This window comes from Pteropus medius, unplaced genomic scaffold (assembly GCF_902729225.1).
Source record: "Pteropus medius unplaced genomic scaffold, Ma_sr-lr_union100, whole genome shotgun sequence".
In the NCBI taxonomy this organism is placed as follows: Eukaryota; Metazoa; Chordata; class Mammalia; order Chiroptera; family Pteropodidae; genus Pteropus; species Pteropus medius.
This window is the reverse complement of record NW_024347791.1, coordinates 28,889,770-28,961,858: the sequence shown is the minus strand read 5'-3', so window position 1 is coordinate 28,961,858 and position 72,089 is coordinate 28,889,770. Positions and strand designations below refer to the sequence as shown.

The 72,089-nt window shown below is 31.9% G+C and overlaps 3 pseudogenes; all 3 read left to right on the top strand.

Annotated features, from left to right (window-relative positions):
* Positions 1-26,107: 26,107 nt before the first annotated feature.
* LOC120615148 (hsc70-interacting protein-like) lies at positions 26,108-27,184 on the top strand (annotated as a pseudogene).
* Positions 27,185-36,561: 9,377 nt separating this feature from the next.
* LOC120615147 (lysine--tRNA ligase-like) lies at positions 36,562-64,718 on the top strand (annotated as a pseudogene).
* A 5,933-nt stretch (positions 64,719-70,651) lies between these two features.
* LOC120615251 (uncharacterized) lies at positions 70,652-70,769 on the top strand (annotated as a pseudogene).
* Positions 70,770-72,089: the final 1,320 nt, after the last annotated feature.

The following is a 72,089-nucleotide window of genomic DNA, read 5'->3' as shown; positions in this document are numbered from 1 at the left end:
AATTTTAAATAATTATGTAACAAATTTTTATTTGCTTGATTATATAGTGTTCTACATACATAAAGATATTTTAAAGATAAATTAAGAGACATATTTTCAAATTTTTGTAATAATTATTTTCTTATTATTAAAGTATTTATTTTTAAATGAGTGAAAAGTATTCATTTTAAAAAGATTGATTTCCTTTATTTTTAGCAACTACTGATAACAAATTTTTAGCAGTTACTGATTTCAAATTTTAAATTCAATAACAGGTCCTCCTCTTTTTAAAAAAAAATATCTAAAACTTGGTGTTACGGGTTGAATTGTGTCCCCGCAAAATTAATATGTTGCAGTCCTAATCCCCAGTACTGGAGAATGTGACTTTATTTGGAAATTGGATTGTTGCAGATGTAATTAGTTAAGTTAAAATAAGATCTTTAAGGTGTGCCATAATCCTATATGATTGAGGTCCTTATAAAAGAGTGGAATCTGGAGACAGGGACACACACACACACACAGTTATATAGTACTTTTAAATATATTAGTCAATTTATAGATATTTATTCTGGATTCTCTATATGTTACAAATTGTGACATTGCTTCTCTTTTCTATTTATATGTTAGTTAGATGGAATATGATATTATTAGTATAAGACAAAATTTTGTGCTGAATATGACAATGCTTTTTAAATGTTAAAAGTTAAATATCTGAAACTATCTTGGGATGATCCATTATTATTAAAGCAGTTATAGCCAGCTAGCTATGTGGCTTTGAAACAATAACTTAACCCTTCTGGGTCTCGATTTCCTAATAATATATAACATAGTCTTTGAATTAAATAATCTCTATGGATTTTTCGAATTGTAAGTTTTACGATTTATAATATTTTTAGGGATCTTTACATGTTATGAAGTTAAATATACTCAGTAGCGTATTCTGATACTTCTCAATTTAATGTGCATAAGAATCACTTTGAGTTCTTGTCATAATGCAGATTCTGCGTCAATAAATCTGGTGTGGTCCTGAAATTTTCATTTCTAACAAGCTCCCAGGTGACATCTCTGCTGCTGGTTCTAGACTATATTTACGTGGCAAAGGGTTTTAAACTTCTCATGGCTATCAGATGAATTTTAATCTTCACCTTTATGCAGGCTGTCACCATTAATGACAATAGTATCAAGGTTCTTATTTTTTTAATTCTAAAATTAAATTTTATTGATCTAATTATTTATAATTATGCTAACAATGAAATAATAGATAATAACAAAAGCAATAATTGTTAACCATTTATTGACTGTTTATTATGTTTAAGCAGATTAAGCTGGTTGAGGATAGAATATTGTTGCTAAAGTGGCTGTGCTGAGATACAACCTCATTTTAAATTTAGATTCTACTTCCTGAATCAGTGCATTGACCGCCACTCTGTATGCATGTATGAGTGCATGTCTGTGTGTATTTATGTATGCTTATGTGCATGCACATATGTACAGATGGATGGATGAATGGATAAATGCATGTGTGTATGTATTCTTCCTCTGAGATCATTTACAATGCTATGGGAAATTTCAAAATTTAAAAACGGTTTTGTCTCAATTTCTCATGTATTTTTAAATACATGGGCTATGATGGATATGTCCAAAATGTTGCATTTAATTAAAAGAAAATAATTTATAAATATGCCAATGGGTAACAATTTAACTATACTTTTATCTTATTGAACCACAACTGGGGTACCTGATTCAGTTATTATTACCACATATGTAGAAATTTAAAGAAAACTATCAAATTTTAATACAATAAAAAATAGTAAAATACTGATATGTTCAACAGCAAGAGTAAATTCTTCAAATATAAGATTGAACAAAGTAAATGAGACAAAAAATTGTCTATATTGTGTGATTGCAATTATTTAATGTTCATAAACAACTCTAATTAACCTATGTTTTTAGACGTCAGGATAAACCTTTAGGGACATAGTAGATGAGAGAAGAGAAAGGTGCTACTCAACTTTATAAAATTTCATGGATCTGCATTCCTCTGTCTGGTGTACTTTTTGTATACATAAAGTGTTTCAATTACAAGTATTTTCAAAACTGAGAAAAATAGACTATTACAAATTTTTGAAGTTGGTAAGTTTGTTAGCAGGTTATTTTCTAAAACCTTTTAAGTATTTTAATATTTCCTATTAATATTTAACAAATCCGTATCACATTTGACTCATTTTTTCTTGTGCCACATTTGTCCATATAATACTAAGGTAAATGAGGATGACATATAATATTATGATATATAATATAAGATTAAATAATTAGCTGGCCATTGTAATCATTTGCATAAGAAATAACTCCTAATCTATTGGCTGAGCATCGCTAGATAATGTTCATCTGGTAAGAGAGGCTTGTACTCTTTAGTGAATGTTAAGGCTCAAGTAACTATTAGCTCCTATTTCATTTCTCTCTTTTGAATGACAGGATGGTTTCTGGATGCACTTAAGAATAAAGCATCATGCTCCTACCTCAAGCTGAGAAACTGATCGAATATTGTGCTATCATTCTGAACTATCTTCTCCTCTGTCATCCTGTCTGCTGCTTCTCATTGTGTTGTCATCATCTTGGCTGCTGCTAGCACCAGTGCTATCTTTTATTTTTTCTTTATATTTTGTTCATCATCTGCAGCTTTCCTCCTGCTTTACACAAAATTTTAGTTGTCTTCTCTTTCTTCTTCTCTCTCTCAATTTTGTTTGTCTGCTTTAATCATGATGCCAATCATCCAACTACTTTTCTTGGTGAATTGACTAATTACAATATATGGGGTATATATTTCACTATATTTAACGTCTTTATTCTTTTTCTCTCCCTCTTTCTCTCTTTTTTTTTTCTCTTTCTGAATCTAAGGTGTTTTGTGTTTTGTTTTTCTCAATATGAAGGATGAATAAAATTTGGAACCCTGTGTATGTGGATGCCAATATAAGTTCATATTTTAAAAAGTATGAATGCTATACAGGTAAAATTAATAATTTAGTTGATGAGGTAATGATAACTTAAAGGGTATTCTGTAAACTTGTAGAGGGAACAACATATGCAGATATTTGGTGCAAGTAATTTATTTTCCAAATATCAACCTTTATTTAATTTCAAGCCTCAAATAAATCAATTTCTCCAATCTTGTCCAAGCACAAATAATGTAACTTTTTAATTTTTTTTTAAAATTGTGTTTAAAATCAAAATATGTAATCACTACCTGGAATTTTTCCTAAACTGTTCGGTAACCTCAGAAATTGTTCAATAAATATTGTAAAGCTTCTTCAGTATTTAACTAGAATAATTATCTTTCAGGCAGTCCTTGAGCTTCTTTTCTAACTTACCTCATTGCTTGTTTTCAGAAGTAAAAGTGAGTATGTCTTAAAAACATTTAGATTGTGCCGAATACACAACAGAAGCTCTAAAAGGAGTATTTTGTTTTTCTTTTCTATTACCATAATTATTATTATGTGAGTGTGCAAGCATTATTTTTTTTCTCACTAGGAGCTAGGTATATAACACTTTAAAAAATTAAACGATGTCAATTTATAAGCTTACGAGTAGTTCCATGACTTGGTGCAAAAAATAAATAAATAAATTACATGTATTTGGGACATTTTGTTATTGCCAGAAGATGCTACGAGTTTGCTTGGAAGAACATCAAGAGAGAATTCTAAGTGACCAAAGAAACTACTTAAACATATGTATATATTTTATTCTTTGCAAGTAGGAAAAGGGAATAATGTTAAATTAAGTAAAGCAAGTAACTGCTTAATTAAAAAGGTAATATGGCAAGACCTACAATTCACTGGCTTTTGGTAGCCACATATTGCTATCCATGTAGAAAGGAATAGAGAAAAAGTTCAATAATTAACTAACTGCATACATAAGCTCCAATTCTTTGGCAGAATCTAGATGGCACTTATAGTCATTAATGATATAGTAAAGCATTGAAAAAGAACAAATTGGATCAATTTATCACAAATATAGTGCAATTGCTCAGGTACTACTGTAAATGCAAATATAAAGCAAACCTCATTTCTGGGAAAGAACCATTTTTTAGAAATTAAAATCAATAAAAAAATCTTAGATATTATAGTTCATCATATAAAAATGAAACTATATTTTAAACTCTATATAATAAAAAGTAAAACTATATCTAATGTCTGGTAGCTTACTATGGGAATTAATTCATAATTTTGATACATTCACCCAGAAACGAAGTAAAAATAATTATAACTTCATGTGCACACACACACAAAAAAACTTAACTATTAAATAGTGTGCTTAACATGTAATCTAGTTAGGAGAAAAAGCTTTTTTGAAAAAGAGGTGTTATTATTTTTCAATTACTTTTTTCCTATTCATTAAAAAAAAAAAAATCTTCTCTGGTCCACTCTGAAACAACAATTCACAGTAGTGTTGAACAGTGAGAAAAAATTCTAGATCCCAGTATTCTTCATCATCATTAAACATTTATCAAGTATGCTGTTAATTGCCACGCTGGTGAAATATCTAATTGTTGCAACATGAATTTCAATTACGTACCTCCACTTGCAAAGACTAATTTAAGGGCAATTCCACCTGCAAATCCTGCAGTGCTAGGTGGTTTAGGCAGATATTTTTTGTCAGATGAATACATCCCTTTGGCCATAGTTTATTGGTTCAAAAGAGAAGTGCAACAAAGTCAAGTACAGCCATTGATTCATAGAAATTACTGTGGTATGGAGTCAAAACAATGAAATGTATAGAAAGATTAGAAAGTTATCAATTTAAACTGTGATAGAAATAGAATAAGAGTATAAATCAGTAATCTTGATCTCAATGAAGAATAAACCCTATTTACATACAGATAATTTTACTAATACAAGTAAATACTAGATTCTCAATTTAAAAAAAAATAAAGTAAAGAGACAAAAGTATTCTACACAGAGAAATCAATAATACAAAGAAAAAGAAAGGCATGTCGTATGATCAAGATCTTGAATGTAGCAATAAAGATAAAATGAAGAACACAGAAATAGGTTTCTGAGGTAGAAGAGTCATTTTCAATTGATAGACAAATTGTATAATGAAGGAGTAATAGTGACAATATGCAGAGAATGATTGCATGCTCTAATCTGAAGATAAAGTTTCTGTCTTTTAATATTATATTTTCCAGTTTATAGCATTCATTCTTTTTTATTAAATTAATTTATTTATATTTTTATGGTGACATTGGTTAATGAAATCCAGTTTTTTTCAGCTGTACATTTTAACAGTAAAAATATATATATTTACACTGCGTGTTCATCTCCCATAGTTAGATTTCTTTCTGTCACCACATATTTGGCCCCTTTTACCCATCTACTTCTCCCCTCCCCCCACCTCCTACCCTCTGGTAACCACTAGTCTATAGTCCATGTCCATGATTCTCTGTTTATTTGTACTGTTCCTTTGTTGCTTTTATGTTTGTAACCCACATATAATTGATATCATGTGATTTTCAATTTTTTCTGTCTGGCTTATTTCACTTAGCATGATTATCTCAATGTCCATCCATGTTGTTGCAAATGGCAGTATTTCATCTCTTCTTATGGCTGAGTAACATTCCATTGTATATATATATACATATACCCCTGCTTCTTTATCCAATCATCTATCGTAGGATACTTCGGTAGCTTCCATGTCCTGGCCACTGTGAATGATGCTGCTATGAACATCGGTGTGCAAATATCTTTTCGGATATGGGTTTTCAAGCCTTTGGGGTAAATATCCAGTGGAGGTATTGTTGGATCATATGGTAGATCAATTCTTAGTTTTTTGAAGAACTTCCATACTGTTTTCCATAGTGGCTGTACCAATTTGCAGGTCCACCAGCAGTGTATGATGGTTCCTTTTTCTCTGCATCCTTTCTAACATTTGTTACTACTTGTTCTGTTGATTACAGCTATTCTAACAGGTGTAAGATGATATCTCATTGTGATTTTGATTTGCATTTCTCTAATAGCTAGCAATGTTGAGTACCTTTTCAAGTATTTGTTAGCCATTTGTATGTCCACTAGAGAAAAGTGTCTGTTCAGGTCTTCTGTGCATTTTTTGATTGGATCATTTTTTGTTGTTGTTATTGAATTGTATGAGTTCTTTGTATATTTTGGATATTAGGCCTTTGTCAGAGATTTTGCTTGCAAATGTATTTTCCCATTCAGATGGTTGTTTATTTACCTTATTGATGGTTTCTTTTGCTGAGCAGATGCTTTTTAGTTTTATGTAGTTTCATTTATTTTAGCTTTTACTTCCATTGCCATTGAATTCACTTTCACAAAATCCTCTTTAAGTTCAAGGTTCTTGAGTTTCATTCCTATGTTTTCTTCTATGCATTTTATTGTTTCAGGTGTTATATTCAGGACCTTAATTTATTTTGAGTTAATTTTTTTGTGTGGTGATAGATAACAGTCTAGTTTCATTCTTTTGCAGGTGGCTCTCCAGTTTTCCCAGCATCATTTATTGAAGAGACTTTCCTTTCTACACTGTATTTCTTTGACCTCTTTGTCAAAAATTATTTGCCCATATATACATGGGTTTAATTCTGGACTCTCAGGTCTGTTCCACTGGTCCATGTGTCTGTTTCTTTGCCATTACCATTTACCGTTTTGATTACTGTTGCTTTGTAGTATAGTTTGAAGTCGGGCAGAGCGAATCCTCCAGCCTATTTCTTTTTTTCTCAGGATGGCTTTGACAATTCAGGGTCTTTTGTGTTTCCATACAAATTTGGGGATTGCATTGAATCTGTATAATGCTTTAGGTAATATGATCATTTTAACTATGTTGATTCTTCCAATCCAAGAACACGGAATATCTTTCCATTTCTTTGTATATTCTTTGATTTATTTTAATAAGGTCTTATAGTTTTCATTATATAAGTCCTTCACATATTTTCTTAGATTTATTTCTAGGTATTTGATTCTTTTTGTTGCAATTGCAAAAGGAATTATTTTTTCCATTTCTTTTTCTGACACTTGATTATTAGAGTGTAGGAATGCTATGAATTTTGGAACATTGATTTTGTATCCAGAAACTTTACTGCATTTGCTTATTGTTTCTAATAGTGTTCTCGTGGAGTTTTTAGGGTTTTCTATATAGAGAATCATGTCATTGTAAATAGTGACAATTAGACTTCTTTGTTTCCTATTTGTATTACTTTTATAAATTTCTCTTGCTTGATTGCACTTGCTAGGACCTCCAATGTTATATTGAATAACAGTGGTGAGAGTGGACAGCCTTGCCTTGTTCCTGATCTTAGAGAGAAGGTTTTTAGTTTTCACCATTAAGTATAATGTTGGCTGAGAACTTGTCATATATGGCCTTTATTATGTAAAGGTACTTTCCTTCTATACTGATTTTGTTAATTGTTTTGATCATAAATCAATGCTGTGTCTTGTTGAAGTCTTTCTCTGAATCTATTGACATGATCATATGATTCTTATTTTTTAATTTGTTTATGTGGTATATCACTTTAATTGGTTTGCATATGTTGAACTATCCCTGTGCCCTGGGATGAAGCCCACTTGATCGTGGTGTATAATCTTTTTAATATGTTGCTGTATTCGGTTCACTAGTATCTTATTCAGGATTTTTGCATTTGTGTTCATGAGAGATATTGATCTGTAGTTTCTTTTATTGTGCTGTCTTTATCAGGTTTGGGTATCACAGTAATATTGGCCTCATAAAATGAGTTGGGAAGTATTGCCTCCTCTTCAGTTTTTTGGAAGAGTTTGAGGAGAATAGGTATTAAATCTTCTCTGAATGTTTAGTAGAATTCACTGCTGAAGCCATCTGGTCCTAGACTTTTACTTTTTGGTATGTTTTTTTTTTTTTTATGATGGTTTTAATTTTCATACTGCTGATCAGTCTATTAATTTTTTCAGTTTTTCTTGATTGATTCTAGCGAGATTGTATTTGTCTAAGTACTTGTCCTTTTCTTCAGGCTATTAAATTTGGTGTCATATACTTTTTCATAGTACCCTTGTATAATCCTTTGTATTTTGGCGGTATCCATCATAATTTTTCCTCTTTCATCACTGATTTTGTTTATTCATGTTCTTTCTCTTTTATCTTTAGTGAGTCTAGCCAAGAGTTTATCAATTTTATTAACCTTCTCAAAGAACCAGCTCCTTGTTGCACTTATTTTTTCTATTCTTTTTCTTTTTAATTTCATTTATTTCTGTTACAATTTTGATGATTTCTTTTCTTCTGTTGACTTTAGGCTTCATTTGTTCTTCCTTTTCTAGTTTTTTTTTAAAATGAAGCATTAGGTTGTTTATTTGGACTCGTTCTTGTTTTGGAGATAGGCCTGTAATGATATGAACTTTTCTCTTATGACTGCTTTTGCCGTGTCCCAAAAGTTTTGATGTGTTGTACTACCATTATCATTTATTTCTATGTATCTCTTGATCTCTCTTTTAATTTCTTCTCTGATCCAGTTATTCTTCAGTAGCATGTTGTTTAATCTCCATGTATTTGTATTTCTCCCAACTTTATTTTTACGGTTGACCTCTAGTTTTAAAGCTATAGTTGGCATGATTTGAGATCGCTTATATTTGTTGAGGCTACCTCTGGATTACAGAATGTGGTCAATACTTGAGAATGTTCCATGTGCACTAGAAAAGAATGTATAAGCAGGTGTTTGGGGATGGAAGGCTCCGTATATGTCAATTATGTCCAGTTGGTCTAATGTGTAATTTAAGGACTTTATTTCCTTATTGATGTTCTGTTTGAATGATCTGTTTATATCCGACAGTAGGGCATTAAGGTCCCCTACTACGATAGTGTTTTGGTCTGTTTCTCCTTTTAGTTCTGTTAGTAATTGCTTTCCATATTTTGGGGCTCCCCGATTGGGAGCATAGATATTAAAAAGTCTTATGTCTTCTTGGTGCATTATTCCCTTTATCATTGTGAAATGTCCCTCAGTATCTTTCTTTACCTTTATTATTTTGAAATTCATTTCATCCAATATTAGTACCACAACTCCTGCTTTTCTCTGAATGCCATAAGCATTCTCTGAATGCTTGAAATATCATTTTCCACCCTTTTACTTTGAGTCTATATTTGTCCTTGGAGCTGAGACATGTCTTCTGGAAGCAGCATATGGTTGGGTTTTGTTTTTTGATCCATTCTGAAACTCTGTGCCTTTTTATTGGTGAATTCAGTTCATTTACATTTAGGGTGATTATTAAAATATAAGGTTTTCTTATAGCCATTTTATCTTTCTGGTAACTCGGTGTTTGCTTTCTTGTCCTTGTGTTTCTGTTTTCTTTATTTTGACTAGCTTTCATGTGTTTTGCCTCTGTTTTTTGTTTGTTTGTTTGTTATATGTCATATACTTTAGTTCTGAATCTTTGTCATGTGGTTACCTTTACAAATATGTAAAAAAATATATAAATATACATATACACAGTCATCCATTTTTTTCTGTGCATACCTTATCTCCATTCCCCTTGGCAAATTTAGATCTTTGAATCCTCTCCTTTTCAGTCATTGTTGTCTCAATTTGTCCCTATGTATGCTAAATGTTCATTACTATCTTTTATAGCAAATCTTTTCTAATTATTTAAGCTTATAATGCCTTGTTCTTAGTAAATTTTGCACTTCTCTGTTTCTATTTGCCTGATAGTCACCTTACTCCTAATTAAGTTTGTTTGTTTGTTTGTTTGTTTGTTTGTTTTTTATAATTTTGTTTTACATGAGCTGATCCCTTTCAATATTTCCTGTAGTGCAGGCCATGTAGTGGGGAATTCCTTCAGTTTTTTATGTTGTTATTGTTTGTTTGTTTTTTAATCTCCAGAAGTTCTATTCTGTTCTTTTTGAGGGTCTCAGTCTGCTTGCTAAATAATTCATTCTGCTCATCAAGTTGTTTGTTCAATTCCTAAAAATGTTGATATGACTCATTTAGAATCTCATTGAGTTTTTCAGAAGTTCCATCCTGAATTCTGTCATTTAAGTCACATGTTTCTTTGTCTGTATGCTTATTTCCTGGAATTTTTCCCCTTCTTTTTTTTTCTGAGATGTCTTGTCATCTTGGTTGTTCATGGTGTTTAATGGACTATTTCTCTGCCTGGGCATTAATGGAAGTGTATTCTCCTTTTTTTCCAGAAAGAAGATCTATTATGTAAAGGTGTCTTTTGAGCCTGTTGTAAAAAAGATGCTTTTCTTTTGCTTTCCAGTTGGCACATCTAAACCTCTTAGATTTCTGCTTTATATTAAGCCTTAATAATGCCCTTTTATTTTCTTGTAGATATTTAATCACACTCGCTACCCTCAGACTCAGTCCCTGTTAGTGTTAACAACAGTTTTGGTAGCATTTGCTCAGATTCCTCTGGGTCTCTGTGGTGTTCGTTCTCAGAGAATATGTGGGGACGGCCCTCTTAGGTGGGGGACTAGAGATGCAGCTCAGCCTTGGTTTTGCAGCCGTGGCTGATTAAGATCTACTCTTATTTCTCTGCCATCCTTGCTTCTCTGCTTTCTGCCCCAATGACTGAGACCTGCCGCTGACTGCATGGAGCTCACAGCTCTTCCAGGCAAGGCTGTTCAGGGAACTTGGTGCACCTTCTCCTCTCTACCCTCTTCCTACAGGGAGCTCCAGTGGCTGTAAGAGGCAGCTTCGTTATTTCTCCCAGTCCACCACCCAACACTTGGGGCTCTGAACTGTGGTGTCTCTTAAGCACAGATCCCATGCTCAGACATGCTTTGTGCATTTTGAGTGTTTTTTGTTGAAATTTAGATGTTCAGCTTATTGTTATTTCAAGGAGAGAGACCTGGGGACATCTCTCACTCCAACATGTTTCTCCAAACTCCTATTGTTATTATTAATTTTTTTAAAGAATTTTATTTTATTTTTTAACATTTTATTTATTTATTTATTTATTTATTTATTTATTGAACACTTTATTTATTTTCCCCTCCCCCCTCTTCTCTGGTAACCACTAGCTAATGTTATTTTAATAAACTTTTTAATCTTTAACGAATTTTGACATCTTAATCTGGTATCACCACATTTTATATTGTAACATTTCTTCCCTCAAAGATGTTTATTTGAGTTAAATATATTTATTCTTCTTTATGCATGTGTCTGTATTACCATAACTGGCACAATGTATATACTGATTCTCTGACATTGTTTTTTTTATTTAATAATATTTCAAGAAAATTTTTAGTCTATGACTTATTTTTATCAGTCTATGACTTTTTTTTACACTGTACAATTCAATGAGTTTTTTTTTTTTCAATTCTAGTTGGCATACAATAATATATTAGTTTCAGTTGTACAACATAGTGATTAGAGATCTATATAATTCACAAAGTGATAACCCTACTAAATCGACTTGCCCTCTTCCACCTTACATATTTATTACAACATTGTCAACGATTTTGCTTATGCTGCACTTTATATCTCCATGCCTATTTTGTAACTATCTATTTGTACTTCTTAACTCCTTTGCCCTTTTACGCTGCCCCTCCAAACTCCCCTCACATCTAGTAGTTCTCAAAATATTCTCTGTATCTATGAGTTTGTTTCCAGTTTTGTTGATTTTGTTGTTGTTTATTTCGTTCTTTAGAATCCACGTGTACGTGAAATCATGTGCTATTTGTCTTTATCTGACTTATTTCATTCAGCACATACTCTCCAGGTCTATCAAGGCAATATGTTTTTTCCAAACCTTTCTTTTTAGTCTGTGTGTGTCTTTTGACCTGAAGTGAGTCTCCTGGAGGCAGAATATGTAAGGGTCTTGTTTTATTATCCATTCAGCCACCCTAACTTTTGGTTGGAGAATTTAATTCTTTTTCATTTGAGTTACTTGTTGATAGGAATGTAGTTAACATTTTTTATTCCTGTTTTTGATGCATGTTTTTTTTTTCCTTCTTAAAAAAGACTCTCCAATATTTCTTGTAATACTGGCTTGATATTGATAAATTCCTTTAGCTAATTTTTGTCTGGGAAGCTCTTTATCTGTCCTTTGACTCTACATGATAGCTTTGCTGAATAAAGTATTTTTGGTTTTAGATCCTGGGTTTTCATTATTTTGACTATTTTGTTCCAAACCCTACTGTTCTGCAAAGTTTCTTTTGAGAAATAAGCTGCCAGTCTTATGGGTGCTCCCTTGTAGGTAAATAATTGGTTTTTTTTTTTTTGCTGATTTTAAGATTCCCTCTTTGTCTTTAAGCTTTGGCATTTTAATTATGATATGTCTTGGTGTGGGCCTCTTTGGGTTCCAGGTTTTGGGGACTCTCTGAGCTTCCTGGGTTTTTTTGTCTATTTCCTTCATCAGGTTAGGAAAGTTTTCCATCATTATTTCTTCAAATAACGTTTCAAATTCTTGTTATTCATATTCTCCTTCAGGTACCCCTATGCCCCAGATGTTTTTACACTTAATTTTGTCCCATAGGCTCCTTATTATTATCATAATCTTGGCCTCTTTTTTCTTGCCATTCTGACTGAGTGTCCTTGGCTTTCCTATCCTCTATATCGGTGGTCCAATCTTCTTCATACACTCTTGATTCCCTCCAATGTACTCTTTATCTCAGCTAATGTATTCTTCATTTCTGACTGGATCTCTTTTATAATTCCTATTTCTATTTTTATGTTTTTTATCTCTTTGTTAAAATTCTCGCTGAGTTCATTTACACTTTCTCTGAGTTCATTGAGCATCTTTATAATCAGTGTTTTGAACTCTGCATCTACTAGATTGCTTGACTTTATTTTTCCTGGATCTCTATTCTGTTTTCTAATATGGTTTCTGCTTCTTTGCCTTCCCATTTTGGCTTCCTTTCTGTGTCTGTTTCTATGTGCTAAGCAAAGCTCCTAAGTCTCCTGGTCTTATTAGTGTGGCTTTACGTAGTAGGTGTCTAGAGACACAGTTCTGAGAAAGGTTCAGCTGTATCTATGAGTTTGTTTCTGGTTAATTTTGTTTGTTTATATTATTTTTTAGATTTCACATATAAATGAAATCGTATGGTGTTTGTCTTTCTCTGTCGGACTTGTTTCACTTAGCATAATACGTTCTAGAGCCACCTATGTTGTTGCAGATGGCAAGATTGCATTATTTTTTATGGCTAAATAATATTCCGTTGTATATATGTGCCACTTTTTTATCCATTTATCTATTGATGGACACCTAGGTTGCTTCCATATCTTGGCTATTGTAAATAATGCTGAAATAAACATATGGATGCATATATCTTTTCAAATTAGTGTTTAGGATTTCTTTGGATAAATACCCAGAAGTGGGATTACTGGGTTCTTCTTTGTATCTTGTTGTAACCTTTATTTTAAAGTCTTTTTTGTCTGATATAAGTATTGCTACTCCAGCATTTTGTGTTTATTTTTATTTTCATAAAATATCTTTTTTCCATTCCTTTATTTTTCATCTATGTGTGTCTTTCAACCCAAAGTGAGTTTCTTGTAGGCAGCTTATTTGAAAGAATCTTGTTTTCTTATCCATTCAGCCACTCTATGTCTTTTGATTGAAACATTCAATCCATTTACATTGAAAGTAATTGCTGATAGGTATGTAGTTATTGCCATTTTATTATTCAATTTTTTTTTTTTATTTTTATTTATTTTTTCTTCTTCTTAAAGAAGTCCCTCTAACATTTCTTGCAGTATTGATTTGGTATTGATGAATTTCTTCACCTTTTTCTTGTCTGGGAAACTCTGTCTGTCCTTCAATTCTAAATGATAGCTTTTCTGGGTAGAGTAATCTTGGTTGTAGGTCTTTGTTTTCATCACTTTGAATATTTCATGCCAATTACTTTTATCCTGCAGTTTCTGTTGAGAAATCGTCTGCCAGTCTTATGGGCTGTCCCTTGTAGGTAACTAATTGCTCTATTCTTGCTACTTTTAGGATTCTCTATTTGTCTTTAACATTTGATATTTTAATTACGATGTGTTTCTTGGTGTGGGCCTCTTTGGGTTCATCTTGTTTGAGAATGTGTTTTCAAGGCTTATGTGGCTATTTCTTTCATTAGGTTAAAGGAGATTTTTGTCATTGTTTCTTCAAATAGGTTTTCAATTACTTGCTCTCTGTCTTCTCCATCTGGTCACACTTTGACGCAAATGTTGGTATGCTTGATGTTGTCCCAGAGGCTCCTTAAACTATCCTTATTTTTTTGGATTCCTTTTTTTTCTTTTTGCTGTTCTGGTTGGGTGTTTTTCTGCCTTATCATCTAAATCACTGATTTAATTCTGTACTTCATCTACTACTGTCGATTCCCTCTAATATATTCTTAATTTCATTTATTGTATTCTTCATTTATGACTTCTTTTTATCCTTTCTCTCTCCATTTTTATGTTTCCTATTTCCTTGTTGAAGTTCTCAGTCAGGTCATTGAGCATCCTTATAAGCAGCGTTTTGAATTCTGCATCTAATAAATTGTTTGTCTCCATTTTGTTTAGTCTTTTTTATTTATATTTTTTCTGAAACTTTATTCCGTTTTTTTCATTTGGGACATGTTTCTTTGTCTCCTCATTTTGACTGCCTCCCTGTGTTTGTTTCTATGTATAAAGCAAAGCTGCTATGTCTCCTGATTTTAATAGAGTACCTTTTGTAGTAGGTGTCCTGTGGAGTCCAGTGGCATAATATTCCTGGTCACCTGAGTTGGGTGCTTCTGGTGTGTCATTTGTGTGGGTTGTATGTGCTCTCCTGTTGTTTAATTTATAGTTTTTGATGGCTATTCTAAAATGTAATATTATTGACAGAAAATATTTTAATCATATTTTATCCAATATTTGGTTTATAAATGTGTGTATTTTGAATAACAAATAACAAATGCATATTTTGTTCTCATTTAATGATCAAATAAATGATTAAATATTGAATTTTTATTAAAATTTAACTGATTATAGCATTAATTAAAATTATGTACTCACCTATGTTAATATTTTGAGGAAAATGTGAAATAGTTTAAAGATAAAGAAATAAGTTATAAAAGAGCGGGTATAAACAAGTTTAAGAGAAACTCATAATAGAAAAATAAATTGTCTGAGAAATTTAACACAATAATTAAGATTCTGTATTATTGCAAAGAAAAGCACTCTGTTAAAATTAGATTTAAGATCACAAATGGAATAAACTATAATTAATAATAACTATATAATTTTAAATGGCTATTATTTTTATTTAAGATATTTTCATTAAAACAAGAACACTTGCTGAGCTATTGAAAGCATAGATGAATCTTGAGAATATCATACTAAGCAAAATAAGTTGGACAGAAAGAATAACAAAACATATGATTTTAGTCATATGTGGGATATAAAACTTAAAGCAACAAACAAACAAACAAAAACTCATAGCTAGAAACTACAGTATGGTGGCTACCAGAAGAAAAGTGGGATGGAGGTGAGATAGCAAAGAGTAAAGTGAGTCAAATATATGGTGATATCAGGAGATTTGACTTTGAATGGTGAGCATACAATACAATATATAGAAGATGTATCATAGAATTGTACACTTGATACCTATATAATTTTATTAATCAATATTACCCTGATAAGTGCAATAAAATAAAAAAATGTGTATATACATATTATATATATCAATATCAGTTACATCTATTCAACACACACACACACAAATGACACCTGCTCATTGGTATAAAGAAAAGACTAATAGTTTTGATTAAATTTGCATGATTTGTAAAATATTTTATATTTTACATATGTTTATGTGGGTAGGCTATTAATGTCCCACCCCAAACATGTCCACACTCTAATCCCTAGAACATATTAGTTAGAAGACAAAAGAGATGCTGCAGATAAAGTTAAATTTGCTAATTAGTTGACCTTTAAATAGGAAGGTAATCTTGGATTACTCATGGTATCTACATAACTACGGGGGTTCTTAAAAGTTGGAATAAAGAAGCAGAGAGTCAGCCAGAGAGATGCTGCAGAAGAAGAGGCTAAGGAGAGGTGAAGCAGAAAGGAAGTTCAGTGAAATGTGAAACATAGAAGTATTTGATTCACTTTTGCAGTTCTGAGATGAAGAGAATATCACTCAGGTAATGCAGGCAGCTTTTTGAACCTGAGAAGGACCCCAGCCAATATCCAAGGTAAAACAAACCAACCAACAAACAAAAACAAAACAAACAAACCAAAACAACAACAACAACAAAAACAACAACAACAAAAAAGCAGGACTTCAGTCCTACAACTGCTTGGAACTCAAATCTGTCAACAATCTGCATTAACCTGGAAGCATATTCTTCCCCAGGACCTCCAGAAAGAACAGAGCTCTGTCGACTTCTTGATTTCCACCTTGGGAGACTAAGCTAAATTCCCTCTGAGCCCACTGGGCTTCAAAAATTGCGTCATACTAAATGGCTGCTGTTTAAGCCATTAAGTTTGTGGTTATTTGTTATGGCAGCAATAGAAGACACCTAGATTTAGATCTAAACATTTTATAGAGTTTAAACAGAGTTATACCATTTTAAATCTCTGTTTCTTATCATGAAGTTTAAACTTCAGAGATGGAAAGTACTCACTAACCTTGGGAAGCATACCCGATTATGGGTTTTGGAAAGTGGTATATGTTTTTTTCAAATGCAGAAAATATAAATCTAAAGAGGAGAAATATTACAAAGCCCTGACAGGATAGATGAATATCATATAAAAATGCTGGTTATTTTAGAATTTTAATTTATGTCTTATCTAAGAATAATCATATACTTGCTCTTGCTAAAATGTCAAATTGTAGGCTAAAATAACAAATATTTTTACCAAAATCTAAGCAATATTTATTCACTTTTCCAAGACAAATTTTTTCTTCTTTTTATTTTATTTTGTCCTCATCATTTTTCCTCAGTATATACCCTTTTCTTATTTGTATTCCCACCTTGGTCTTTCGGTTGTTGTTCTTATATTTTACAAGCTTTAATTTTTATGCACAAATGTTTGAAATTTTTTTGCTGAGATGATAATATAAAATATAAAAATAAATAATAAGTAGAGCAAGGCTGTTAAAAAATGTTTTTATTGCATGATGAGATCAGAAAGTGTTCAATAAATGCTGACTTCTGCTGTTTTAGCGTATTTCAAGATGAAGTCAGGAAGAACCATACACTTCAGACTAAGCTGAGCAGAAAAGGAAAGGGAATTATTTAAGACACATCAGTTGGAATACCTACTCTTCCAGTATAAAAAGATAGGAAATAGTAGCTAGTCAATAGTTTCATAAAGTGAATACACTGTCCAGAGAAATAGAACTTGTCAGTGGTGGTATTCTCAGGTCACAATTGTCTATGAGTTTTCTTAACATTTGGCATTCATAACAGTAGTATACTATACTTGTGAAAAAAATTAGCCAAAATGAAACTTAAAACATAATTCTTAGAACATTGTACATGATAGAAAAAATATTTATGAAATGAAGGAGATATTAGTTTTTACTAAATACATTTTAAAAAAAGAAAAACACAAGACTTAGAGGAAATATACTTCATTTAATCATGCTAATCTACCATTGTCTTAATATGCTCTATTATTTTTTAAACACACAGTTCACTGTATTGGAAGAAAATCAGACTATTATAATATGTGTTTTATATTTTCTTGAATTGAATGCTCTTGGCATATGTTAAAGCGACCTTAAATATTTTGAATGACTCATATAAAAAGTTTTTCTGGAGACATGCCTGTATTGATCACCACATTAAATGGATTGTAAAACATCCATGTATTTGAGTTGCCATCAGAAATCTTCAGAAATTTATATCTTCCAAATCTCTCAATGACTTCAGATGTGTTTGTCACTGTGAAAATCAGTCTCCTTGTCACCATTTAGTGCTTAAGAGTTAATTAATATTTAGCCAATATAATCAATCATACTTGAGTATTTAAATTCTGTAAACAACTAATCTTTGAGACTTTGCTTCTTTTTTCTGTTTTCAAGCTTCTTCACTCACTTCCTCACCCTTTATGATGTGTAATGAGATATAGATTTTATAAAACAAGATATCATATAGAGATAGTATAAAGATATATAATAATAATTAAAAGAAGATTTGCCCTAGTCTTAAGGGTCATAAAAGGTATTCAGGAGAAAGAAATATTTGGTTATAAAAGTATAAAAAGTGAGTAAAATTTTATTAGGCAAAGTGAAGAGAATCCAATTTAAGACATTAGAAGTGTGAGATTGTGTGGAAAAAAAAAATGAGTATGATTTTTTTCTAAGACCAGAAAGAAGAGAAACGTGATGAAAAGAAAAGGAAGCTTTAAAAGGTAGGTTGCGTAATCCATACATGTTTTTATAAAACATTCTAATGATTTTGTTGTAAAAAGGAAAATAAAAACATCTCAGCATTTGAAGCAATAGGAGAAACATAATTATGCTTATAATAGTGAGGTAATGCTACTTGGGCAGACCACTGACTTTTCATATTTCTCATTATCAATTATTCTTTATATTTCAGACTTCAGTGCATGGAATAGGCCTAATTTATTCTCTCCTTTCTTTCTTCTATGTGACTAGTGTGGTTAGAGCCCAGAGATTGTCATACATGTATACATATTGTATAAGTTTTCTATATGGTGTGACAAACTACTACAAAATTAGCAGTTTAAAATAACACTCATATAATATTACAGTTTCTGTGGGTCAGAAGTTTAGACATGGCTTAGCTCTATTCTCTGCAGAGGGTCTCATATGGCTGCATCTATATGTTGGCAAAATCTGGCTTCTCATCTGGAGGGCTGACTAAGAAAGCTGCTTTGCCACTCCTGTAGCTGTTGGTAACATTCAGTACATTGTTATTGTAAGATTCATGGCAGCTTGCTTCTTGCCAACAAAGAGAGAGAGGGGAGCCCAAAATAGTCTGCTAGCAGACAAAATTTTATGTAAATAAACTTAATTATAAAGGTGAGAGCCCATCACTTTTGCTATACTACCGATTAGAGGTAAGTCATAGTCCTGCGCAAACTCAAGGTCACAAATGGCATGGAAGAGTTAGTGATTATACAAGAAAATTAACACCAAGAAGTAGAGATCATGGGATCATCTTAAAGTCTGTCTGCCACACCCCTCATTTCCATCTTTATCTTTGGGTTACCTTTCTTCCCACCAGGCAACATTTATGTCTGGATTTACTGGCCTGGCTGCATACTAGATATACAAAGGCACTTTCCCTGCCACTCATTATTTTCCATTGTGATTCTCTTGGGTATTTATAGTGTAAAATAATTTCATGATATTTAATGGTAAGACCAGTCTTGGAATTGAATGTTTGGCAAGGGTTGAAGAAGAGCAGACCCTTTTACAAAATTTTCCCATTAAGATACTAGATAAATTTCTTTTCTTTTTTTTTTTTGTAAATCACATACTTAAGCATTTTTTTAATTAATAAAATAAAAACAAACCCACAAAATAAAAAATAAAAATACTTTAATTAGAGCAAAAACACAATAATTGTATTTTGTTTGTTTTGTTCACCAAATTATTTCTACATTTACTGCATTGCTCAGGTCATAGTTGTAAGAATGCAATTGACAAATTGAATATATGCATGCATAAATAGTAACAGAATAAATGGATGAATCATCCTGGTTAATATGCCTCCAAGTGGGAGAGCATGATATCAATGGGCAGACTGCTCAAAAGAGTGATCATTTCAAGTTCCCAGGCTAAAGGTCATTCAATTTGAAGTGTAAGAACCTTGAAAGGTAATCGATGTTTTCCCTGAAGCATGTGTTACACTAGGAAATTACTAAATGCATTTTCTTTTCAGAAACAAATGCACATGTTTCGTTATTTCTAAACATGTTTTCAATTAGAAAATATTTTTAGCATACATTTACAAATAGCTTGCCTAATTTAAGAATAGGCCACAAGAATATTGCTACCAAGACTTCTGCTAATTTGCCAAGTGTTTTATATGCTTTTACTTTTCTGTAGTGTTATAAATTACTTTGGGCACCTTTTGAGAAATCTAGTTCCTAGACCATTCAAATTACATTAATTGGTAAATAATAAAACATTTAATAAATTTGCTATAAAATAAAAGTAAATATTTAAAAACCACAAAAATTTCATGATTAAGTAATGTGAATAACCCATTACTCCTCTCATAATAGAAACCATTTTAAATACTTTCAAGTTGACCCAATAAATTTTCTTACTTGGATTGTTCTTTCTTATTAATAATCCCATGAAGAAATATATATAAAAATAATTCCACTGACACCTTCTTTATAGTAGTAGAACAGAAATCAAGCAGCTTAAATAAAATTAGTAAAATGATCTACAACCTTCTTTACAGTTGATCTACAGTTGATCCCAAGGCCATAATTAACATTCATTACCTTCCTAAACCACCCATTCTAGATCCTCAGCTAGTAATTCTGTCAGTTTAATAGTTGCCTGTTGGGGTGACTCAGACATCACTAATAAATAATCAGAGACTCTGTGTTAAAATTGGGTTCTTCAGAAAAGAAGTTAAGAAGTTCCAGGTCCAAGATTCAACACTTGTCAAAGAAGAAAGTGGAAATAAGATTAAGCAGAAGAAAAACACACAGGCCTAATAAAACCTCGGCCAATCTGTGAGTGAGCTTTGAGACAAAGGGTACCTATGGAGTTATTCTTTGTCAGAAAAAGTAGCCAAGCCTCAGATAAACCTGTGCATCACTCAAGTATTAGATAAAGCCTTTTCCTGAAAGAGCGGAAGCTTGGAAGATGTGATTTTATGCAACAGTTAACACTATTGAAGAAATTGACAGCCAGAGGCTGTCTGCTGACTATACTTCCTGAGGCCAGGCAGACTATCTTTTATTAAAGGGAAAACTAGATGCCACATCTCCATACCTACTCTACAGATTCTCATACACTTAGTAGACCATGGTTGCTGTATACCCACTTATATTTACAAGCTTCCAAGAGAAGCTCCAGTAGATCACTTGTATGTCAAGTTTATGTTTCCCTGCCTCTATTATGCAGTAGTAGGCCTACATCTTTTATATAGTCAGGATAAATAACTCATGAGTATGTGATAACTTACTGCCAGTCTCCTGAATGTGGAGACCAAACTGTGAAGGAAATACAAGGACTGACTGAGACACAGTTGACTAATTAGAATTGGAAAGGTGATATATGGAAGAACCAAATGACTCTTGTATACCAAACTCCCAAATGTCATTCACATTGGGTGAAGCAGTTCTTTTCTGATAAAGCTTTGTTTATTTGTTTCTGATAAAGCTTTGTTTATTTGTTTGTTTGTTTGTTTGTCTTTCTCAGGGAGATGGGGCATATTGACTTCATTAAAACTACTTGATTTAAAATTAGAATCAGATTTTATCATCTCTTGAATTGTTGTTGATCACAAAATCAAATTCAGGAAAATTATACCAAAAGACTAGATAGATAGGTAAGTAGTAGGTAGATAGATAGATAGATAGATAGATAGATAGATAGATAGATAGATGATAGATAATAAACACATATTTACATAATTCTATATAGATACCTGTATGTATATAATCATTAGTAAAATTCTAAGAAATATATGTAGGAATAAATACTAACTCTATAGCAGATATGGAAAACATAATACTAGTCAGAATTTATCAATATAATATATTTAGCAGTTAATCTTGCTCACATGTATAGGAGAGTGTTTACTATGTCTCTTTACCTTCCAAGATTCTCCAGCTGAGGCCCTGAAAATTTGAATGTTAAAAGACAGATTAACAAAATAAACATAGTTTATTAATCCATGTGGTGCACATCAGAACAGGGGAGAGGACTTCTGTGATGAGTAACTCAAAAAGGTGGTTAGAATTTGAACCTATATAGTATCTTAGCAAAGAATAATAAATTTATAGAAATAACAAGACAAAGGAAAAGGGTTTTAGGCTTTTAGGGACAGCAAGTCATGGGAAGGTAAATATATGGGAAAACTAATGAAAGTTAAGGGCTAGTTAGTAAGGTTTATTTGTGTAGATTCTTTCTCAGAGCCATATCATATCTGGTGATAAGATCATTATCTCTGTCCAAGTACAGGAAATGGGGGAGGGGCATCTTCACAAGGGGACTTTATGTTCTTCTTTCAGAGAGGTAAGGGGAAGGAAGAGAGCTTATCCTGTGTCTGCTTTTTCCTTAATTGTCTTCAGCTCAAAATAATTCTATGTCAAAGTAACAATTTGCAGTGTCATTCTCTAAACCTTTTCACATGAATTTTGCAACTATTTGAGTGCTTTCTAATCATTTGTATGTTGGTTTACTAAAACATGATCTCAGTAGTGGTCTGTTGAGTTTGAGATCTCAGAAATTGTTGCTGCAGAGCCTGCGACATAATTTGTCAGACCCATGGCAAAATGAAAATGTGAGATCCCCTGGTTCAAAAAGTAGGAAAACTTTCCTTTTAAAGGTATAGACTTTTGTTTTTTTTTTCCTTTCTCTGTGAGATCTCTCTTGACTTACAGTGTTGTTGTTGTTGTTGTTTTGTTTGTTTGTTTGTTTTTAATTTTTATTTGCTATTTGAAATTTCAAATTATTAGCATGGATTTTACAGCTCACTTTTATATTGTGAAATACCAGTCTTAAATGCAAATTTAAAAACATTGAACTCATGCAGAATCATTGATATTTGTATTTCACAGCTCATCATGCATATGTATTGCATTTTCCCAGAACAGTACAAATACTACACGACTAATTCACTGCTTTTATTTTATTTATTAATACTTGTACACTATATTAACACTCTCTACCTGTGGATTACTGATGAGTGAGAAATGACTGAATGGTGCTATATTTCTCTATTATTTTATGACATCCGTTTCAGTGGGAGTGGTTGGCAAACACAAAATGTAACACAAGTAAGAACTCCATTGTCTTCTTTCAGCATTTGAATTGAGCTCTAGTTTGAACAGAAAGCATGGCCTCTCAGGACTGTCAGCATCCCTGCTTATTTTATCGTAGATTGAACAAGTTTACATTGTACTTGCTTTGTGTATTGTCAAATCCCATGATTTGTGGGTCTCCTGGAATTCTGTGTTCATGGGGTATCACAAGTGCTATATGCAAATGGAGAGGCAAAGGACAGAGAATACAAATATTGCACACATCTCCTTTGCTTATGTATGTTGTCTATTGAGCAGCAGAACATCAAGCCAATGGTGGGGGCCTTCTAAGTGCATGTCCCTGTGTAATTAGTGTTTGTGAAGCTGATCTTGTCTTTCTGTGATATAGAGAAAGGTTTAAATACTTCAGATATTAGAAACATTTTCATATTTTTATTACATATAATATATAACATCACATAGGAATTTGAATAAAGGCTAGAGAAAATACTTTATTGAGAGAAATATACTAGAGAAATATATTGTTGAAGATTGTGCCAGCATTTCTGAAAAATCACTGTAGTGTATCTTTTCCATATGTTAGTGATAAAATGAGAGATGCTGACATTGGAACAGACTCTCTCAGAAGTATTTTACAATATGAACAAGGTCAGGGGTACTGTAAGAAGTAACAGGACAGAATGATTTTAGAATGGTCTGATTCCATGGTGTGTTGATCATCCATTCCCTAGGAATGAATTAAATGTGTAATTGACCTTTATAACCACGATATACAGTGGGTATGGAAAACCTGAATGGGAAAACTACAATAATGCTCCCTAAAAATATGGAACAAGGCCTTTCCTTTAATGTCAAATAAATATTGACTTGCTACTGTGCTATGTTTTGATACACTGATAGACATCTGAAAATAAGTATGAGAATGTGATGGCATACAAAAGAACTCCCTTGAGAAGAGGGCTTTTAAAATTAAACATACAATATAACTTGACCTACAGATATCAGTCACCTCTTCCGATAGTATATTAATCATTTAGAACTGCCATAGACTGGATGGATTAAACAAGAGAAATTTATTTTCTCACAATTTTGGATGGAGTCTAGAAGTTTCTTTTTAGGACCTTGGCTGTCTTCTCCCTATGTCTTTATGGGATCTTATCTCTGTGTTTGTATGTATCCAAATATCCTTTTTTAAAAGGACAGGGGTCATATCAGATTAGGGTCTACCTATCTGACCTCATTTTATCTTAATTACTTCTTTTTAGGTTCTATCTCCAAATAAAGTTAGATCCTGAGGGTACCAGGGGTTCTGACTTCAGCATGATCCTGAGGGGACCAAGGGTTCTGATTTCAACATATGTTTTCGGGGGACACAATTTAGCCCATGACATGTAGCTATGAATTCATGGACACAGTGGTCATGGTGGCAAGAGTGTACGTAGGTTGAGCAGGAGCTCAAGGACATGTTTTTTTTTCCCACCAAATCTGTCATGGCTACCACCACTGCTGGGTGCCTTTTCTGACAGCAGCAGTGACCAATGTTTTTCATTAGAAATTATATAACTTGTGACTTCAGGATTACATGTAGTGGCATAATGATATTACTGGAACCTTTCCATAGCAACAACTGTGTCATTGATTTATTCAATAGCCTATTCAGCATTCAGTACTGTATTCGATGTGAGCATAACCTTAAGAGTTGGGTTTTCAGTCCAATATACTCCAAACTAGTCAATAAAATATCATGCTGTTTCTTCCAGAGCCAGGATACACGAGTCCAGGAACTAAGCAGTAGAATTGGGAGTGTATATATCACTATTACAACTAAAAACTACTTGTAAAATGCTTATTCTCTGACCTCCAAATCTGAGCTCTGCTGGTTTAAGAGGTCTTATTGGTAACCAAGGGAGTAATCCCCCCACCAAGGGTTATAAGAATGTTTCTATTAAATTGGAAGTTAAAACTCTCACCTGTCCTTTTGATTCCTAATGATACAAGATAAAAAAGAAAACAGTTATCTGTACACACACACACACACACACACACACACACACACACACACAGGAATCTGAAGATGTAGAAATCTAGAAATATAGCTGTGGTTTTACATAATGTGTGACCTGATCATCTTCCCTAACTAGACCCTGACAAATATATTTCAAGGAGGAAAATAGCAAAAAGAAGTCTGATTTGGTTGATTATTTCTGCAAATTAGGCTATATGACAAACACTTTTCATAACTTAAAGAGTTAAATCTGTATTTCTGAGTTTAGCCCAACATATATGAAAAGATAAAGTATTTTCATCAAACTTTATATTATTGAAAATATTTTAAATAAACAATATTTTAATTTTCACAAATCATTTGAGTATGGAAGCTTTAAAAACGTCCCTGTAAATGAAAGGGTGACAGGTAAAATTAATACTCACTTGATGAGTCTAAATAAAGCTTTTTTTTTTTTTTTTTTTTTGTTTCTTACCAAAACTGAGAAAGTGAATAATTTAAATGATTGGAATTTAAAATATTTTAAAACTTATTTCATTTTTAATCCTTTAATTTTAACAAAGTTAAAATAAAACTTAAATCTATCATTAGCCAAAAAATAATTGAAAGTTATTTTTCATATTGGTCATGATGTGACTTTGTCATATAATTCTGAAAGAATTAGTGTCATATTAAAAGCTCCCCCAATTCTCACCTACATTTTAATAAAATAAAATGCTCCTAGTGTTTTAATCTATAACAATGAAACATAAAAATAGAATTCCATATCATTCTATCATAATTAAAATTAACCTATGCATAGATGATCCGATATACTAAAGAAATCCATTCATCTCATTAAGAATTGAACTTTAAAAATAGTATTATGTGGGATATAAGACTAAAAGCAACAACGTGACAAACAGAGACTTATGGTCATGGACAATAGACTAGTGATTACCAGAGGGGAGAGGAGAGAGAGGAGGTAAATGGGGTAAAAGGAGTCCAATATGTGGTGACAGGAATATAACTATGGGCAATGAACATATAATATAAAATATATATGACTTACTGTTGAATTGTGCACTTGAATCTTATTGGAGTTTGTTAACCAATGTCACATAATAAAAATAAATTAATTGATTGGTGAGAAGAGCCAGCAGCCAGGAGGTTCTAGTCTGTTCTGCCTCATGGCAGCACCCTCTTCTAAGCAGTCACGCCGTGCTTATACTTGGGCCTGGAATCTGGCCACAGCCTCAGCAGGGCTCGCTGCTTCCAGAGCATAGATTCCTCGCAAAGTGAGCAAAATTTGGGCCTTTACGAAAATGTGTAAGCAGCAACCGAGTGTACACCAAGGAAATGTGATTCCTGAAGGAGTGGGTGGAGAGCATGGCGGGTAAAATAGCACCTGCTATTCATAAAACTAAATTAGAAGAAAATATCAAGGAAGGAAAAACAAATAGTAAGAAGGCAGAGGAAAACATAAAGACAGAGGAACTATCAAGTAAGGAAAGTGATCTAGAAATCGACAATGAAAGTGTGATTGAACCAGACACTGATGCCCCTCAAGAAATGAGAGATGAAATGTATAGATAACTGAGGAGATGCTGGATCAGGCAAATGAAAAAAAAAAAAAAAGCGGCTGTCATTGATGCCCTAAATGATGGTGATCTACAGAAAGCCATTGACTTGTTCACAGATGCCATCATGCTGAATCCTTGTTTGGCCATTCTGTGTGCCAAAAGATCCACTGTCTTCATCAAATTACAGAAGCTAAATGCTGCCATCCAAGACTGGACAGAACTTTTGAAATAATCCTGACTCAGCTTTAGCCCTACTACTGGAGAGGAAAAGCACATAAGCTTCTGGACCATTGGGAAGAAGCAGCCTGTGATCTTGCCTTTGCATGTAAATTGGATTGTGGTGAAGATGCTAGTGCAATACTGAAAGAAGTTCAACCAAGGGTCAGAAAATTGATGAACATTGAAGAAAGTATGAGCAGAAATATGAAGAGTGAGAGATTAAAGAAAGAGATGGAAAGGGTTAAGAAGGCTTGGGAAGAACATGAGAGAGCCCAGAGGGAGGAAGAAGCCAGACAACAATCAGGAGCTCAGTATGGCTCTTTCCCAGGTGGCTCTCCTGGGAGAATGCCTGAAAATTTTCCTATAGCAATGCCTGGAATGGCAGGAATGCTTGGGCTCAATGAAATTCTTAGTGATCCAAAGGTTCTTGCAGTATACAGGATCCAGAAGTTATGGTAGCCTTCTAGGATGTGGTCCAGAACCCAGCAAATATGTCAAAATATTAGAGCAACCCAAAGATTTATGAATCTTATCAGTAAATTATCAGTCAAATTTGGAGGTCAAATATAATGACTCCTGATTTAAAAAAAAAAAAAAAAGCCCTTGCTGAAGGAAAAGCAACTTAGATTACCCAATGAATGTCACAATAATACAAACCAGTATGCCTCTGACCTTCTCATGAAGAAAATGGGGGTGCTTTGAAGAGAATCCCTATCCCTCTGCCTCAAATGAAGCTGTAACATTTTAAAGTGGTCTGCCATTAGGGTATTCATTCAGATGTTTTCCTACTAGAAATTACAAACTTTAAACACTAATAAACCTTAAAACTATTTAAAAACAAAAATGTATGTTAAACCCTACATCTTTCTTTAAAAAAATAAAATAAAAAGTTAATTAATAAATTTAAGAATATATATAATTATCATTTATACTTCAAAATTACATATTAAAGTGTGTTATATATTTATATTGTTTTGAGTAACTCTGATCTATTAATTTCCCAGAAGATTTTTTAAGATATAATAAACTTATGATAGCCTAAACTTTCCAAAAGGATTTTAAATTTATCTACATATTTTTGTAGTTAAGAATTGTAATAGAATAATCAATAAAATACTTTTTGAGTTAGATAATATGTTAGATTAGAATAAAATTTTGTTGAGAATGTGAAAGAATTATAAGCTCAAGAAGATAAAAATTTAATTACTTTTTACTTGTAAAGAAGAGCTTAGCAATGTATTTTTTCAAAAGATGTAATAAATATTGAATGTTATGGCATTTAAATTCCAAAGGATATATTTAAAAAGTGCTGTAGCAGTTTTGTTTTTAAAGGTCAATATTTAAAATATTATTCATTTTGCAACTTTAAAATTATGAGATCAAAAAATTCGGAGACAGCTGGGGAACAATAGAAAGAATCAGCACTTTTGTTTCAAGGGGGGCGTAGGAGTAAAATGAAGTACAGGAGGTATTCTGAAAGCCAAATGCAGAATTTCATGGAATAAGAAATTCTTAATATCGAATATTGCTGAGAAGCTAAGTAAGAACAGAAAACCAGCCATGAATTTTGATTAAAGAATAGGTTAATGGTGGCCTTAATAAAAGCTGTTTGTTTTAATGGTAAAGAAATTAGAATGCATTGGTAGCCTAATTATAGGGTACTGAAAAAAAATTAGGAAATAAAATGAGCAAACACAACTTTTTGGGGCCCTGGCAGGAGGAGTGGAAAGAGGAGACAGAAGCTGAATGAATGCATGGGGTTACAGAATTTTCTTTAGGTGAGTGATAATCACTAACAAATGTTTTATGAAAATGGTAATTTTAGGACAATAATTGTGGTAATGATTGTGTAGAAGGGAAGAAAGTCGACTGAGGAAGAGATTTGATGGACATGTAGGATTGAGGGATTTTTTAAAATTGATTTTGTTTCATTTTATTTTGCTTTTACTGATAATATGGGATAGGGTATAAATAGAGAAGCTTTCTTTAGATTGGAACAAACACATTATTTCATTCTACTAGTGTGACATTCAGCATCTTTTAAAAAGCAGATTTAATACATCAAGAGGAGAAGAGTAATGAAAGTCAGCTATAGAGAATGACAATTAGATCCATGCCAGGTTAAGAAGGAAAGGGCACATAAGGCTGGTAAAGAATAATTTCAAAACAAATTCACTCATTTTAAGTGTCTTTTTAGTAAATTTACCAGTTTATGCAACTATCACCGCAAACCAGGTTTAGGACAGTCGTATAACCCTAATAAGACTCCACTTGTCCCTCTACAGTTAATCCCCACCCATACCACTATCCCCAGGTAACAACTAATCCAAACTTTGTATTTACAGATTTACTTTTAAAAAAGAAAAATTTTTATGCAAATGAAATATTACAGTTTGTGGTCTTTTAAGTCTGGCTTCTTTAAATTAGTAAATTTTAATAACTTAATAACTTTAATACTAAGTAACTTTAATGATGTTTTCAAAGTTCATGTTGTAGCATGTATCAGTACTTTGTTTCTTTTAATTGTCAAATAATATGTTATTGTATGGACATATCATATTATGTTTATCCATTCACCAATCAGTGGATATTTGGGTTCCTTTCATATTTTCTATTTGGGATAACAGAGAAAATATTTAAAATAAATAATTTAGTAATGAGAAGGCATAAATATGAAAAAGTGTTTTGGGAGCCTATGATTTTGTCAAAGAAAGATCATCATACTGGATAAATAAGGAAGTAAGGAAGCTGAGAAGGTAAGAGTTTAGATGGATCATTGACATGATGTTTAAAGCATCAATGATAATGAAGAGAGTAGTGAAGGAGAAAGATAAAGTGAACCAGTTACTGAAAATCAGTGAACATCAGTAAATGACAATAACATGAAGAGAGGGAATGCATTCAGTTCTAATGACCATCACTTCACATGCACTATACTTGAAGAAACACTGTCTCTTATAAGGGGCTAATTCCAAACCATATAAAGAACATATACAACTCAACAACAACAACAACAAAAATAAATAATTCAGTTAAAAAATGGTCAGAGGATCTGAACAGACACTTCTCCAAAGGAGATATACTAATAGCCAACTGACATATGAAAAGATGCTCAACTTCACTAGGTATTAGGGAAATGCAAATCAAAACCATAATGAGACACCACCTCACACCTGTTAGAATGACTATTCTCAACAAGATAAGTAATAACACATGTTGGAGAGGTGGTAGAGAGGAAAGAATCCTCATATACTGCTGGTGGAAATGTAAATTGGTACAGTCACTAGGAAAAATAGTACAAGGTTCTTCCAAAAATTAAGAATAGAATTACTAGAAGCCCCAGCAATCTTCTGAGTATCTACCCCTCAAATTTGAAAACATTTATCTGTAAATATATATAGGCACTCTGATGCTCATTGCGGCATTATTCATGGTGGCCAAGACATGGAAATGACCAAAGTATCCTTCAATAGATGATTGGATAAAGAAGATGTGGTACGTGTATAGAATGGAATGTTACTCAGCCATAATAAAAGATGAAATACTGCCATTTGAGACAACATAAATGGTTCTTGAGATTATCATGCTAAGATAAATAAGTCAGAAAAAGTTGAGAACCATATGATTTCACTCATATAAAACTGAAAGCAACAAACAAACAAACAAACAAAAATTCATAGATGCAGTTTAGTGGTTACGAGAAGGAAAGAGGGGATGTGGCGGGGGGAGGTAAATAAAGGTAAAGAGAGTCAAATATATGGTGACAGATTTGACTTTGAGTGGTGAATACACAATGCCATATACAGATGATCTATTATTGAATTATACACTTGAAGCCTATTTAATTTTATCATCGCCCAATAAATTTAATAAAAATAAATAAATAAATAGATAGCTAGATAGATAAATAAATAAATAAATATGCAGTATCTGGCCAAAAAAAAAAAAAAAAACTCTGATGACCTTCACTTCACATAGATTGTAACTTAAGAAGAAAGGAGGTGAGAAAACTGGTGAGCAGCAATGTGAAGCAAAGGTTTTACCTATATCATCTTTATGTAATTTGGTACATGGAATATGAGAGGAAAAAAATAATAATCTCTTCTTACAAGGGTTATAAAAATAGCATATTCAGGGACAACTAGGTTTAAGTTAGAACAAAAGGGTTATGAGGAGATAAAAGAGGAATTTACTTAGAAATGACACAGTGGAACAATTTAGAAGTTGGGAAGAAATGGAAATAAGACCAATTCAAGGCAGTGTTTCACAGGACTCACATCAGTATCAAAGTCCCTTATTATAACAAATATGTAACATCATTTTAATATTGTGAAATGAAATTCATGAAAATATAAACAGCTTAAAACATACTTTAAAAAATCAGTGTAACATTCCAGGTGTAATGTAGATAAACAAAAATAAATAATTAAACATTTAGACATGACTCTATTGCAAGATATAATAACATAGTCAGAAACTTGCATTTCTACTTAGAATCATCCTGAAGGAGGTAAAAATGCAGACTACTAAGTAATATGCTATGCTGATAACCCAAACACCCTGAGAGGCTTTGGGGAACCCAATCTTCCAATACGGTGACAATTTTGGTAACGTTCCATTTTTTTAAAAAAAGTACAGTCTCCCTTTGATTTGAATGGTTAAAATTCTGGAAGGAAAATCACATAATATTGAAAATACATTAAGTTCCTTGCATTTACATATAAAAGATAGCTAGGTTCCAGGTTCATGACTATCTTCAATATCAGAGATGGCTAGAAAGTCAAATTGCGCCTATTATTTCTAAACGTAGATCATTAAATACCAGGAGTACCTCCTCTCCACAATCATTATGAAAACAAAAACAGAGCTTCTTAGGGAAAGTAAGTGAATATTTAACGCTAGTAATTCAAGTCACTATACAGTGTAGTACTGGAATTAGAAATCACAAATGAGCGATTATTTCTGATGCTATTGAAATAAATAATAAAAGAAAGACCGAGACATGTTAGGACTGGCTCCGTAAATCAGAGTACGAAACTGCTAAAGACTACCGGAAGTTTTCGTTTTTTCCTTTAACCCAAGGTATTGCGATAAGGTGGGAGAAGAGAATCTATAAAACACAGTAAAGCTGGCCCTGCCTCTCAGAAAGAGGCTTGATTTATCCGATCATTTAATAATAAAGTATCAGCACAAGGCTTATTAAAAAATAAACATGTCTTCCCCGTGTCTGAAGGTTTTGTGGAAATTGCCGATGCTTTCACAAATGAAGGACAGTCAAGAAGTTAACACATTTATTAAATCTTCAACTCAAAGAATTTTAATGATGATTCAGAGCCCATCCAAAACACCTGCACAACCAAACAAACTAATAATGAGTGTCTACTTCAGTTGCATTCATTACATATTTATTTTATTTATACAGAATACAATCTAGCAATGTGGGAATGAAAGGAAGGAAACAGAAATAGGACTCCCGGAAGAAGTACTCAGCTTCCAGTATATTATTCTAAGCAAATAAATGTAACCCCAAACTGCATACTACCCTCACCCAAACAAATGTCTCATAGGTATCAAAATCCAACTTTCATAGAAGCAGCTAAGCAAACTATCTGTGTTACTCACTATGTTCATTCAGGGATTATACGGGCCTTTACCTCAAGTGGCTTCTCAAATTTTACTTCTAGCTACATATTCCTCTGGAGAGACATTTCACTAAAAATAACTTTATCTTATTTAAATTCCTATGGTGCTATAGCATCCTCCTCAGATTGGAGTACTTGTCTCCAGCATAGCTCGTTAATCACTTCCTTCTATCACTATAGTTTACAAATTTTTAAAAATCTAGATACAAAAAATAGTACAATGAAAAAAGTGAGATCCAAAGAGGTGATGTAAATTTTCAGAAGTAGATAATGTATATATATTAACAGAACTAAGAAAGATAATAGGCTTCCTTGTTTCTACTTATTTTTTCGTCTGTGAGGAAAAAAAATATAAGGGAATAGAAAGACTGTACATAAAACTACAATGTATTTTCATTCTTTTTTTTCTATAATGGAAAGATTTAATAACAGTGATTGGATTAATAAGGTGAAGATAATGTCATCCATGACCTTTCTAGTCATACATGTGTATTTTCCAATGCATAATTGCATTTCTATGTTTTTAAGAATTTATAGGAAGCAAGGAAAGTTTTGTAGTTCATAGGCAATATTCAATACAGGTTTCAGAAACATAAATGTTTACACATGTCGATATTCACTTAGAAGATAGTAACCATTTTCTCATTATAATTTAGAATCTTTATAAATAATATGCAGTTCCTGATTAACTTAAAGTATTGAGCAAGTTCCAGGTTTAAAACTGACATTAATTTGTGATTAATTTACTTTTTGTCCTCAGTATTAAATAAGTGATCAGATAAACCCAAGATTTTTAATCTTCATATACAGACAAGTTTTCCACTGCAAGAGAATTATTAGTTAACATATTGTAGGTTTAGTATGTATTAAGTCAAAGAAGGCAGAACATGTTTTCTCAATTGACTTTCTCCAAAGTTTATTTTAGTCATGATATCTAAATTTCAATTATTTTGTTTCATTTTCATATATAATTGTTCATTCTATGTAGCTAAATATAAATATGTAGTATTATTTTAAATAGCTTGAAAAAATATGCTTCAGATCATCTGATGTGCAACTAATTTGAGTAATGTATGATTTTAGAGTGATTTTTAACCAGAAGGCCTTAAAGAGAATACTATTATATAAAATGTTAATATTATTTCAAGTAATTAACAGAAAAATATATTAATTGTTATTTCATTACAAAAATTATCTCAATGAGATAAGCCATATTGTATAACTGAAGTCATCATATATGTTACCATATCATATTCAAAAGTACATTGAACACAAACTGAAACAAATCATATTATGCATATAAAAACCCAAACAATATATAAACTCATTTTCAACAAAGATAAATACTGAGAAATTATTTGGAATGTGATTTTGAGGTTTTCATAGATAAAAAAGATATTTTTTTCCTTCAACTATCTTTCAAAGTTCACAACTATGTATATTTGAATATCTACTTCTTAATACAAATCTAAAATCTACCACAATGAACTGATAATAAAAGTATGGAAATGATTTGCGGCTTGTTCAGTAATCCTTAGTTTTTTTTAAAGGTTCATTTTTTCCTTTCCCTGGAGGAACACGCCATTACATTTTCTAAATCCTTAACATGTAATGATCTTCCATTTTTAACCTATTGCCAATTATCAGCCCCACAGAAGCTATCTGAACATGTGGTTAGTGCACAGATTAATAGTATTGCCCAATTGTTTTCCATTTTATACAGTGCTCAATCTAGATTCCAAAAACAGAAACAGTCCTACATGGAATTACTCATAAATTGCTTATTAAGGTGCTAACGTTACAATCTTACTGCTTCTTGACATTCCACAGGCCGTAGGAGCTATCAACCATGGCATTTTATTATTATACTTGCTCTCCATTTTAGGTCTGCTGTGGAATAGCTTTCAGTGATACCTTTCTAATTGGTTTCAGCTCTTTAAATATGGCTGGCTTCACATCCTCTCCATCTGCTGCTCCTTTTTTTCATTTCTTTGTGTTTAGTTCTTGAACATTTAGTATTCATAATGTAAAAGTTTTTAATTTTAAAATTGCCAAATATGATCTACAACTTTATTATTAAAATATAAAAACCTGCTCAAGTAGTAGACATTACTTCATTGTGTGTTTGTGTTCAAATTACATTTTAAAATAACAAAAGCATTTTATGGTTATAATTCAAATCTTAAGGCATTTAATGTATAAACTTTTTCTGAATGTCATACTTCTTAAGCATAATACCTATATATATAACAAAATAAAATTTAAACATATTGAAATGATTATTGGCTGAAATTAATGAACATCTTATTTTTTATGTGTAATAACATCTTTAATTTTCATATAACTTCCTCATCAATAAAATGTAGCTTCATATTTAAACTAATCCCTTCATGATCATAAGGTAGAAATAATGACACATTGCAGCCATTATTAGTATATTAATATACCTGAAATAAGTTTAAAATAGACATTTTTATTAGCTACTTCAAATGTTAAAATAATATCTCCTCCCTTCTTAACACTTCTCAGGAGTCTAGAATTCTTATTATATTGTAAGTTCTGATTGAACAACAATAAAAAATATATACACATGTCTTAGAACATCAAAGCCATTTTCTGACTCACATAAGGTCAGAATAGCTGCCACTTTGTTAACCTTTTTACTGGATAAAACTCATTAAAATGAATGCATTAGGGTTATCCAACAGAATTAACTACATATACAATTATATATTGTATCTTCATTGATTTAGAAGTTAAAATTTCAAAGTTCACAACTAAAGGACTCTGGCAGACTTTTACCTGGCAGACTTATAATTTCTTAATATTTTAATTGGTTGTATATTTTCATATATTAATCTTACTGAGGTATATTCTTTATCTCATAGTGTGTTAATATTTCATGTTCATCTCTCAAAAGTACAACTAGTTGTTTTATTTTGTTCACTTTATACTGTTTTAGAAAAGCATTTGCTTTAACTAAACTTTGCTTGTCAAATTACTTCCTGCCAAATTTTTTTTTTCATAATTTTTTGGATGTTTTTTGCAAAATCGGATTGCCGATGCTTTTTTTTCCTATATTGATAAAATCTCCTCTGATTCTCCAATGCTATTTTTGTTTCATATGATCTCTTTTAATGTTATATTTTTTTTCTTTAACCACTAACTTGAAAAACATTTGAAAGCTTGTTGTATAATCAACATTATTTTACCTTAAACTGCTTCTTTATTTTTTTAACTGAGGTCACCCACTTACAGTATTTTTTTTCTGTGCTTAGATAATAAATACACAATATCTCCTCCTGTCTTCTAAGAGTCATTCATTTTTTTACTCTTTAATAGTTTTGTTAATTCATTCACTCATTCATTCACACATCTAAAACAGATTGAATTATAGAAATGTACATTTAAAATAATGAAATATTAAAAATAGTGTGCATCACATATTTTCACTGAAATTTTCACTTTTAAATAGTAGTTATAACTCTAAGTCTTGGCCCTCTAAGATTTGAATTAGAATCACATATATTCATATATTTCATAAGTTCTCCCTTCAATAAATTTTGGCAATTATGTCTTTTATAAATCTTCTGGATCCTTCATCAATATTTGACTTTACAAACATAAGCCATCTTATCTCTCTTATTTCTGTCATTTAATTTTTCAATTCACACCAAACCCTAACGTAGCTACTAAGATTTTCTTTTTCAAATGATATATATTCTCTCCCTTCTCTTTGAGGAAGATTGATTTCCACTCTGCCTGTCAAAAGCAAATTCTTCTTCCCCTTGGATTCAAGTAACTGTTAGTCTTCTTCTATATACCTCAGTATATATCCTCCTTAATTTAAATGATACTAAATCCCACCGCATTAGATAAGTCAAATTATCTACGCTAAACCAGTGCATGTTTAATTCACTTTTATTCTTTTCTTGTTTCCAAATACAAATTTAATAAAACTCTAAAAGTATAGCTTGTAGAAATCAGTTACTCTTCTATATACAAAATTATGACAAGTGGTAATACTAGTAATTTAGTTCATTTTTATCTGTTTTTATTTCACTTTTCCTTTTCTAGTGAGTCACCATCACCCATCGTTTCTTTAAAGGGAAGCGAAATTGTTATATCTATGATGTAAGAACAAATTAATATTTAATTTTGTTATATGTTTGATTTTGTTGTGATTTATTTTCCAAGTCTTTTTTGAAAACCATAAGAAAATGATTATATGAGTGTATAAGTGTGGGGAGTGGGAAGGAGCTAACAGACACTATATGAAGAAAATCTGAGCAAAGAAAAGAGGAGATGAAGGTAAGTCATGACTCCATCTATGGCCAGCATTAGAGAGTTACTCCAGCAGCCCGCCTATCCACTGAAATAAACAGGGCATTTCATCTATGCTGAGATACAAATCTTTAGGTCACTAGTGGAAGAGCGCTTCTGTCGATAGGGACTGAACGTTATGCATTACCCAAGAAAAGGTCTAAATTTGGTTTGGTCCCTTTCTGTGAGAAAATTTCCTTACTTTTCTGTATCTTTAACTTCCTTGACTATAAAATAGAACAATCATGATAAGAATACCTACTTGTAGACTTATTGTGAGAAATAATGTGATGATATATATATATAAAATGCTAAGAATTCCAGAAACACAATCTTCAGTAAATTAAAGCAATATAAATGTGTTTTGATTAATAGCATATTTAGAGAAATTATCAACAATTAATTATTTCTGTGTAATTTCTGGTTCTTATGTTTTTCCAAATGACCATCAAATAAAGAAATTTAAAAAAAAAAAAAAAGCAGCTGTGTGTTTGTTAGTGTTTATATACCAATTCAAATCTCTTAAGTCTCAGTTTTGACTCCAGAATCCAGCTTCTTTTCTTTTGCTTGTAATTTGACAGTGCCTTGATGCAAACCCCATGCGATGTAAAATATTGCTTTCTCTTCTTATTCCACAAAATGAGAAGAGCATAGGAATCTGATCAACACTGTCACATCTACAACCCAGAATATATAAGTGGCAAAGGGGAGTAAAATTAATTTTTGGTCACTGGAAAATGAAAACCAGTGCTTTCCTTTCCTCCCTCAGATATTCACCTTTGGAAAAAATATTTCAGAAAGGTCCCAGAAATTATTGTGGAATCCAACACTAATTCGGAATTGCCTACCCTATTGTTGGATTTTTCGGCTTCCTTATTTCACTATCACTCACCTCTCTCCCCAATCTAACCTCTCTGCTTCTCCCTTTTGCTCTCTGGATTCAACCTCCAAATGAACTCTATACATGCAAGCTAGCCTTAGGCATAAGAGAACCTGACCTAAAATAAGCTGCTAATCCTCCACCTAGGTAATTGAAATAAATTAGCATGCAGATTCTAATATTAATTTCTACCTTACATTTGTCTAAATGTTATTTGCAATGATGTGTGTTTAACTATTTCCGATAGCAGTGTTTTGCTCTCAGGCAAAATTTTGACATTCTTAAATTTGGAGATTTTATTTTCAGTGAGCACTGGTGATATTTCAAAACAGTGCATATACTATGTTGAAAATTATTTTCTACCAACACACTCTTAGAAATAGGAAACCACCTCAAAAGGGTTGCAATCTCATAAGGTAGCCAAGACCAGGCGACAGCTGTATGACCTCAGCAATGCCTCCAGATGTGCCTCTGTTTCCTGCCAGCAAACAACTGAGAAAGATAGCCAACAGAGGTGACACCAAGGAGTTAGCAACAAGCCCTGATGCTTTGAATAGAACTTACATTTAGGCTTTGGCATCTGGTTCCTATTTTTGCCAAATATGCCTTGTTTGTATCCACAGCTATTAAATGTGTTTGTTGAAAAGGGATAGACCAGGGAGAAGAAAGAGATTGGAGAGAGATATGCCAGCTTTTGTGTCACACCAACATGCAATTTATTCACAGATAATCATTTGTTTTAGAAATCTGGTGTCATTTATTAGAATAGCTATAAAATGTGATAAGCATGAATCTTATGTTATAACAGTCATCTTTATACTTCATTGTAAAAACATAATTTATAATTGTCTGGGACTAATTATAACCTAAAGAACAAATATATCTTCATTTTCTTCAAATAATATAAATGGACTGTTTAGATCAAATTATTAAAGTTAAGGATTTATATAATCCTTTAACCAAACATGATTTTTGGCTTTTTCAAACACATTAGCAAATGAAGTGCCTTTCTTGGGATATTCTATTAACTACATAAAATTGTTAAACATTGAAAAGTGGCTAAATAATATATATGATATTTAAACCTTTAGAATCATGCAAGTTTATTCTTACTCTATGCTTTATTTCTATAACAGAAATATATTTTAAAATATTTTGAAAGTAGGTCAAAGTAATTATATATTAGAAGAATTTGCATAATGTGAATTTACTGAATTCACAGTTCTTTTCGCTTAACAAAATACTTTTAAAAATTAGTATAATTTATCATGAAAAGATAAAGTATATAAGTTTGATACTGTACTCAAACAAATCACATTACTGCTTATATTTTGTTAGTTTTAAAAAAAATACTAATGCTCCATATCAAAGGGCAACATAAAATTAATCACAGTTGGATAGTTTGCATAATGTGTTTAGCACTATAAGAATTGTAAAATTCTTGTAAAGTTCTTGTAAAGATGACAGTAGATAAGTGCTGTGCTCATCTCCTTTCACAAGCACATCAGAATTACAAGAACGACTCTCAGTGAGAATCACCCGAAGTCCCCCTTAACAGAAGTCCAATAACTAAGAACATACAGAAGGAGCCACAAGAGACTGGTTGAAAGGGCAAAGGCTCGGAAGAGGCAGGTCTCAGACCTACATGTGGCAGTTTAACATCCGGAGAGACATATCAGTTGTGAAGATCCACCTGACAAGCAAGGAGTCCCAGCTCCACACCAGGCTCCCCAGCTCAAGTTTCCAGTGCTGGGAAGAGAGGCCACACCACAACTTCTGGCTGTAAAAGGCAGCTGAGATTGTAGCTGAGTGAGACAGAGGGCAGCTGGAGTGACAGATATTCCTCTTATAGGGCCCATACTTGGATTTACTCTCTGATAGATTAATTCTCTCTGAGTTACAGTGCTGAGGCAGCAGCTCAAAAGGCAATAGGAACATATGGAGAGGAACTGGATCGTCTGGCTTCAGGGCGAGGCCTGGAGGGGCAGCTTTCTCCCAGACAGAGGTGCTGGCAGAGGCCACAGTTCTTTTATTGAGCCCTCCCTCAACCCAATGTGCAGACACTGGTGGATATCATATGTGAGTTTCCGTCATGCTAGCTAACACGATTTGCCCTGTCCTGGTGATTCCCCGAGACCCTGCGCCATCCAAACTGCGGGCCCATCCAAGCTGCTTCCAGTGGCTTTTCTATACAAATAGGTAGTTTTGGCTCATGCTGTGAACTTTTCTAAAATCTCACAAAGATTCACAAGCCCCAAACAAGCAGTAGCTGGCCTCACTGTGCCTCATACCCCTTGCTAAGCAGCTCCAAGGCTGACACTAGCAGCAGCCAGCCTCAGATCACAGCTTAGCCTCTCCCAGGTACTTCGAAGCTCAGCATAAGTGGCAACCATCAGTAGATCCCTTTTGTAGCTCATATCAAATGGTTCTGGGCAGGGCACAGACGGCAGCTGAACTTAACCTGCAACAGAGCCCCTTCCAAGAGGCCTCAGAATCAAAATATCTCATAGGCGGCTTCAGACCACACCAGAGCACCATCCAACAACCTCCACAAAAGATACACCCAAAGGGAAAACTGGGTAGGCACCAGAGCTCTGGTAAAGCAAATCTTGCTCTATAGGGTCAGCCCCTGTACAAGAGCTCCTCCACAATAGTCATGACCAGTGCTCACAATCAATCAGCCTGAGGGTTAATCTCTCCCATTGATGTGTAAGTAACAAGGCTCAAGTAAACAGGAGGGCACACACAACTCACATGAGGGACATACCTGGAACGCCCAGCTCCGGAGACCAGGAAGACTGCACCATTGGCCCCACAAGACACCTATTACATACATAAGATCACTCTACCAAGACCGGGAGACATAGCAGCGATACCTAATATGCAGAAACAAACACAGAGAGGCAGCCAAAATGAAGAGACGAATGTCCCAAATGAAAGAACAGGACAAAGCTCCAGATAAAAGAACTAAACAAAATGGAGACAATTTACCAGATGCAGAGGTCAAAACACTGATAACAAGGATTCTCATTGATCTCAGTGAAAACATCAACAAATAAATAGGAAATATAAAAATGGAGATAAACGTTCAAAAAATTCAGATATGCAATAATCAAAAAAAAAAAATTAGAGAGAATCAACAGTAGATTGGGTGAAGTAGAGCAACGGTCCCCAAACCTTTTGGCACTAAGGACCAGCACTTGTATGAGAATCTAATGCCTGATGATCTGATGTGAAGCTGAGGCAGTAATGCTAGCTCTGGGAGCAGCTGCAAATACAGATGAAGCTTCACTCACTTGCCCACCAAACACTTCCTGCTCTGTGGCCCAGTTTCTAACAGATCACGGACTAGTACAGGTCTGCAACACAGGAGTTGGAGACCCCTAAAATAGAGAATCTAATTAGCTATTTGGAAGGTAAGGTAGCAGAAAACAGCCAATCAGAACAGTAATAAGAAAAAGAAAAATGAGGATAGTTTAAGGGGCCTCTGGAACAACATCAAATGTAAAAATATTTGCATCACAGGAGTCACAGAAGGAGATGAGAGAGAGATCAAGGAATTAAAAACCTATTTGAACAAATAATGACCAAAAACTTCTATAATCTGGTGAAGAAAATAGACATATAAGCCAGGAAGCACAGAGAGTCCCAAACAAGATGAACCCAAAGAAGCTCACTCCAAGACACATCATAATTAAAATGCCAAAGGTTAATGACAAAGAGAGAATCTTAAAAGCAGCAAGAGAAAAAAATTAGTTGCCTACAAGAGAGCTCCCATACGACTGTCAGCTGATTTCTCAACAGAAACTCTTCAGGCCAGAGGGATTGGTGTGAAACATTCACTGATGAAAAGCAAGGACCTATAACCAAGATTTCTCTAGCCAGAAAAGCTATCAGTTAGAATCACAGGATAGATCAAGAGATTCCCAGACAAGAAAAAGCTAAAGAAGTTTATCACCACCAAACTAGTATTACAAGAAATGTTAGAGGGACTTCTTTAAGAATAAGAAAAATAAAAATAAAAAATATAAAAAAATAAAATGTCAATAACTACCTATCTATCAATGATTACTTTAAATGTAAATGGCTAAATGCTCCAACCCAAAAACATAAGGTGGCTGAATGGATAAGAAAACAAAACTCTTGCATATACTTTCTATGAGAGACTCACTTCAGATCAAAAGACACATACAGAGTGAAAATAAAGGAATAAAAAAAGATATTTCATTAAAATGAAAAAAAAAAAAAATCTGGGTGGCATTACTTATTCCAGACAAAATAGGCTTTAAAACAAAGGCTATAACAACAGAAAAAGAAGGACCCAGTAATTCTACTTCTGGATAGTTATCTGAAGAGAACCAAAACACTCATTTGAAGGGACCTATGAATTCATATGTTTATTGCTGCATTTACAATAGCTGAGATATGGAGACAACCTAGGTTTCCAACAGTGGATGAATAGATAAAGAAGAGGTCATTATTCCACCTAATGGAATATTACTCAACCATAAAAGAGAATGAAATCTTATCATTTACAATAGCATGGATATACCTAGAGTATACTGCGGTGAGTGTACTATATCAGACAAAGACAAAAGTCATATGATTTCACTTATATATGGAATCTAGACGACAGGTTAACAAATTAAACAAATAAACAAAATAAAACAAGTTCATATATACAGAAAGTGTTTTGATGGTTGCCAGATTGAGGAGGTGAACAGGTGAAGGGAGAGGAGATTCAGAGGTACAAATCGGTAGTTACAAAATAGTCATGGGACTAGAGTATAGTATGGGGAATACAGCCAGTAATATTGTAATAACTATGTATGGTATCAGATGTGTACTGGATTTATCAGGGGTGATCACTTTGTAAGTTATGCAACTTTCTAATCACTGTGTTGTATACCTGAAACTAATATAATATTGTATACATCAACTGTAACTGAAAAATAAAAAGTATATATTTTATAAAAAAAATAGTTATAAAGTTTAGTTTATCTATTAGGAAGCTGATTTTCTCTTGTCATTTCGGACCAATGACTATTGACTAAATTTCAAGAATACCTCTTCTTACTCTAACATCTTCCGTTATTTTACGTTGAACATATTGTATACTCTAAGATTTTATAATGTCCTATCTCTAGTATCCAAACCCATACAATGTCCTGCTAAACACAAGAAATCACAGGAGGGAAAAAATTAATTTATGAATCACTGTCTTTTCCTATTTTTATTTTTTTAACAATTTGGCATTGGGGATTAAAGTATTAAGGCAATTTTTACAGTTTAAAAAGCAATCTCAAAGATTTAAAAACTTTTCCAACCTAGAAAATAGGCCTAAAAGTTTTATAAGTATGTTCTCAGAATCATACTCTTTCTTCCTAAACTTTATGACCCTCTTATTCCAAAAGTTGTTTCAAAAGGAGAGATGGAAGAAAAGATTCTCTTTGCTCATGATAGTCTTGTTGCTCTGGTAATTTAAAAAAAAAAAAAAAAATTGTGCCATAACACTCCTCTTTCTTTGTGATTAAAGTATCTCTTATGATCATAGGAAAGTTTCTCTAACACTTGTGACAATAAGACTAAGGACAAGATCCTGATAATAAAAATAGAACATTTTTCTTCATCTATGTTCTTTTTTAGAAGTAACACTTAAGTGAAAAGTGTAACCAGACATTCTGTTTCAGTATATTCTGGAAAAAAAAAAAAAAGGTCAATTCCATTTATTAGTTTGGGGTACTAGGTTTGGTATTGACCATCTTGAATAATTAAAAAAAAAAAACAAAATCAGCCAAGATTGGATTTGATGTTTTTACTAGCTGTTGTTGAGGTCAACATGCTGCCAGGACCATCCAGTAAGACCAGGTTCATTGCTTCCCTAGTCCATCAACCTCTTTTTCAGTGTGTGACTAGTGTATATGTATGTGTGAATTTTGCCTACTAAAGATTATTGCCAGTGAAGTGTCTTAATTATTATTAATGATTTTAAAGTGATCTTTAAAAAGAGTTTATGGGGTAGAATGATGACAGATAGTAATATCCAGATTTGTAAATATGTAAAATACATAAATATTATTCAAAACCAAGTGAGCAAAATGGTATAGTGTAATTTGCAAATAAAATTTAGATTATCAGCTTAAATGTTTTCACTGCAGTTAACAAAACTCAAACTAAACTAGTTTAAACAATCTAAAGTTTTACCAGTCATGCAATTAAAAAATGAAAATTTGGATTGGGCTTCAGGGCTCCATTTCTCACTTTGAGAGAGTCTCTGTCTTTCTCACATTTGCATAAGGTGTGACCTTGATTCCTTCATGAGCGGCAATATGCTTTTATCAGTTACAAGCAACGTGTCTTTTTTCATATCTAAGAGAAAACAAGTAGTTACTTTGTACAAGTAGGAACAAAATCTTGAATCTTGATTTTATTGGATCTACTGGTACCAATCACTGTGATCAGTGCAATGTCAGTAGATGATTGGTTTAACTAATTGGCTTAACCTAGATCACTGCTTACTCCAGATCTAACCATCACTGATTGCAATGAAAGATTGATTATAATTCTTGGCCTAAATAACATGCCAAATTGTATCTTTGCAACATAATGGTTGATTTTCTAATATTTGGTTAATGTTAAGAAAGGATATGTATGTTGCATAAGTAATGATTTCTTCTTCCTAACATCTCCAAAATAAAATAAAAACAAACACAAAAAGAATGCTATTTGCTGTTTGGAAACTCACTAAATGTGAGTTTTCAGACAACTTTTTTTGTGTCTATAAAATAGTTATTATTTTAATTTTTCACATTTAATTTACTTCAAAATATATTTTACATGTATATTTCTAAATTTGTAGGAGTTTTGATTTTATAATTTATATTTTGTAAATATTTAGTCAAAAGTAATAAAATTATTTTATGATCTTGGGTAAAAATATAGAATAAAATTTCTATTTAGATAGCACTAAGCTAGCTGCGTTTCTCATTACTTTTTTTCAAATGGAAAATCAGGATATATCTATATATCTATGTATATGCATATGCATATGCAATGTATGTGTGTATGTCATGCACTGATATACACACAAACATGTATATGCATATGTGTATATGTGTATGTGCACACATATACATGCATGTATTTATTCATGTTAATGCATATATGCATGTGACAAAGAATACACATCAATGAATTCATTTAATTTTCAGTTAGTTTTGGTAACTTCTCTAATTTACTAAGAAAAATATATACTTGAGCAATTATGAATTTTAGAAGTATTAAATGTTCTACCTGAGACCCCTACCACTGTTTGATATGCAGTACTGGTTAGTACCATAAATCTGGACATATAATACTAAGGACAGGGTTAGAGCTGTCTGATTTGAAGCATATAAAGTCTTAACTGCCACAGATAATGTCAACCCAAATTATTATTTCCATTTCAACACAGATAATAGGACAGGAAGACATAAATGAAAATTAAAAAATAAATTCAGCACATATTTCAGAAAGTACCTTTTCATGGGGAGAATAATAAATGCTCAGAAGAGCCTACAGGCAAAGTTGTTGAGGCAAAAAGCAGAAATGTCATTCAAGAAACAATTAGATGCCATCCTTGGAGAAATGGAGTACTAAAAAGGATATGCCTTGATGGACTAAATGACCTTTATTCTCTTTCCAAAAAATCTTTCATGTTCTTATAATTCTAATAGAGAAGTATTTCAGCAATTTGGCCTCCAGCAATGTCAATTCTTACTTGAATTATTCACCTCACCAGTTCATTGCTGAGGAAAAACCTTTCTCATAGTGCTAAAACAATTTCATATTGACCAGATTTAATTCCCAAACGGTTGTTCTTAGGCATTTTATTCAAAAGGAGCCTTAGCTTAATACTATAAAGTACTTGATTGTAGGAGAAGACTCTTTTAAATCCAATGTGATTGTAAACTGGCCCAAACTGGAGAAAAGAGGTTTAATTAACACCATTAATTATAGAAGTCAAGAGGATTATATTTTCTTGGCATAAGTTATTTCAATATATAGTTGGTTCTTGGGGAATGTAGCCTATATAAATCAGTTAGTTTCTCAATTATTTTAGATATGTTAATGGATTATCTCTAGCTATTGACTGTACTCTAACAGAATATTATAAAAATAAAGATAAGAAAACAAGGATCTTAAAAGAGGTTAAATATAGCTGATCTAAAAACAAATGCATTCAAAATTGCACACTTTAGAAAGCTAGCAAGTGATACTGAAGAGATACAACATGCAAAATGTACCTGATGCGTTTGACTAAATTTGGGGAAATCAGCCATATACAGACTGCTGATTTTTCAACAGATTTAGTTGAATACAGAATTCTTGAGAACACAGGAATATTGTGAAAATTGCATCCCCACTATTATATTCTTAAAGTGATATTTGGTGGGGAAAAAAAAAAAAACATGTTTCTATTTGTCATCTAAATGAACTCCGAACATTCTCTGTATAACACAAATTGGAACTCAGTGGTGAACTATCAAGAGCATATTTTCAGAAGCTAATGAAAGGTCACATAAATTGGACAATTCAAAACAAAAGAAACTAAAGGTTTGAAAAATGCCGATATATTTAAATGTTTTTTAAACATAGATATTTTATGAATTGCTGCAAAAGATTGTTTTAAAATATATATTCATTAAGTGCAAATTTTTTTTATAATGGATAAAATCTACTAATAACGTAAATAATGCTTTATAAAGTAATGTAATAAAGCGTTATACTAATAAAGTGACAAAATTTTCAAATTAATGTGTACTAAAAAGACAATAGGTAAAAATATTATCCTAAATAATATGTTCTGTGGAGTAGATCTCATAACCTTAGAAATTATGCAACCATAGTTAAAATAAGAGTTTAAACTAAACTTTCAATTGATGAAAAGGCTAGTTTTCATCTAGAAAATAAATAATTTAACACAGTGTTAAATGTATAGGGAATAATATTATGATATAAATTTCAAACAGGACAAAAATCTTAAAGCAAATAATTTTCAAACCATGCATAACCAAATGAGAACTTCTGTAACAAAAATAGCAAACAGTTAATTATTACTCTATGGCTCATAATAAGTATGCAAATTAAGTTAGTATTTTATTAGTTTATGAAATTTTAATAAATCTCTTACAAATATGAAAAACTTGCTAAAATTAATCTAATACTCTATAAAATTGCCTTTTCTAGTTTAGTTAGCTATAAATGTTACTTGGTCATTCTTTGATGATCTTTTTGATATTTGAAAATAGCTGATAGTTATTCAGAGCTCTTTCTTGTGAACAATGTATATGATCATTCTGGGTAATCAATCCACTTTGTTCAATAATGTTCTATTATTATAATCTAATGAGATTAATTCCATATTACTTGAGTATAAGCACTAATGGCATCAATACTTATTTAAACTGATACTTTTTGCCTTGCACAGAATATGGTTGGTTTGTCACAGCTAATTTACCAAATGTAATTCCCATCTACTCAGTAATCAACATTTCATTTTGTTTTTGTTCTTTTTTTAAACTCTTAATCTCATTAACTTTTCCAGATGTTGAAATTATTCTAAAAACATTGACATTTATAAGTTAATATTAAAGAAAATGAATCTTAATAAATTAAGTTTTGAATTAATTCTTTCTCTAGAGATTAACAAAAATTATAAATTGTGAAAATTGGGAAAATATTACTTTATTCTATTTCATTAATAAAACAGGGGTTACATCCAGAATTCTGAAATTTGGAGATTAAAATAAATAATTTTCAAGACATTTTTTCTTTCCTGCCAAGTCATGCAAGTTGATGAGTGAAATTTTAGACTAGATAATTGATTCTATAAATAACAAAAATACCTGACACTCTTGAAAAGTAAATTTTATGTTCTGTTTCTATTAAAGAAGATCTAGATAAATTTGACTAACACACTCCTACTGAGAACAATTAGAAAACTTGGCAGACTATTAATTTAAAAAAAAAATGACAGCATCAGATATATTAAAAAGCAGCAAAGAATTAGTCAATACCTGAGAGGAAAAAAAAAAAAAGAGAGAAGAAGAGAGCCAGGATTTGGAATCACTTACTCCCTAGAACACTCCTACTTAAAATGTGACCCATAGACCAACTGACAGTCCTTAAACTGTATATTTCAGTCAATGACAAAGTAGAGAAACACTTTGCAAAAAAATATATCCAAATGGACTATAAGCATATGAAAGATGCTTTCTTTGCTCTTTCAGTCTTCATACAAATGCAAAGTAATCCCATAATGAAGAGCCCTCATTCACTGCTCATGAGAATGTAAATTGGTTATACAGATTTTGTAAATTTTTTATAGTATCTTGTAGACTTGAATTTATGCAAAATTTTGATGCAACAACTCCACTCCTTGGTATATACCCATCATAAATTAGTGCTCTAAGAGACTTATACACTAACATAACATTATTTATAATATTGTATCCTGGAACTAGAATTCTCATTAACGATAGAATGCATTTATAAATGGTATATTCATATATGTAATACCTTACAGAAATCTTAATAAATTAATATACCTGAATTACATGGATGAGTCTCATAGAATGTTAACTTAATCAAACAAGTAAGACTTAAATAATGTTTCATTAATATAAAATACGAAACTTGTCAAACCACTCTGTGGTCTTAGATGTCCGTATAGCAGTTACCTTAGAAAAGAGGGAGGGAGTAGTTACCTATGAATATTCTGAGATGCTAGCGATTTATGTTTCTTGATCTAGAAAGCATTTATATGATATAGTTACTTGTGCTTTGTGCTTCTTTTCTCAAAAAAAAAAAAAATCTGCTTCAGAGATAAATTACTCTGCCCTTAGAGTTTTACTTACTTGGTTACAGGTCTCTTTAAGTAAGAAGGAAACCATGGGCCAAACCATAATTCCAGTACATCTAACAAATATTCAAGTACATTTATTTGCTACCATTGTAAACTGGCAAACAAATCAGAAATTCATGGCTTCTGATACAATCTATGAATGTAAGAAATAGCCCCCTAAATCTTACATATCTTGTTTAATGTGATATTAGAATTACTTGCCAGTCCACTATTATTTCTAATAAACAATATATTTCCTTAGACATTGCCACCTCAACGTTCGTTGAGAAATCTCCTCAGAACCCTCAATTAAAATGAAAATAAAAGTATATTTATATTTTCACTACAAAATCCCATTTGTCAATAGCTAAATATTTTTTTAAAAAAACTTATAAAGCCTAGATCTTAATCTAGAAAAAAAAGTATAATTTTTTTAAAAGCAAAAAATAAGTACACCCTTTGTAGGGTTAGACAGAGATGAGAATTGGACATTGCATCTTATCAAGACATATTTTAAAGTTACACAATGTATAATCAGAGATCCAAGAAATTGTTAAGAAAAAACAAAAGAGAGGTTGAAGTAATACTCATACATCATCTATTGTATTACATGCAGAATTATTTTTAATTAGAATTGAACTTGAAAAATAGACCATGCCCAAAATGACACCCTATTTTATTTTATCTTTTCGACGTCTCTAAGAATTTTTTATAGTACAATTTAATGTAGCAATATGTCATTATACAGATTCAAATTCCTTTGATTAAATCCTTCTATTGTTACAAGAATATAATAAAATAAAATGAATCCAGATGTAGATCAAGGAAAACAGATAAAAAAGATATTGGTTCATAGATGCTATGAATCCCTGGATAAAAGATATTCTTCAGAAGAGCATGTAATATTATAAATACTTATTAACCTAAAAATATAACAAACTAAGCTTAATATAATTATCACAATGACAGTTAAGGCTCTTATCAGATTAAGTGTACTGTGAATGAAACAAAGCAAAAGAAATATTATTATGATGTAGAATTCTCAAAAAATAATGGTCCTAAACTTTCAAAATAGATGTTGATGAGATGTATATATTTTATTGTAACAGCTTATAATAATAGAATGACTTTTAAACTTTTTAAAATTTATTTTGTAATCACAAGTTCTTACTTTCTTTTCCAGTTTTGAGAGATAATTGAGATACTGCATTGTATAAGTTTAAGTTGTACAAGATAATAGTTTGAATAATGTATTCATTGTGAAATGATTACAATATTTAGTTAACATCCATCACCTCACATAGTAATACTTTTTTCTTTTCCTGTGATGAGAATAACTACCCTCAGCAATTTTCAGATGTATAGTATTGTTAACTATAGTCATCATACTTCGGATTTAATCATTTAAAATTTATCATATAATTTAGCAAAAGTTGACAAAGTAACAGTTATCTGTTTCATAAGACTATTTTCTAAGACAATAATTAATATAAATATTTTTGTAGAAATGAGAATTTATGAACTATCAGTGTTAAAGGCTAAGAAAATAGAATTTTCTGCAAATTATTAATAATTTCTTACTCTATAAAACATGTTAAATATCTTTTTCAGCAAGTATTTTATTAAAATTGTCTCAATATTTCTATTTTCTAAGAAATTATGAATATATAGTCTTTCCAAGTAGGTATAATTTAAATTATCCTCATTTAACTACTTGGTTTGTAATTTTTTTACTGCTTATTTATATAAAAGAAATCATTTACAACAATTTACATGGAGGAATTTCCTGGGGACCTAAACTTTATACTAATCAAAAGGAGACTAGATCTATGCTGTCTAATACAATAGACTTTAGGTGTATGTGGAGATTTAAATTTAAGTTGTTAAAATAAAATTTAAAAATTTAAATTAAATAGCTCTGTTCTAGCTTTATTTTAAGTGTTTGATTTTGATATGTTGATATGTGGTTGTCATATTGGGAAGCACAAGTACAGAATATTTTTATCATAACAGAAAGTTTTGTTGGACCATGCTGACCTAGATGGTTTGATGTATTTCATACAATAATAAATATTATAAAAATAGATTACTTAAAATATTAGAATTATCATGCAAGAACCCTGTCCACATTATTCATCATAATAAAGTGAAAACTCAAAAATCTGACCTTCATCTTTCATCTCTCTCAAAAAACTATTGAATATCTTTATTGAGGTAACATTGATTTACTAAGATATACAAAGAACTTCACATATTTAATGTGTACAATTGAACAATTTTGGAAATATGTAAACACCCTATACTATAACCGTAATAAAGGTAATAGACATATCCAAAATCTTCCAGAGTTCCCTTGTTTTCCTTTCTGTTTTATGAGATATTATTACTTAACATGAGACCTACCTACACTCTTAAAATTTGTTAATGAAAAACATAGTGGACAATACTATGCTGTTAACTATCAACATCGTGTTGTACAGAAGATCTCTAGCATAACTGAAACTTTATATCCATTGAATAACACCTCCTTTTCCCACCCACAGCCCCTGGAAACCACTGTTGCACTTTTTGCTTCTGTGAGTTTGACTATAGTAGATACCTCATATAAGTGAAATTATGAAGTATTTGTCCTTATGTGACTGACTTAATTCATTTAGCATAATGTCCTTCAGGCTCATCCACTTTGTCATAAATGTCAAGATTTCCTTCTTAAGGCTGAAAAAATATATATTATGTTATATCTATACTATTATCTATCTATGGACATATTGGTTATTTTCATATCTTAACTATTATAAATAATGCTGCAATAAACATGGGAATGCAGATATCTTTTCGAGATCCTGATTTCCATTCTTTTTAATATATACAAGATGAATTGTGACCCAGCTTGTTCAGAGTCATTCCTTCGTGGGAAAGGGAATTAGAGAGGAAAACCTAGCAGAATTCAAATGTGTGAGAAATAGTGATCATGTATATTTCCCTTATACAACATTATGTATTCATTCTAATAATGTACACAAAAGACTAGTTTACACTTTGTTTTGTTGAATTTTGTGAATAACACATCTAAAAGTGCAATACATATAAATATTACATTAAGAAACTCACCTCTCTACTGAAAAATATTTTTACTGAGACTTTCTGTTTTGCTTGAATATAAACTTGTTACATTTCTTTATTAAGAATCTAAGGCTTCTCTGTATCTTGTATTATTATTTATTATTAGTATATGTAATAGCAAAGAAGATGAATTTACATGAACTATTTTTGTTTGTTTTCATTTCATCAGAATTCTGCATAGCATCCTACAATATGTGAGTATTGGTTAAGAGAAGCTATGATATGTAGTGTAAAAATCCATTTCTATAGTTTTCTAATGCCAAACAAATGTATCAAACTTTTTCCACTAAGTTAAAAGGATTTATTTCCTTTTTTAAAAATTTTAAATCAGCAACATGTTTAAAAAGACATAAAGAAGTAAGAACTAGTACATTTGATCTAATCCATTTTTGTGAAGATTGCATCTAGTTGAATCAGATTTTTTTCTGTTTCAGCTTTAATAATAAAATGTTTCAGTTTTTTTTTAATATTATGTTTATTTTGGTATTCAAATTATGTCAATAAGAGTTAGCTACAGAGAAGGCTATGTTTACTTATTTATTTTTTGTATCAGTATTTTTGCAGGGAAATAATGAATCAAAAGTAGTTTTAAGAAACATTTTTTTCTTTACCTAAATAAATATAATAATCTTTAATTTTTAATTTGTTAATGGATTTATAAAAGAAAGATATGGAAAATAGTATCTCTCGTGATAAAAGCATGAGCAAATTATTACATGATGCAAGGGATTATACTCTAATGTTCAACAATGATTCATTATTTACTGACCAATCTACTGTGAGTATTTTGTTTATACAGGGAAGTTGTTGGCCACTTGTCACAGCCATTTGTGACAACCTCATTATCACCCAATGTCTAAAGAGGTAAATTGCCATAACATGTATTTGTGAGATTGAAAGGAGCTTTAGCTTCTGTGGAACCACAAGTAGAAACTTGTCCAAGGAAAAGTAGTATAATCTTTCATAGGCCCACCTGATGGAAAAATAAATAAATAAATAAATAAATAAATAAAACAGGCAATATTAAGTCTTTGTATTTATTTTTATCCTTTAATTTTTTAGTGAGTATTTTTAGAAGACATAATTATGACTTCATTTTAGAAATCTTTTTTAGACCATTTTCAATACCTCATCCTTCATAGGAACTATTCTGATGTATTTTACACAGTGCCTAGTGTAGTCACTAGAGGAACTGAGCTCTGAGTGCCCACTTTAGGACTGATTCAATAATATATGTTTTAATGTCTTTTGTTCTCTATTTTACTCTTCCTAGTTCTTCACTCTGCTACCTGGTGCCTCCTCCCAATAAACTAGTTACTTCCAAACTCCTGTCTTAAGCTCTATTTTTGGAACAACTCAACCAAAAGAAGATAAGAAAACTAGTTTTAGTCATGAGTTTTTAGTATTTTTAAGACATTTGAATGAAAATATTATATAGACCATTCAATAATTTCTAAAACAAATTATAAATAAAATCTTTACTAGGGATAAAGACGATGAACTGAGAAAACAACCAAGTGGTTGGCCTTAATAAAATAAAATACCAAGGTTGTTAGAAGAGGTTTAACTAGCAACAGACACAGAGAGTGCCTAAGGAAATTCAAGGAGTGATTCTAAATAAGGAGAAAGATTAGTGAAGCAAAGTCTAGCACATTTTTGTGTTACCAGTGCTTAAATAAATAATGGATTAAAGTATCTTTACTTTGTTTGGGAGTTAAGAATGTCATTTTTAATAGAATTATGGACAGAAGACCCTCAGAGTTGGTTTAGTGGAGATGAAACAATAAAGACCCCTCTTGTAAACAATAGATCCATGAGTAGAGAACCTATTAATTCAGTGGACAATCTAATTAAAATGGGAAATTTAGAGAATCTATTCGTTTATTAGATTCAGAATAACCTGTTTGTTCATATTTATCCTCAGATCTTAACAACAGAGTTCTTCAGATGTTCAATTATATATTAATGTTTTAACTTGAAAAGAAACAGCTTTATTTTGTTGAAATATTACCACAAAAATCCATTATGCACTTAAACAAATATAAAAACTAGAACTTTTTTTTTCTACGCTGAATTTTGTCCCAGGACAGATTTCATACACTAAACTTGAATAAGAATACATTGTTATCTTGTGTTTAAAATTGATATATAATATACATATGTGTGTGTGTGTGTGTGTGTGTGTAATATTAAAATCCTTTTTATTTAGGTAAAAATAACATTGTAATAATGTAAATATTACTTATAATAATAAAAACTATTTATGGCTTAGTGAGTAATAAAGATATAGTGCAGTCATTAAGAACATGTATTCTAAAATTAGACTGCCCAAATTTGAATCTTTTGTTCTCCCATTCTTGTCTTTGTGTTCTTAGGAAAATTATTTTAAATACTTATGCCATAATATTTAAATCCGAAAACTGGATATAATTGTAAAAATTGTTTCATAGGATTGGCAGGATATTGAATGAGCTAATCCACGTAAGCACTTAAAATATGATTGGTATGGAGTAAGCACTCAGTTAATATTAACTACTTCATTAAGTTCTCATATCCAACTCTATAATAAGTATATTACCACATGATACTTTTAAACCGCTCTGAACCATTGAGTTTGCTAAAGTTCATAGACTAAATAATTTGCTGATGAACCTAGGACAAAAAAAAAAGAAAAAAAGGAACTGTGAATATCAAAAAAAAAAGCTTCTTCCTTAAACACTGAATTTTGTAGCCTAGAAGACAATAAGTTTTTCTCTTCCTTTGAGCAAATTACTGGTTTATTAATACACAAAAATTTAGGGGATATTTTTGGGCAAGTGTATAAAAATCACCCAAATACATCTCCCAATTAATTTGTTCATGTGTCATTCAGTCTTCATTCTCTCTGAAAACAGATATTTGAGAAATTAGTAATGTGTCTTCCCTCTTCATCCTTTTTATTTTACAAATACTTATAAAAAACTCACATTTTAAGACAGACTTACTTTTTTCTTAATATTTTTTAAAATTGTAGTTGACATGCAATATTGTATTAGTTTCAGATGTACACCATAATGAATAGATGTTTATATAACTTACAAGATGATCACCTTGATAATTCTAGTACCCATCTGACACCATACATATTACAATGTTACTGACTGTATTCCTTATACTATACTTTATATCTCTATGACTATTTTGTAACTACGAATTTGTACTTCTTAAATCTTTCCACTTTTCAAGCACTCTTCAACCCCCCTCCCATCTAGCAATCATCAAAATGTCCTCTGTATTCATGAGTTTGTGTTTTGTGTGTTTACATTGTATTATTTTTTTTTGTTGTTCCACATCTAGGTGAAATAATATGGCATCTGTCTTTTTCGGTCTTACTCAACTCAGAACCAAATGCAGCAATGAACATATCAGTTCACATGTCCCTCCGAAGTAGTGTTTTGGCTTTCTTTGGATAAAAACACAGAAGTGGGATTACTGGATCTCTCTTTGACTCTTGTTAAAGCCTTTGTTTTAAAGTCTATTTTGTCTGGTATAAGTATTGCTACCCAGCTTTTTTATTTGTTTTTATTTTCATAAAATATCTTTTTGTATCTCTCTACTTTTAGTCTCTGTGTGACTTTTGAAATAAAATGATTCTCTTGTAGGCGGCATATGAAGAGTCTTGTTTTCTTATTCATTTAATTACACTATCTTTTCATTGGAACATTTAATCCATTTACATTTAAAGTAATTATTACATTTAATGTAATTATTGGCATTTTATTTATATTTTTGATCTTTTATTTTTCTTCTTTTTTTTAAAGAAATCCCTTTAACATTTCTTGTAATGCTGTTTTGGTGTTGATGAACTCCTTTAACTTTTTTCTTTTCTGGGAAGGTCTTTATTTGTCCTTTGATTCTAAATGATAACTTTGTTGGGTAGAGTAATTTTGGTTGTAGATCCTTGCTTTTTATCATTTTGAATATCTTTTTTCCAATCCCTTCTGGCCTTCAAAGATTCTCTTGAGAAATCAGCTGACAGTCTTACGGGAGCTCTCTTGTACTTAACTAACCACTTCTCACTTGATGCTTTTAGATTCTCTTTTTGTCTTTAATCTTTGGCATTATATATATATATAATTTTAAGCTAGGCAACCCTTGGTTGACCTCACAGATTGCAAGGACCTTGTCAATTTACAATCCCTTATTTTTACTTATTTTTTTTTCTTTTTTACGCCTACAGCATCTGGTCTTCCTAGGTGGTCTCCCATCAAAGTACTAAGCAGGCCTGACCCTGCATAGCTTCTGAAATCTGAGAGAATTGGGCTTGTTCAGGGTAGCATGGCCATAAACAATCTCTGGCATTTTAATTAAGATGTATCTTGGTGGTGGTTTCTGGGCTTCTATGTCTATTTTTTCACCAGATTAGGGAAGCTTTTTTGTCATTATTTCTTCAAATAGGTTTCTAATACCTCACTTTCTCTATTTTCCTTCTGGTACCCTTCTGATGCAAATGTTGATACACTTGATATTGTCCCAGAGGTCCCTTAAACTATAAGCCAGGTTTATTATTGTAAGAGAAGAATAGACATAGTACTGGAAGATATCAGAAAATGGAAGGTAGATTTTCATTTGCAGTAGAATATTGGAGTAGAAGATTGAAAGCACCTTGTCTCTGCATGCTTATCTGACATGCTGCCTGTTCCACTTGTTTAGTTTGGCTCTTTCGTTCTCTATATTCATACCTCCCTTTATTTCTACATATGTCTTCTGTTCAACAACTCATGGCCTAAACTTTTCCTTTAACGTCAATAATCAGAGAGACCACTGATTTCAGACAAACCCCACAATGAGCATATTGTTTAATTTCAGTTCCACAATCCTCTGCATAGTAGTGTTGCACTCCTAGTTTTATAGATAGGTCACTGATGAGTAGATAGATAAGAAAATTACAGACAAATAGGAGACCTAGTAGTTCAGATTAAATATATAGCCCCCACCCCTCAAAAAAACATAACTTGTAGTTTTCTAAAATACTAGATTATGTTATTTTTTTTATTTTAATATTCTCAACATTATCTTTTGAAATGACAGTTGATCAGGCACATGTTTGGGAAATTATGACCCAAGCTATAGGAACTGGCATGAAGGTTAATGACTAGCATGGCTTAATTTACTTTCTAGCATTAGGTAAAGATTTAACCCAGAAAAAATGGGTACTGAATTGTTAGAATTTTCAATATTTTGACAGGAATTTGAAGACTAAATTATTGGTTCTAAGAAACCATCTAATTAAAAGTCTAGCTTTGGTCTGAAGTTTGCGAATGATTATCTAGAATGGACAATGGTCTTAACTAATGAGTAAGCTTTTATTGGAAAACAGTGGTTCAGATGTCCAGAGGATAAATTATAAAACAAGAATTGAAAATATAAATAAAATAAAAGGTTAAGTCTGTTTCTTTTTTTATCTAGGCTATGTACATCTATTTTCAGTATTACTGCTCTATGAGTACTTCTTGTCTCTACTGCAGTATTTGAATGAGTCAAATCTAACCAAAATAAGAGATTAATAAACATCTACATCAACATTAGAAAATAGTGTTTTCTAATCTAGGTATGTATTTGAAATCCAATATATTTTAGGGTTAAAGATTACACAAAAAAATTGTTAATTTTAATTAAAATCATATCCAAGTAGTAGGTATTCCCTGACACTGAAATTCACATTAAAAGGCAGAGTACTCTAACTCCAAGATGCAGAATAATTTATTAAATTTAGGAATCTCCACTCATTTTGATGCCCTGAAATCATTATCATTTTAATATTTTTCTCACCTTTTATCTTTTCTAAATCAACCTTTTTCCTTTTCCTATAATAATGTTCTAAACTGAAATCTGAAAATCATGTGATCTCAAACACCATACTAATAAAGAGACTTTGATCTTAGTTATATAGTGCATGTATTCCTTGATTGTCCAAGTAGTTTTCACTGCTAGCTATACTCTACTTATGAAGCTGCCTATTCAAATGTAGAATTAAGGAATTATATTTATTCCTAATCTTATGACATCTTTTAGGTAAGCAAACACAACTTTTTTAATTGGGAAAGTGATGAAAATTTAAACATATTTAAATAATTTGCAAAAATTCACAGCTTAAAAAATAAGAATATATTTAAAAAATGTGAACAGGCAGTTTTCAATGAATAATAAATAGATATATGTTTGTAAATAAACAGGATTAACAAGAGCGAGCCCAAAATTCAGAGTTTCATATGCAGAGAGGATTTCCCTGGAGAATCTAAGATAACAATCGAATTAAGCTTTTTCTGTATGTAAATGAGAAATTGCAATTTTAGTTACCATAATAAAGAAGAAATTCTAAAGCAAAATAATAAATTTTTGTTTTATTTCAAAGAAGTCAAATGATAAGTTGTCAAAGGAGTAGGTAATATTTAGGTGATCAGAAGTTGAAAGTAATCAGATTGTAAAATTTATTTAATGATGGATGGAATTTAGGTGTTAGCAGAAAACCATATCATCACTTCACAATTAAGAATTCATTTGAATTTGTGAGACCAGAATAACATTTAGTAAATTCAAGCAGCATGTGAGAAATTTGAATAAATAAAAGGACTTAAGAGAATAATCAGTGTTCAAACTAGTAAACCTCAAAATAACAATTTATAAATATTCATGCTCTAATATTCTTGCCACTAACTAAATAATAAAACTATGAATCTTCCTACGAATATTATTAGCATTATGTCATTTTTTTCAGTATGTGCCATAGTATTAGTTAAAACTCAATCATTTAACTAAAATGGAAAATAATATTCAATTCAAATGCTATATTCAATGTGAATATTCAGGTTGAAATTCAAGTTCTCTTTTTAGAGAGATTTTGTTTCAGTGTCCACTAAGCAGGTATAATCTCTTCTAAACTATCAAACAATTATCTATATTATGGCATATATCATATATAATTAGTGTCTCATTTAAAGCCTAGATGATCTTTAAGACAAAAAAAAATGCAACTCTAAGGGTATTAAACAGTAGACTTTTAAACATAAAGAATTTTAAAATGTTGAATAAATTGCATGCATAAACAAATAATCTCAGTAAGGAGAATGACACACTCAAAAATGTTTTATCCCTCTTATCCTAACACCTTGACATAAAGAACTGGAGACATGCATACCAAATAGAGATCGTACCCATGATTTCTTAGTTTGAATATAATGTTCAAAACATGTGAATTTGTTGGTTATATTTAACTCTCAGAAAACTTGATTTAGAACCTGAATTCTTATTTTCTCTCAAAGAATCAGAAGATTTGGCAACACTGGCCCCATATTTCATAGGACAGCAACTTGTCATACCTCCTTTCAGGTTATCTCTTTTAGATAGAACAAGGGTTTGTCTGTTGACCCTATAGCTCATTCTCGAATTTACCCTATTCTCCTGGACCTCATTTATGCTATAGTTTTTGTTTAAAGAAGAACCGAAATTACAGCTATTAACAATGATATATTTTATAATACCTGTTCTTATTTAAAAGCCACATAGTTAGGTTTTTAAGAAGCACACATGTTAGATTCTTTAACTATTCAAAAAGTTATGCTTAACACACCTGCCAAAGGACTGAAGAAAGCCACGAGCTATATTAAGAATCAAATGATGCTGTCCATTAGATGTTCTAATAAAGATAAAACACTTTCATAAGTTTTCAGGCATTATTCTTCTGTCTCAGAGAACACATATAGGAGTTCACAAAAGTCTTAATAAACCATAATGCTTCTGATTTTAATAATAATTTTTATCACAAAAAGCCATTACACATACATGAAAAAACATCCCTCAAGTATGTGTTTTTTAATGACTTCTGCAATTTTTTCAAGTTATTTGAACTTTTTATAATTTTTATGTTCATTTTTTTTGTTTATATGAGTTTTATATATTTTTGGCAGTTCTTTTCTTTCTGGTTCTCTAAAGTTTTTCTTTATTTCTTTTATTTATCTTTAACATTATATATCATTACTGTCTCCCAGAAAAAAAAAAATAAATGGTGTTCCCATTACTCACTAAAATAATCAGATTATACATACTTTAATAATTTCTAAGCACCAGTAGTGTAGTAAGTAACATGATTTTAGCTCTTTAGCAGTTGAATTAAAAAAATCAAACTGACATTTCACTAGCCACTACACTAAACAGGTCATTGACTGTGAGACACTTTTCAGGAAGCCATGTGAACCTACAGCCCTTATTAGCTACAGGAGCCTCATTAGCTTATATAGTAAGGAAAAAAGAAACAAAAATATCTCTCTGATTTTTACTCTAGAAGGAAGGGCTTCATGGATTAAAAAAAAAAAAAAAAGCCTAAACCGTGATTGAAAGTGTCTTAAACAAATGAGTTCACTGGTAAATTAAAAAAAAAATATGTATATATATTCATCCTAAAAAAAAAACATAATTCAAACTTAAAATACTAACATACAAATGATAATGATTCACTGATTGCTAATTATTCCAACCCTGCTCACTTTATGATAATGTGTTTTGTTGTTAGTAATAAGATCTAAACATGCCAATTAAATATTTAAACAGTTTTTTCCAGACTTCATACAGATTTTGTATTTTATTTGTTAATTCATTTTTTCTATTTGAATCATTAGGAGTTTGAGACCCAAAACACCACCTGTGGTTCTATTTTATTCCTAATGCATCCGTCATTTGCCATTTTAAAGACGGCATCAAAGGGAGACTCTTAAGGTGAATGTCCTCATTGTCATTCCAGAAAAAAAATAAGATATTTTCTCCTAGTGATGTGGTTTACATCTATAATAAGGCTAAGACTAATGTATTTCTTTCTTTCTTTCTTTCTTTCTTTCTTTCTTTCTTTCTTTCTTTCTTCTTCTTTCTTCTTCTTTTCTTTCTTCTTTCTTTTCTTTCTTTCTTTCTTTTCTTTCTTTCTTCTTTCTTTCTTTTTTCTTCTTCTTTTCTTCTTTTTCTTCTTTCTCTTTCTTTTCCTCTTTCTTTTCTTTCTTCTTTTCTTCTTCTTTTCTTCTTCTTCTTCCTTCTTCTTCTTCTTTCTTCTCTTTCTTTCTTTCTTTCTTTCTTTCTTTCTTTCTTTTTTTGAAATCTAAATGCTTAGTAGGGAGATAGAGTAGGACTTCATATCTGATAGGCATACTTTCCATTTTGCTCAAGAAATATAATTTAATTATCCATGGGCATTTTTTATTTATGTTTTACATTACATCCAGCTATTTTTCTGAGTCTTTGCAAGTATAATCATGATCTCTTAGATAATTATTAATGTGTATTTTTCTTAAAAATAAAATAAGCTTATCTTTTAGTTGAGTACCTTTTAAATGCCTAGGGATTTTAAAAATGCCCCTTATAACAAAAAAAAAAAAAGAGAGAGAGAGATAATTTTTTCTATATGCAGAAAATATTGAGATTAATAAATTAAATATCTTATGATATATAAATATTACATCTAAAAACTAATAACAAACAACCATAAAATCTACATCATATTTAGATTTTTCAGCATCTTTTTAAAAGTTTCTAAACTAAGTTTATGTCAAAAACTGGCTTGAAGGCAAATAAAAACCTGAGTGAATTTTAAGTAACTTTAGAGTATGACACATATTTTTCATGTCAATTTGCCCTTAAACAGACAGAGTCCAAGCCAGAGCTTTAAGTGCATTATTATTAAACAATAAACTTTCAGTTGACTAGTAAAATGTCCAAATGTTACAATTCCTTTTATAAGAAAAAAATATAATTAGACATTTTCTTTTTGCATTCTCTGGCTTTTAATTCAGCATGGGATACAGGAAGTTTTTTTTTTTTTTTTTTTTTTTAAACAATTGGCGTAGACAGAATTCATATTTACATGTGCAAAGTCATATGTTTCCTATTTTAACTATTGTATGGGTAGCAGAAATTTCACAGAGATCCAATTTTAAATCATTGTGAGAATATAAAAAAAGATCCAATTTTTGAATGTTAGAAACATAACAAGATTGAAGATATTAAACTGAATGTGAAAACATTAGAAGGTACTTCAGAGCATAAGGATGTATTAAAATTTTTTCAAGTAGTAATGATTTTATTTTCCATTTCAAAGATCTGTTTTTTTAATAGAACCCATAATTTTATGTTTTTTTTTAAACCTGAATCTCAAGAAATTGAAAATCGTTCCTTAAAATATAAGAAATGTCAGAAGAATATAAGAGAAAATAATTCAAAACACTACTCTTCTCTCCATGGCAAAAATCTCTTAATCAAATAATTTTAAGAGCTCTTGAAAAATTTAATCAGACTACTAAACACATTAAAAAATAAAAGATTTAATTGACTTTAAATGTAAACTCAGCATATCTTTTCACTTCATCTGCAATAAAATATACCTCATTTTTTAGAATAAGATTATTCATACTATTCTGGGTCAATTAATTCTCATAAATAATAGACTTTATAATTGAAAAATATAAATGTAATTTTTACAATATTTACTATATAGCATTCTAAATTTTTGTTACTCTTATTGTACGTTATCTTTATTGTTTCAGAAAAGCTGGAATTTTTAATTTCTTATTTATGTATAAGCATTATTTTGGTAATAATGAATGAGACAAAAATACTGATTTTTCTTAAGAAAATAGTGGAGAGTGAAGATCACTCTTGCCTTAGATATATAGCAGACATATCATTCAATCTTGTATAATTGTGAAAAATATATTGCCATTTAATAAAATTGTTTACTATCCTACAGCTTTTGTGTAGTTTAAAATCTAAAATATTAAGAAATAGTTTATTGGAAAGCTTGGAGCATTGAATAACATCTATCTTTCAATACTCATGCTACAGAAGAGCACTTAAATGGTTGTGAATTACTTCTACTTATGCTTGTTAATTTTGCTATTTTACCATTTAAAATGTATATGTGACAGTGAATGTGTTTATGTGTATATTTGCATAAACAATGTCCACAAATAATACACGAATATTAGAAATTGACAATTACTTTCTAAAATTATCTCTAAATTGGTTCTAATACACAAAATAATATAAATTGAGCTTCTGTAAGTTACAATTTAGATGTTATATCACATTTATCTGAATACATTGAAACTGTAATTGCAAATAATTAAACTTCTAATACACAAGTAAATTAAGTTGCTGAACCTAAAGGAAATTAGCATTGATTGCAGTTTGAGTAAACTGAACATATTTGGTAGTTCTGATTTATTGAGGTGGGAAATAGTTCTAAGCCCATTAACACAAAGATTTAATTAAAGTATGATTTTTAGCAACAAATGAAAGAAGAGAAAACGAACAAAAATATCGTTTTATATCGGTTATGAAAATTGCAAGAGCAGCACTCTCAAATTAATTCCAGGCAACTAAAAGAAAGCTAAACATAAAATTAGATTTTGTTAGACCATAATGAATATTAAAGAAACTACATGAATGGTATATTGATATTTCTTTAGATTTCATATCTGGAATTAAGACTGAACAATGGTGTATAATTTCTCGGAAAAACTATAAAATGGAGATACCATCTGCTTACTTCCTTAGATAATTAACCTGTCATCTTCCTATAATATTTACCCAATTTATGCAAAGAAAAAATATATTATGCCCATGGTTACCTAACATTTTCAGTAAAAGAGAATCTATTCAACTGAAAAAAATAATTTACACAAATCTTCATATCACTTTGTCTAAACACAACAAAGTTTTGTTGCAATTGAGTTTCATGGTCCTCCGCTGATAAGTTATTCTACTAAAAAGATCATTGAGCAAACAAAACTCCCATCTACTTTCATTCTTTAAGTCTATTTTATTTCATGACAAGTGTTTATAAGACAAATATAGTTCAGATTAATTAATTTTGTAGGTGAAAAATGTATTCAACCTGTTGCTGTATTTCTCATAATATAATTTTTAATGAATTAATCACTCATTTAAACTTCACAGTCTCTGACCTGAATAAAACCACTGAGGCTTTCACTTGAGAGTAATTCTGACTAAATTCACTAGTGGCTACTACAAGGCTTCTTAACAATATCTATTTTGAATTTTCCAGATTGATGAAACCAAAGTGAAGCCAATAAAAAGAAAAATATATATATTCATGTAGTATCCAAGCTAATTAAGACAAATTGGCTCTGACTTTTGGAATTCCATTTGTGCCCAAATTTTAAAGGAATTAAGATTACTAGCAATAATGCTTCTGTTCCTATTATCTCTATTCATTTCCATCTTCCTCTTACTTTTCCATATCATCTTTCTCCTCTTATATTATATTATGCTCTTCATATTAGTGTTGTTGCTCCTGGTAGTACTATAATTATTGCTACCATAAGATATTGGTGGTTGATGGCATTGATTGGATTTATGAAATTGGATACCAGTTCCAGAATGAAGGAACTGATTTGACTCACAATCCTGAATTCACCACCTGTGAGTTTTACATGGCCTTTGCAGGCTATCATGATTTCATGAAAATCATGGAGAAGATAATTTCAGGGATGGTGAAATACATTGAAAGAAGTTACTAGATCACCTACCATTCCAATGGCCCAGAGAGTCAAACCTAAGAGATTGGTTTAACCTGCCCTTCCAGAGAATCAGCGTGGTAGAAGAGCTTGAGAAAACCCTGGAGATGAAACTGCCAGAAACAAACCTCTTTGAAACGGAAGAAACTTGAAAAATTCTTGGCGATATCTGTATTGCAAACAAAAGCTATTGAATGCCCTCTAAATCAGATCACAGCCAGGTTCCTTGATAAGCTCATTGGGGAGTTTCTGGAAGTGACACTCATCAATCCTACATTTATCTCTGGTCACCCACAAATAATGAGCCCTTTGGCAAAATGGCACCACTCTAAACAGGGTTTGATTGAACGCTTTGAGTTGTTTGTCATAAAGAAAAAAAACATATATATATGTAATGCCTACACTAAGCTGAATGACCCCATGTGACAACAGCAACTTTTTGAAGAACAGGCCAAGGCCAAGGCCAATGGTAATAATAAGGCCATGTTTATAAGTAAAAACTTTTACACTGTCCAGAATATGGGCTGCCCCTCACAGCTGGCTGGAACATGAGCATAGACCAAATCACCATGTTTCTCACTCCAATAACATCAAGGAAATACTTCTGTTTCCTATCATGAAACCAGAAGACATAAAGGAAAATGTAGTAACTGCTGGTACATTGGAAATCATAACAGCTGTCACTTCTATCTAGAGAATAACAATTGCATATCACATAACTCAGGCATCTTTGCATTTCTGCAACAGATCAAAGACTCCAGGGGAATTCTTATATGTTGCTATCCATTTGACTATCACAGTTCAGTCACCAGAAGAGATAAAAGGAATTAAGAATTTCTTTTTCACTTCTTGTTATCAAAGAAACTGTATCTCTCTCTCTCTCTCTCTCTCTCTCTCTCTCTCTCTTTCTATATACATATACATATATATATGTATATGATGTATATGTATATGTATATATATACATACACACATATGTGTGTATGTATGTGTGTGTGTGTATATATATATACACATATGTATATATGTATATATATATGTATACATATATACATATATATATACATATATACATATGTGTATATATATATACACACACACACACACACATACATACATACACATATATATCAGCACTAGATCTAAAATGTATAAAGATAGAAAGATATACCAAGTACATTTTAAAAATTAAAGCACTAGAATTTCCAATACAGAGCCATGAAATAAAAGGATGTGGCTACTTGCTATTAGTAAGATTCACTACTTTGAGCCTTTACTACTTGGGAGAAGTCAGTAGATTTGTTCACAGAAGAAGTATGATGGTGATGAACAGGCAGCAGTTGGTTGCCTTAGTCGGACATTTCAGGTAGTTTATGTGAGTATGTGTCTTACTTTTATGTTTAGTTTTAGTTTTTGTTGTTTTACTCAGGAGATCAAGAATATTATATGTACATTGGGAAATAGAGAACATATCAAATAAGTGTCCAGTTTCTCAAGGGATTGGAGATTTGTAATAAAGGAGTTATATTAGGAAGAGACTTTGGACTTATTTGTTGTGAAGATAACAGTCTACAGTTTAGTTAAATAACACAAGTGGAAATCACTATAGGCCTGGAAGTCACACATTTCTAAACTATAAAGCATGTGACAGCCATGTGAGTTACGAATGCAGAGAAAGGAAAAATGTGGCTTTCCGCTGAAATAGACTGAGGCAATAATGTCTGTGAAAGAGTTCAGCAGTAGTAGTAGGACACTGTCTTGGAAAAAAACTCTTTATCACTTCATAAATTAGAAATAGGAAGATAGATTTTTCCATAATACTGAATAACAACAGTACTGTAAAGATAATAAAATAAGTAAAAGGTACATGAATTTCATGCTTTTGACTAAATTTGGAGTACATGTTATGTGATAAAACAAAATCACATCATAATTTCCAAATGTCTGAGGGAAATTTCCCATGTAGAAGACACTCAAAAAAGCTTTTGAGGTCATATTTTTATTAGTTTCTTATTTTGTTATAATATATTACCACAAAAGTCATGCAATACCCTAAAGTATATTAAAATATTGAAGTAATTAGATAAGAGTAAAATATTATCATGTGTTACATGGTTTGGAACAAATAAACAATATTAATTAAACAAAATTAATTAAAAAAATTAGAGCAATGTGTCTAAAAGGTAGGTTGAGTTGCAGACATACAGACTGGCAAAAAGAGTTTGGATAGTCAAAGAGAAAAAGGAAGATTTATTAGGATAGAAAAACAATTTAAGCAAATTAGGAAAAAGGATTATACATGTTTTGCAATAAATAAGAAGAATATCCTAGACATAAAAGTCTTTTAAAATTGGGGTAAAAAGATATAAGTAGCCTGACAAAAATAATTATTTGGTTCATTTGTTTAATCACTCAAAAAAAAAGTTATTAAATGTCTAAGATGTTAGACACTGTTTCAGACACTGGGTGTTTCAGCATTGAGTGGAACAATGAAAAGCCTTAGCACTCACGCTGTTTTCATACTTATCTTTACTATTATCAAAAGATAATATATATATTCATATATTACATAAAGCTTATCATTATACATAAAATTTATAATGTAAGTAATTAATATATTGAAGTATGATTCATGACATAATAAAAGCATACTTTTTAAAATTTCTCACCATTCTTTTAAAAATATTCAGTACGAAGTGCTTCTTCCCCTGTAACCAGATAAAAATTCCTCTGGTGCATGATTTGTGTAATCTTTTATATAAAAGTTTACAAGACTATTTAGATTGCAAATACAGCTTCATTTTTTGTATTCAAGATTTCCAACTTATTCAACTGTAAAACTCCTCCTTACCCACAGAAATGACATTTAAGCTCAGAATTATACCAATGTACCATCTGGGGACAGGCTTTGGCATCTTGTCTCTTCCATAAATAAAGATTTTGCAGATCAGAATCACAATTTTACCATTATTCTCTTTTTAAAGTCAACTTCTCTCCTCTTCCTCATTAGCTATAGTTAAGGACCCTCCCAGTGCTAGTATGGGAGGAAATGGAGAGATCGAATGTTGTCTGTTATGCACCCCTCCCCCTATACACATACACCTGGGCAGCTAACACTTCCTGAAAAGATGGTTTGAGGGAGTGCATCTTCATGTCTACCACAGTGCACCTATTTCATTTCTCAGCTCTGCTTCTCAAAATACATTTGAGTAACTGTGACTACAGAATTCTAGTGATTCTCTTTTCCTAAGGGAAAGCTTACAAAAGGAAGAATGTTAGCTCAGTCTGTTGAAGTTATTCTTGAGGCCACAATTTACACAGATCATCTCCTCAAAACTAAGATATATCAGGTCAAAATACTAATCACACATTCTCCATCTAAGAGCAAAATGAATTTGTTAAAATAATTATTAAGACTTTGTTTTTATTGATACAATATGATCAGAAAAATAGTTGGTACTGAAAGTATTTGTTGATAGATCCATCAATTGCATTCCTACCCATTTAAACTTGGTACATACAAATATGAATCTAGTATTGTATATGAAAATGCCAAAGAGTCTTGCCAGAGCCTCTGCATAAAGTGATGAATGTGGAGTACTTGTATAAAAAATAAATGGAGTCTCACTGCAGCATATGTAATAATTGCATATTTCTGATTGTGCACTTTTGTCCTGGCACTATACCACCTTGAATTTCACATTAAATAAAATGGCTCAACAACTGTTATGATATCTTAAAACAAATATGTTAGTGCTTCCTGTAAAGACAAACAAAATTTATTGCAGATGCCAAATTTTTATTACTTTCTAGCTAACGGAACATTTAAAAAAGTAAATCTAAATGTGCTCTTATTGGAAATGAAGATTACATAAAGCAAGTGTGAAAGCCAATTGTCTAAAGCACCTCAAAGATACCAAAATATTTTGGAAGTGGTAGGTCGCTTTTCATCCAGATAGGCAGAAAAGGAATAGCACAAAATAGACTTTTGCTCTTAAATAATTTCCCTCATTCTCAAGATTTTTTTCCCAAGTAGGGCAAACAGCAACTGTATTTTCTCCAAAGGGCAAAAGAAATCCTCTCTCTCTCTCCATGTCCCTCTCTCTGTCCCTCTCTCTGTCTCTCTCTCTCTTCTCTCTGTCTTCTCTGTCTCTCTCTGTCTCTTATTGTCTCTCTGTCTCTCGCTGTCTGTCTGTCTGTTTCTCTCTCTCTCTCTCTCCTCTCTCTCTCTCTCTGTCTCTCTGTCTTTTTCTTCTTACCAGAGAGAGTAGAGATTATTAAGAACTCTTGTGCTGTTATCTGCACATATGCAGGCAAGAGATTCTTAATCCTCACTGAACAATAAAATCTTTTGGAATTATGGTCAATTTTATCAATTCTCAGTCCTCACCTCTCACCATTAAATCCCTGGAGATGGAATGTCAGCAAGGTAACTCTTTTATTAAGACCCCTTCCCCAAGGTAAAGTCAGAGTTGAGAACTTCTGCTATATCAAAATATTCTAGAAAACGTATACACATATAACACATGCACAATTTCTATTTCCAAATTATAAAAATTCATCACTCAATGTACTTCACGAAAATGTTCAATCTCATATTCCTGATTAGTGGTTAAATAGTATTTAAATTGAGTATAACTTAACAAGAATAGATTAATGTGATATGATTGTATATAATGAAAAAATAATATTCTCTTTTATACGCCCATATTCAAGACATTCTAGAAGGCAAAATAAGCTATTTTCCACCCTACTGATATATATAAATGTAAATCCCATTCCGTTGGTGGCTTAATTGATTCAGGCTGCTATAACAGAACACCATAAACTGAGTGGTTAAAGAAAAGAAATATATTTCTCACAGTTCTGGAAGTCCAAGATCAAGATACCAGCAGACCCAGTGCCTGATAAGAATAATCTTCCTGGTTTGCAGTAGGCTGACTTCTAGTTGTGCCCTCACATGATGGAGAAAATAGAAAGAGGGAGAGTAAATTCTCTGGTCTCCTCTCATAAGGGCCCTCATCCCTTATAATGTCCCCACTCTTATCATCTAATTACCTCTAAAGACCCCCACCTTCTAATACCATCACAATGTAGCCTAGGATTTCAATATGTGAATTTTGAGAGAGACCAAAACATTTATTCTATAATAATGGACTAAGAGAGTCCATAACAGTTAGGTAATAGAGAACAGAAAAGGTAGTACTTTTCTGTTAAAAAAAAAAAAGAGAGAGAAATTATTCATTGAATCTTAAAATGTTATGTTAAGTGATTCTTCAATTGAAAACAAACTTTCGATTAAAAGAATTACTTAAAACTATAGAAAATGTGTTTCAATGAGTTTAAACTACTTTGACCACATTAATTATATAATACCACAAATTGTTTTATGAATAAAAATGATTTTATGTTATAGATAATATAAAATGTTCAAATTAATTTCTAACATTGATGTATTCAATAAATAAAAAAATTGGAAGTTGGGTTCTAAGACAGTGGTGTAGGTGGATGCTGAGCTTACCCCCTCACATGAATACATCAAAAGTATACTTATGTTTAGAGCAAATACTCCTGAGAGACAGCAATAAACCAGTTGAAGAGCCTCTGCACAACAGAGAGAGAGTGACCCCATAGAGAAGGCCAGAGAACCATGAGAGCTCTCCAGGGAGCTGAGGGAACAACCCAGGGCTTGAGGAACAGGATAAACACCATAGAGCAGGTGATAATTCTATGCAGGTTATCTAGCTAACAGGGCTTTGTAGCACATCCCCAGCAACCTCATCTGGAGCTAGACCCAGCAGAAACCCAAGAGTGCACAGAATGCATACAAGGGGATTTTTCCAGCAGGTACAACAGAATGCTGCTTCTTGCTCCTACCTAGCTATGAACACAAGGGTCTCCCCCACCTAAAGAGAGTGCAGGAGTATGAAGCCAACAGAATTTAGCAGTACCTGCTGTAGGCCTGTCCCATCCAGAGAAACTGTGGAGATAGTGGAGTGCTACTGTGTGCTAATGTAGGGCTCTCCCTCCTAAAAAGAGTGAAGAGCTAACAAAACACTGTGATGTCCACAGGCAGTACTGTCTGGTCCAGGGAAAGTACGGAGATAGTGGGCCACCACCACATGCACAAGCAGAGCTGCCCAGCCCAAGGAAGGTGCAGGATTAGAAGGACTTTTTGGTGCTCACATGCCATGATACCCAGTGTGGCATGGATGGGGTGCTGCTGGTCATGTGCCCATGCAAAAGTTCAAAACATCCAAAAGCTATGGATGCACATAATCTTGCTTCACCTGGAGAATGGGCAGAATGAGTCAGGCATGCAGAGTAGCCCTGCCCAGACCCTATTCTGACTGCAGATAACAGATACATACAAAAAACAGAAAGAAAATAGGTTGCTTTCTTGCACCATATACAAAAACAAACTCAAAATTGGTTAAAGATTTAAATTAAGGCCTGATAATCCTAGAAGAAAACAGGAAGTAAACTATCTGATATCTGTCTAATTAATATCTTTTTGGACATGTCTCCTCAAGCAAGGGAAAGAAAAACAAAAATAAACACATGGGACTATATTAAACTAAAAAGTTTCTGCATAGCAAAGGAGGCTTTCAACAAAACAAAAAAGCAGTCTATGGCCATGCCGCCCTGAACAAGCCTGATCCCGTCTGTTCTCGGAAGCTAAGCAGGATCGGGCCTGGTTAGACTTGGATGGGAGACCACCTAGGAAGACCAGGTTCTATAGGCATAAAAAATTTAAAAAAAAATAAAATAAATATGGAATTGTAAGCTGACAAGATCCTTGTAATCTGTGAGGTCAACCAAGTGTTGCCTTGCCTAAAAACAACAACAACAACAACAAACAAACAAACAAACAAAAAACACTGAATGGGAGAATATATTTGCAAATGACATATCTGATAAGTGGTTGTTATTGAAAATACGTAAGAAACTCATATGCGGTCAACATGGCGGAGCAGGTAAACACTGTGCTTGCCTCTCTCACAACCACATCAAATTTACAACTAAACTACAGAAGAGCCATCATTAGGAGTTACCTGAAGTCTAGCTGAACAAAAGTCCTACAACTGGAGACACACAGAAGACACCATCTTGAGACTGGTAGGAGAGGCAGAGACATAAAATGAGTGGTGCCCACACCCACAAGTGGCATTTGAGAACTGAGAGAAATATCTTGGCTGTGAAAATTCTACCAGAAGAGCGAGAATTCCCAGCCTCACACTAGGCTCCACAGCCCAGGGTTCCAGTGACAGAAAGGGAAGTCTCCACAACTTCTGGATGTGAAAACCAGTGGAGATTGTGGCTGAGTGAGATGGAGGGCTGATGGAGTCTCATACTTTCCTATTAAGGAGCCAGCATGTGGACTTATTTACTAACAAACTCACTCACTCAGAGCTTCAGTGCTGGGGCAGTAGCTCAAAAGGTGCCAGAACATATGGGAAGTAACAGTTGTCTGATTTCAGCATGAGGGCTGGAGGCAAATTTCTCTCAGACAGAAGTGCTGGCAGAGAGCATTGTTCCTTTGTTCAGCCCTCCCCACTGAAATGTTTCTTTCTGCTTGTCAACCCAGGCAGGCATCATAAATAAGTTTCCATTGCTGTAGCCAACGTTAGTTGTCCTGCTCTGATGATTCCCTGAGAACCCACCTCTCCCAACTTGGGTGCCCACTCAAGTTAGTTCCAGTGGATTTTCCATACAAACAGCCTGTCTTGACTCATGCTGTGAACTTTATTAAAATCTCTCAAAGGTTCACAAAACCTAAACAAGCAACATCTGACCTCAGCATATGCCATACTTCTTGATAAGCAGTCCCAAACTCTGCAATAACAGCAACAGGCCTCAGTTTGCAGCTTGGCCTATTGAGGCACATCCAAGGCCAGCATGGGTGGTAGTCATCTGTGGATTGCTTGGTGGCTTATACCAGGTGACCCCAGGCAGGGCACAGGCTGCATTTAAACTTGGTCTGCAGCAGGGCCTCTCCTAGGAGGCACTGGCCTGCACACCTAGTGCCTGGCTTTGGTCTGAGCTGGAGAACCAATCAGGATCA